A 70,018-nucleotide genomic window follows, 5' to 3' on the forward strand; every position below is an offset into this window, starting at 1 on the left:
CTGATTTCTCCAAGGATTCTCTCTCGCTCGGAACGTCGTACGAAAAAGACTTACAATATTTTCACCGATACGACCGCCACTCTGAACGGTCATGACTCATGAGTCATGGGACACTCCCCGAGGAGGGCTGCATTCGGATGGACATCGTTGCTCCCGGAGCTCTCGGAAGAGATTCCGGCATAATTTCCGAATACTCCGAAGTCCAACTCCTACAGCTCTTGCTTCGGCTCCGGACTGGATTCCGGAGATTCGGACTCCAATTCGGGATTCCGCACTCTTCGCGCGCGTCGAACTCCACGCATACAATAGTTAGCTGGGGACGCAAACGTTGGCATACTGCGAAGAGGCGCATCCAAGGCCTTATTCAACAACGGCCTTAAACGCGGCGAGAGCAAGAGCGGCCCACTTGTCAGGGTGGAGCTTTCGATCTCTTGTCAATACGCCCGTCAGGCTGGCAGCTTATTTTCTGACTTCGACCTGGATGATATCGACTGAAACGAAATGGATACATATTTTACAGCGCTCAGGAGCGTAAGTCGTCGCGGTTTCTGAGAGGGGAAATGGAGTGATGGAATCCATGGAAGCGCGTTCTCCAGAGAGAGCTCCAAATGCTAATCTCACTCAATGCAAGGCATCCCTGCATATGGAGTTCAAGTCGCCCTGATCAGTCGACCGGCCATCGTTTCGGTCGCGGAACCGAATGCCGCAGAAGATCCCAAGAGAGGAAGGATGAGATCGAGGGGGTTAAATATCGAGCAGGACCTGAGTCTGAGAACAGTCTTGAAGCTCAGTGTCCCCACTGACTTCCCGTGATCAGCGGGAGAATCGCCCTCTGTCTACCCAACGGACCAGATACCCTCTCAACTCACGATGGCCTCCTTGAATCTAATTCATCGTGTATCCTTGTCGACACAGGCGTAGACGCATCAGAGCGGTATCGAGATATGACCCTGGCGTTTCAGACGCTCGTTCGGAGGAGTTTTTCCCGAAATTCCATACACAGGAACAGAAAAATCGAGACGATCCTGAGGGATGACAGCGCAAGTCTGCAGGCTTAGTAGTGAGTCCGACTCCGGAACGAATGGATCCTCGGCGGAGCATTGAGGAGCCTTGAGATTTCTCCACGGATCTCGACTGCGACGTCGTACCGGCATGAAAGTCGGTCCTGTTTTCCTCAGACAGCTGACGCGATGTCCGGACCCGGGATGGAGACAGCCTGATTCCTGGTGAATGGCGCGGATACCCCGAAAACCATATCCGGAATGGCTGTCGGAATGTCTGTTTCCCGGTTGGAAACAGGAATTCGAACTCGAGTGTGCAGTAGATAATTCCTGTTGGGGAACATCTCTTCAGCCAACCGCATACGACCGAGGCATTCCCTTTCTGGCGCAATTCCAGCTCTCCGAGGTCTTGGAAGTCGTCGGCACAAAGCACAATGAACGTCGGATATATGAATTCTGGATGCATGAGCAGGGAGCGCGCTTCCGGAACTCCGTGCATTTCATTCTCGCGACTGCCGATGGAAGCTTCCCGAGAGAACCTTCGCATCCATCAACGGTGCGATCGTTTCATTCATATCCACTATTACTGAGCTTTCCTTGAGTTCTGGAAGTGAATTCGCCGGCTGCCGTATACAGATCGGCAGTATCAACGTTTCGCCGGCTCCGAGAAATTTAAGTATTCAGATGAATGACATGTTTCCTGGCGTGGTGATGATATATTATGCTATCTCGGAGCGTCTCGTGTGGAGCAGGAATAGTCGAGCGGAAGGTTACGTCGCCCCAGTTGAAGCAATTGAGCGGCAGTCGGTTCGAGTGTCGTCATTGCAGATCATCTGCTTATTTCTGATAGCGTTCCCTCGGCTCCATGCCGGTGAGGTCCTGCCGCTTTAGTCAATGGGGAATGCGTCAACGAAAGCTTGAATGAACGTGTCGACGTAATCAGATTCACAGACGGCACTGATGCCGGAAGAGGGGTTACTCGAGATATTTACGAGCGAATCGATTCAGCCTACTCAAACAGCGAAACCTCGCCAATGGTGGACGATTGAATGAAAAAAATTTACAACCTCGCGTATCAAGCCGAGACTTATCGCAAAACTTCTCTGTAGCTGTTGTCGCCTAATTCGCGGATGTTTCTGGTTAGCGGGAACGAGGGATTAGTTTACGACCCGAGTTCAACAGTATCCAATCCCGTTGACGGCCCTGCGGGTTTCCCTCAAAACAACGATCGAAAAGCAACAACGCGCAATCTAAGGGGAGTTCCTGTGGGAGGAGAGTCTTGGAATGGAGATGAAATCCCGAGCCTCTATGCTTTCATTCAGTCCTATACTCTGGCAAACAGTAATCAGCCACCATTCGAATTCTAGTATCGAGGTCGAAAATCATCCAAGCGAGCTTCCGTGTTGAGGATCAGCTTCGACCCGTTTTCCGGAAAGGCGACAGGCTCGAGCGTAATAATTCACGTTCATTGGCTCTGATTGACCGACTGAAGCGGCATCCGAGATAGTGTACGCTTGCCTCGAATCTCAAGCTCTCGGGCGTCACCGGTAGGCTCGGGCTGCTTTTCCAGCCTCGCCCATACATGGGAAAAAACCGTTACTTGGTTCTCTCTCGTCAATCTTGCCTCGAATCCCCCGGCCATGAATCGCCAGATGTACTCGATCACGCCATGAGCGATAGAACTGATTTCACTCTAACATGCATTCCGCGTTACAAGATATGACTTGTTTCCCTCATTGGAGATCCACGTCAAAAATCGATTCCGTTGAACAATCAGTCCGAGACTTTGAGACTTGCAGCGGAAAATCGAATTGGGTGAAAGATTGAGACAGGATCACGAGCGGATGACAGGAAGAGGATTAGAAATTTTCTTGCGACCGAGATCATCGCGCCACGTCATAGACCACAAGCTCTGTCGACACAAGGCTACAGCTCATACTGCTGGCGGCTGGTAGGAACCCAACGTGCTGGAATGGCATCTGCATTGATCGCGCAGGAAAGAGCGCTCCCTCTTACCTCTGTAATTGTCGGTAGTGGCGGGCAGGCGGGCGGGCGGCGGTACCACTTTTAAAGGCGCTAAACGACTTCGACATTCGCTATTTAGGAGCAGAAATACGCTCGCTTCGTTCGCAAGCGCATCGGTCTCTACCCCTTCTGCTGCTGCGTGAGTGGCTCAGTGAGAGATCTTTCCAGCGGGCAGCCTGGAGAGTTCTCCTTCCGGAAAAAGCGGCACGCGATATCTCTTGCCTGCGCTTGGTTGTTGTGTCGATTCGCACGAGACGCTGCCGACTCGAGTCGGTCCGAACGTGAACTCATTTTTAGAACGAGATCAACGCCAACCCGGCTTCCATCATGTCGATGTGGTTTGTTGTGAGCATTCCGAAGACGGAGGGCAAAGGTGAGGATCATCCCGAAGCCTTTAGGTTAACTCTCACAATTAGTACAGAGGAATCATACAGAAGTTCGGGAGCTCTCTGAGTACATACTCCGTCGCTTTCGAAATTGGTGAAAAGCCAACGGGTCATTCACGTGGCTCGAATGATTCCGACTGAATTGAATGGCTCCTTTCTCGGCGACAACTCCATTCTTCCTGCCTTTGATCAGACCGGATCAAGGCACTCCATTATTTGAGGCTTTCTGTCGTTAACGGGGACCGTTCAACCGAAGAGAGCGCCACGCTTCTACCGACGAGCATAAGAGTCTGTCCGAACGTAGAGGACACGCGCACCTCTCTGTTGGGAAAAAACCGTCTCAACATGGCTGGTGGTCGTTGTTCCATAAGGCAAGGATAGATTTCAAGCCCAATGACGTGACCTCCATGGGGAGCAGGCGAGGTGTCCGGGGCCGACCCCAATTCTTGATTCCCGTTAAAAAATTGTCCATGTTCCAAATTATTTCAAAGTTTCCGAAGGGCGGATTGGATGAATCGAGTTCAGCTGCTTATACCAATCCCGTTGTGGCATCTCGATCACCGAAACGCGTTCGGATATTTCGTTTCCGAGATCAGGGCCGAGGAATCAGCATGGTCCCCCATCTCGCGCGGGTTGTCCCTTCTCTTATCATGGGGAAAAATTATTTCGGAGCCGGACGCTCGAATACGGCCAATATGCTGGTCGATATTATCTCGAAGGGAGTGGTCATTTGCGAAAATAAGTCTGGGTTCTCGTGTTCCATAATTCTCGGATTATCATTATCCATCCTTGTGAGACGATAGTCTTGGGGGAAGTGCCACGCACAATTTACTCGATCGCGGTAAGCCCTTCATTGTCTCAGGCTAGATTAGGACGAGTCTCTCGAAATTCCTGATTAAGGTGGATGCTATCGTCGAGTAACAATTGAGTTCCTCGCTGCGATCGGGGTGCGAACGATTCATAGATAGTCCTTTGGAATGATCTCGCTGTCTCCAGCGGATCATGGGATTATTCCCCGGACGTTCCACAGCCGTCGCTGCGATAGCAGAGATCGAACGTCGCTAAGAGAGCAGCCTAGTACATCCGCAGCTCTGTACCTAGCAGCCATGTCCCATGTCTCGCCCGCTTTCGGTGTGCTCGATCCGATTTTCAAGAGCTCATGGTTGACTAATGAGAATCAAGTGGCTTTGCAATTCTCCTTCTCAGAGGCAGTCAAAGAAGGGTGTGATTTCCGTGAATTCTTCCATCCGATTTCTGCGTAACTCGGAGACCTCCATCAGTAGCCCGAGATACACAATTACCGTCAATGCGATTCCCCTCAAAGAGCCAGATGAGACGGTTTCGGGGGCACTTGATTCCCTTTCGTCAATTCCGCTGCCCCTCCCCCCCGCCGATCGTGGGTTCTTCTTCTTCTTCGTGGGTTCTCTTCGGAATGCACCACAATCTCTCTTACCCATATTCGGTATTCAAGAATGGAGCGCCGAGCGACGGAGCTCACTCGGAGTTCTTCTGTTGATGAGCTGTTTCGGATTGGACGAATAGATCGCCGAATCGAAATCAGAGTTGTCGCTCATCGGAGCCTCCGGTTGAGAAGCATTCGGTGATTCTTTATCGAAGTCTCTCCACCCTTGGAGCCTCGAACCTGACCTCTCACAGAACTGGCTATTCTTGAGGAACTATCGGCGGGGCACAGCGCTCGGTCGGTCGGATAGGGTCGCTTCATCTTCCGGATATCGAATTCGGAGACCTATCCGCCGAGAATCAGCGATGATCATCCAGGAGAGTTTGACGTCTATCACCTGACGAGTTTCCAGCGTGCGCCCGATCGAGCCTGGGGCATCTTAGGGAGCAGAGTTTGTCGCCGATCCGGGCCGCGGCCTCACCAATTATCGACAATCCATTTCTTCGGCGCGAAAACTTGGGAATATGGATCTGCGGAAGCCTCGAAATCCTACTTCCTTGGAGAAGCGTCCGTAAATGTGTTCGAAAGTTGTTCCGTGGACCGTAATGATTGCGGAGGCGTGACAGCATCGACCTTGCGGCGGATGCATTCTTCGGTCGAAGTATATGTGATATCATGTATGAAAATGTTGTAACGTGACATGCACGGCTTTTAATGGAGCGGCCAACCTATCCCAGCTATCGCATCCAGCGTGGTTACCTTGTTGCATCCGTGGACAGGGTGTAGATATCTGATGCTATCAATGTTCATTCAGGGCATTTCCGCCCCTTCCTGAATTCTATTCATTTGTGGGGCGATGCACTTGACATCAGAACCGATCGCTGATCGTCACTGTCATCGAGTCCCACCGATCAGTCCGAGCCAGGGATTTATTTTCGGGAATCCGGGAGCACTCATTCGGAGATGCAAGGGAATTTCGGATGGGTTGAGCGAGACTCCAATCTCGAATAATTGCTGATGATTGAAGCGCTGCCGAAAAACATGTTCGGAAGATTCGACGAGCGGAACGAATCCGACTTCGTCTGCAATGGAGGAGTGCTACACCCATCATGCCGGTTGTGTAATGTGAGGCTGGGGACGGACTTACCGAAGATCCCAGTATTTTACGCGCGTGAAGCGACGCTCCATAAGCGTCACGTTCTCCGAAACAGAAAATCATCAATGCAAAAATGCTTAGCGTAAATATTCATCCACGGTTACTTCCGAATCTGACGTTATTTTTGAGAACCTAGTCCGCAGACAGAAGGCCTACAGCGGAAAATCTTTGATGTGCTGAGAGATCTGCGAGCGAAATCGGATTTCTCCCCTGAATATTTGCATGCATCGCGGAATTATTCGGGCTACCGGCACACCAGGATTGTGGCGTCGGGATGGGGCGATCTGCGTGCCGCCGCGATCACTCCTAGCTCCGCGAACTCCGAAGTTGAACTGTTCCCTTCCATTTTATCGGAAAACGACCCCCGTCTCAAGATGATATGAGCCTTCCTCCTTGCAGCACATCAGAAGATCGACAACAAATTCCGCCAGACTACCATACACTTCAATGAAACCAATCGGAACAATAACAACTTGAACAATAATAATAACAACAATAACGTTGTCGCCATAAGCCAGCATAAACAGGTGAGTGAATCACTGGTCGGGGCTCAGGGCTCTCGGGAGGAAGATTTCTGATCCATTATGGGATTACAAGCGACCCGAGCAGCTCCCTCGACTAAAAGCTCGTTGCCGCCTTCTGGATATCCTGATCGAGGATCCAATCGATCGCATCTTGCTTTGACATTTCCAGGCTCTCCGAGAAACTCTAGCTCATCTGGAAATCAAAGATGCCGTGTGGTGCACATCGCCCGCAGATGATTTCTATCAAGTTTATTTCGGAGTGGAAACTTCGGATGAGACTGACATGGTACTGCGACTCTTGACTGCCCGAGGGATCGGAACGGACGAGAGAAGCACCGTGGCGTGAGTACGAAAAGCCTGCTTTCAATGACGGAGCACCCTACATATCAAATCTGGATCGAGAAGGGAAGCTCTTTTCGATTCCCATCCGGCAGCTCCTCGCTGCACGCAACGACCATAAAACCTCTATTTATGATGTTCTATAAATCAGCTTACGTAGATAGCAAATTAGTCGGTGGTCGGGAAACAGAGCTCTGACTGAGAGAGGCTTCTTCCCTACCTCGAATTCGATTGCTTTCGAGCTTGTTCGTCAGGGCAGAAGCCACCACGCCACCACCCCTCAATGAGTTCTCAAATAGAATTGAGCGTGCCAGGAAGACTGCGCATCTCGGGCGCTCCGGAGAAAATTAATTCGCGCGCCAACAAGGACGCCGACTCTCAAATTGAGAGAGTAGTCGGATATTACACAAGGGAAGGCTTCATCACTCCTTTCTTCTCAGGTGTATGCCTTGTGCAATATTTTACCGCGGAGAGGGCGACAACTCGAAATTCATCGAAAACAACGATGACGTGTGAGTATATACACAGACAGCATGACCCCATCCGGTCAGGATTTCCGAGGTCGGCGTTGGAAGAGCTCAGTCTTCGGTTTCTAATCGAGCTCGAAACGGATGCGACTGGACTTGGATTTGTATCGGATTAGCGCTGTCTCCTCCTTCATATTTTCCGATCCCGATATAGACCGCGCGAGCGACAAAAGCGCTCCGTCCAGCCAGTAAAGATTGGCTGTATTGGAATCCAGTATCTATAGCAAATAGCCATAGTGTTAGCAAATGACAGCAAGCATGACTGGCGGCTTATCAATCGGTGGTTATGCGTTGCCACAAACGAAAGGAACGCCGATTTTAGTCACAGAACAAGAGACAATGTTGAATTATTCAGCATGTCGGCTGTCGACATAATTATTCGATGCCAAGCGTGTCCTTCCTCGGCCGGACGAGCGATGTAAACGTTACAGATATGAAGCGGAGATCTCCCCCGGCTGAAGCGGGATCATCGGCCAATCGTTGGTTCTGACTGATCGTGATGACGACCTTTTATCACTGCTTCGCTCCGTGTAGTCACTCAATTCCTAGACTATGGACACGAATCACAATCATTGAGCTGGACAGATATATCTCTTCCGGAAAGCTGTCAAATTCTCATGGGAAATTCGTAAGAGTCTACCTCACTATCTACCGCGAGAGCCTAGTACTGATACCGCAACTTCCTGCAATGATCCCTATTCACCAGCTCGCCTCTTCTGCTCCGGACGGCTGCATAGAATATCAGTTGTCCGATCAATGACTCTCAGTGGAATCTCTCATTCCCATTCTGGTCCCCGCGGACGCATGTTACAATCATGAATGAGCGCAAGATGCGAGGCTCCGTCGCAAATGATCGAAAAGAGAGCCGGGAACTCCACACTCGGAGTTAGGCGAGTACAATACGAAGCTCACGTATGGATTCGTCCTACAAAAATTCGGAACATACCGATAAAACCAAGATAGAATCTCCCGTGCCTACGCGGTCGGTTCGCAAGTCCGGAATGAGGACCTTCGTAATTTAAACTGAAAGTTATCGTAGTATAAATCATAGCCCACTGTCATTCTCACCAGGTTCGAGGAAAAGAAGAAAACTGGTTTCAAGAATGCTCAGGAGAAGTTTCTCAAGTCCGTGACCGCTCGCCTCACAGTCGCTCAGGTGAGTTCCAACTCGTCGTTTCCGGGAATTCGATGCGTGGACGCTCGGACGACGTGACTCGACTCTCGCAGGTGTACGAGCACACGCTTCGGAAAAGCGGAGATTGGGTTGCCTCGATATCAGTGATTACCGGTGGTGGATATTCAATGTTTTTCAGGTGGTCGAAGGTGTCCGAGCCGCTGGAGAGTTGAATTTCGATTTCGTCGCCCTGATCCTCCTCGCCGGGATGATCGCAGCTCTGGGATTGATGGATAACTCTGTGGTTTCCATCATTGCTGCCATGCTGGTGTCCCCGCTCATGGTGAGCTTTCGAGAAACATTTCCTCTCATGTACCTCATATCGGTCTATGCCCCTCCGCTTCCCGTTAGATCGTCATCAAGGTTCCTCTAAAATTCTTCACAGGGTCCGATTATGGCGATAACTTTCGGGATCATCATTCATGATTACAAGCTCGTCAGGACAGGGCTGAAAACCGAGCTCGTCGGGCTATTGCTCTGCCTGAGTTTCGGCTTTTGCTTCGGCATAACAATGGCTTACTTTGGGGACGAGCGAGGCGCCCTCGCCTGGGGTCCGAACACTTGGCCCAATTCCGAACAGAGCGCTAGGTGAAGGAACCGTATGCGAGGCTTGCGACTGGCTGTCCCTCATGTTGAATACGATACAAACACAAAAAATGACAGCAATAACCTCCAAAACTCTACGGGAGCCCATCCGCTGAAAATTGGGCATCCTTCTTCCAGAGGTCAATGGAGATCCCTGTGGGTGGGTGCATTAGTCGCGCTGCCATCCGGAGGAGGTGTTGCGATGGCGATCTTGGGCGGAAACTCGGCTTGTCTTGTAGGAGTAGCTATTTCCGCTTCGCTCCTACCACCGTCAATTAATTGCGTAGGTCATCCGGAAGCTCTTGTCAGCTCAGCATAGCGACTCTGAATTCTCCCCTCAGGAGAAACCCCGTTTCCAGTACCTGTATAATGTAACAACACATGTACATGAGATTCTGAGGCGCGAATCTCCTTTTCATTTTTCAGGGGACGTTGTGGTCCTTGGCGCTGATGAAAGTGATAAAAGCGTCGGCGCAAGAACCGATCACGGTGAGTGAGAGAATATCGTTGATCCAGGTTCTGGACGGTTCCTCGAGCGTTGAGATGCGTAGCCATCGGGCTAACCTGAACCTCGCTATCTCGGTTTCCCTCGCTCGGGGACGGAGGCATTCTCGCGGACCTTGCCGGATCTATCGAAGTAGATTCTTGGGCGAGCGCCCCCGTCACAACACATTCGCAGGCGAAATCTCCGCCGAAGTCCTCGAATGAGCCGTTCCCGATCGTCATCGAAACCGTCATGCGAGTCTGGGCGTCGAATTGCGGATTATTGATCGATTCCTTCCCGTTTTTCTAATTCAAGATGCTGGTGACGCTCCCGCGAACGAATATTACGGTCGAACGGGTAACTTACCCGGCGTTCAAAGCTCATCCAGGATTCGAGGCGTATTATTTCGACAATGCCAACATGCACAAGGAGTGTGCCGTCATGGCCATAATTTCCTTCTGTTTGACTCTAGTCAACATCATGTGCATCATCATCGCCGGCTCATTATTTCTGAAGGTGCGTTAGTGATCCTTAGGCCCGGTTCCACCCAAGACTCGACTTCCACCGCAGTGACCGGTCGGCTGCAGGATCCAATACTTCGTGCCATATCGTGGAGTTGGGGTCCGACTGTTTTCGATTATATCCATAACGGAGGGGCAAGGGCCGGAGTACTGTGATCCCCGAGCCTAGAAATCCCGGAGGGCTGCGGACGAGCATCCTTGGTGAATTCTTGAAGTTGGGCTTTCTGGACGAGGAAGAATCAATTTTCCAGATCAAAGAAGTCGCTCCAGAGAAGTCGCTACCAGACACCGAACGTTTCTGGAAGCATGATATCAGAGTCGCCCGGGAATACAACCGGAGGAACACCACGTTCGGATCATCCGGCGACATGGCTCAAACCGTGTTGTCGGAATGGGCGGTGGGTTTTGAGAGTGACAGCAATATGCGGTTTTTCTTGTCGTATTTCGAATACCGGACAGGACCTTCATGGGACTGGAATAATCGTTTCAGACGGTGGCTGGCATTGATCCCAAGCTCATGAGCTCCGATGATCCGAAAGCTCGCTTGTCTCAGCTACAAACGCTACAGGATATCCTCATGGTGAGTTGATAAGATTTCGGGACTCCTGATTCGTGGACCGGGGCCTACGCCGACTGAGACCCGGTGCTCATTTCTATAGGGACGAGCCCGCGATTCCGATATTGCTCCGGATGCGGAGAAAATTCGCTGGTCAACGAGCTATCGTTGTTCTGCTGCATACCTAAGAAATGGATTGCCTTCCAGGATGCGGAGGATGACGATGTCTTCCAGACTGTGACCAACAAAATGGGCAACATGGGTGGCGGAGATCCAGTGAGAAGATTGTCGAGAGCAGTGCTACCTCAACTCCCGCGATCTTCCCAGAGCGATACTGTGCACTCTACGGGCGGCTACGAGAGGCGACCCAGCATACTTGTCGGTAACATGCTGCAAGGGTATGGCAGACGAATGAGTCGCATGGATAACGCTTGCTACGTGAGTAGATATACAATTTTTGACCCCACATCAGAAGACAATAATCAGACCAATCAGATTCTCACGCACCGAGACCACCATTCCGGAAAAAAGTGACGCAATCTCGATTTACAGACGAACCCGGAGTTCGCAACAAGGACGTCAGAGCCGCCTATCCCACTTCAAGACCGACGAAGATCGTCCGTCGCCAGAACCATAAACTTGAGTCATTGGCCGACCCAATCCCAACAACAGCGGCCCCAATCCGAAGGTGACGGGCGAAGCCGTTTGGGCACACACCGGAGTGTGCCTCCGGTGCGGGAAGAAGATTCAGATGTCTACAGCCATATTTGAGTGCAGCCGGGAACGCTCCCCTCGATGTGACGACACCCGATCTCCTCCTGGTCCCAGAATGATCGAAACATGCCAGCAACACCCTCGTTCTCGAAAAAGTTCCGCGCGTATTCATCCCGGACGCCGGAGTGTGAGCTGAAGGAACGAAGTAACTCTTCCAAATCCACGAATCGCTCAACATCCCGCTCCCTACCGCTCGGATAATCAAATTTGATACGCGAGATCCGATTTGCGTTTCATCAATCACGAAGCTTCACTTGTGCCTTAACATGTGTGGTCGTGTACTCTCCTAGAATATGTACATCATGCGATTCTGAAAAAACGGCCTACTCGATCTTTGGGAGAGTGTCTCCGGCGACGTCCGGGAGCAATCAATTATTCAAACGTAAACTGCCCGAACATCCGTATACACATAGCGGAGAGTCTGAGCCTTCGCAAGCATTTCAATCGTTTCTTGATGAAAACCAACGATACCATTTTAGACCTGAGAAACTGTACATTTCTGATCATCTTATCCTAATAAATTTGCCATCCATTCGTTCTAAGCTGGGAGATTGGAGATTTGCATCAGTACCTATTTTCCCCGAAGAGCCGCTTCATTCAAGAGGGTTGCCTCATCGGAGCTCCCATGTCTTACAAATTGAGGATATTCCGCTGTCGCCGCTATCCTCCGGCAAAATCATACGACATGAATTGGTTCACCCTCCTAATCATGAACCTCCTCACTTGGCCACTCTTAGCGCCGGGCTCAGACCAGGAAGCTAGCATGTGGACCCCAGCTCTCATCCAGTGATCAGGAGTTTAATTGACTCCGGAGGACAGAACTCCCGCTATCTCATCTACAGCTCACCGATTTCCCTCTATCACCGCGAAATCGTTGAAAATAGCAGAAAGATTGTCGACAAGGGAAATACTGGCTCGACGACGATTTCCGCTGCCCGTAGGGACAATGACTCGCACCCATTGTCACTCCTCTGCTTTACCACCTGAGTAGCACCTCGGAGCAACTCTCAAAGGTCGTCCAATCAGGAGGAGCAGAACATTTTCNGGGAGGCGCTCGTGACAGGAGAATAGGCTTTCAATTCGAGGCGAAAAAAGATTATCCATGATATTGGCGGGGCTCCAGACCCCCTCCTTGCACTCCCGGGTCAGTTCGAGCTCTTCTAGAGTCGTTGCACGCTTGTGGGAATCCCCTCTGTAGAATGGGCACGAACCGCAACGAGGTTATGGTTGAAGAGGTGACGCCCGCACGTGTCTTTCGTCCGAGAGGCCGCGATGGAGTCGAAGTACCTTCCCCGACTCTCGTCGTCACGACTCGTCTCCTCTGAAATTAGGGGATATGCCAGTCGCGCAAGCGGGCAATGGAAAATTCCCTCCAAGCTGCGGAAAAATGAGTTTAATGCGCGGTGCGCGGACACACTCTCGGAGATACGGCGGAGTTGATCTCGGTGCTCTATTGATGATCGATAAAATCGATACCCGTTGCTTGAAAAGCTATGGATGTCAATAAGGAGCCGGAGTCACACGAAGGTCCGCTCCTAGGCCGCGGGCTCAGCAGCACGAGGCTGATACTGAGTCCTCGTCGGAGAGCCCGAAAAAGAAGAAGAAGTCGGCACCGGGATTCTCTCGGAGCTTTGTTTACAATCCAGACTCGCTGTTGGCCGATCAACGAGGTAGTCTTGCTCATGCACGCTCCCTTCCACCCTCCCACACCCGAACTGCGCGCGGCGATAGCACCAACCTTAGCGGCTACAATCTTCTTCCACGAAAAGAAGAATGTCTCTTTCTCTTGAGAAAGTGACGGGCGATGAGAGCGACCCCTGGCGCCATACGAGACGGGCATAGGGCTTGTGTGCTGTGATTGGTCGTGGAGCATACACCGCACGTCCGGACCCTTGACAGAAGGTACGTGTTTTTTCAGTTCGCCCTTATCTGTCATTCCACAGACGCGCGGAGTGTCCTTAAAATTCAGGCGTCTGAATTATTTTCACTGAATTCGGCACGAATATCATCCGAGGCGCGGTTTTCTGTAGGCAAAATCCATCTCGACAATTATCTCGGAAAGTGATTTAGAAATCGATCATCAGTTTCCAAGCGGTCGGGAAGCCTGTGTCAGCAGGAGCCAAAGCACCTAGTGCGTTTTCATTATCACATTCGGAGAGATGCTCGTGCTTGATTTCTGAGCTCATCGTAGGGCTCTATCCTATCTGGAGTTCATATTCTCTTAGCTGAGAGAGTTATCCTCGTGGAAGATAGGCGAGCAGTGGCCCCTCCGGCCTCTCTGCGGGAATCGCTTGAAATACTGCGGCTGGAAAGGCGACTGGAAAGACTGCCGGAGGTCTCTTGCTTCCTACCTCTCGGCTCTCTGTGAGCCGAGTTTCAGACTCGATCTTGTTCCAACACGGACCTCCACCCGGTCCCAGCCAGCTCAGATGGCGGACTCGATGCGAAACCGGTCCCGACGTCCCATTCTACAGCTTTTTACTGCAGCCTACCGTGGCTCTCCCGAAGTGTTCGATCCGATTAGGAGCAGACTGTGAGACGGAGTTTGGACGTATTTGTGCGAGGGTTCGAGTACGGAATCTCTGTTCTGAGTCCAACCCTACCGTCCAGCTGAGAGCGCGAGTGAAACATCTGAACAGTCTGATCGGAACGGTGGTTCCCGTATGCTCGGCCATCGTGTCTGATTCAAAAGTATCTGGAGCTGGGTCCATGAAAGGAACGCGCGCGCTATCACCCACGCGTTTTCTGACTGTTGTAGAACCCATATAAGGAAGCGAAGTCAGCTTGATGCTTCGACGTCTTTCGCCTGCCGTACCGTTAAAATCGAAGCTAATGACGGAGAGTAGATCGAGTCTGAGAATCCTCCGTCCCCGATGAATTTCCTCGATCGGAGAGAGCCTCTTTGGCTTTTGGAACCTCCGGACACCTAGGCTCGACTGCTCACGGATCCCCGAACTCTGGGATCATTGCCGAGCCCCGAGAAAACCGGTATCTGTCGAGATCCTCTGGCGAAAGGACCGAAAATCCACTCCCGATGCACCTGCAGAAATCGAGATCCGAAACAGGGGATGGAACGTCAACTTTGTAACTTCGAGCGCCCGCTCACATGTTCGGTAAACGGCGAGAATTCCGTGGGATAGTCGAGTTCCCCCCGCCGCTCGAGGGTATGGCTCGAGAGTCCGACCCAGGGTCATGGGAGCACTCCGGATAGCTCCACCATGATCTGAGCAAGTGCTTTTCGAAACTAGTAGCATGAACTATGTAGCCGTCTCCTTTTGGGGGATTATTTCGGTTTTTTTCTGCGGGCCGGTCATTCTTCCGTGGTCATCAGTTCAGAACAATCAGCTTATGGAGAGTTGGAGAGTAAACATGGGAACGGGGGCTCGGATACCAGAGCCGAGTACATCGCGCGGTATAATCTGTTCATAATCGCGCTCGCTTCAGGACTAGACTGTTCGCGGTGCTTCTACGTCTCGCTCAGAGATCCGTTTCGACCCCCCTCGTCGACCGCGGCATTTTGCTCAGCCTTCAACCAAGTCCGAGAGAAAGTTCTAACGGAGAGAAGTGTCTTCAACTATACAGATCGAATGATCACTGAGCCCATAAAAGGAGGAGTTAGTTCTCCTTCTATCTATCTATCGAAGCGTGGGAGAACTTCAGTTGGTCAGCTCTGAGAGGACCGGCCACGGCACAGGGACCGGATTCATCGATCGCTTCCGTTCGGTCACCGTGAGAAAAAAATCTCGGGTGGCCTTCCGCCGATCCGCTCGCGATCGAGAGCTCACACCGCTTATTGAGAGGAAAGGAACATAGTTCGTGCAGTATTGGAAGAACAGTTCCAAGACGACCGTCTATCTCTTCCATGCCAAACGTCTACGGAGTTCGCAGACACTGATTAAGCGCTCGCAATACTCATACCGATTCAGGAACAAATCAAGAGAACCTGAGGCGATAGCAGAATTCTTGCTTGATCGTGATAAGACTGAGAGAATCCAGTCTTCCTCGGGTGCAACTTTGTTGCAAAAGGAGTGAAACTCTGAATCCAAATGTCATCCGGAGGAGGTTTAAGAATATCTCAATACAGGTCCAGAGGGAGACTGGTACCCGTCTTTTCTCGCTTCCGAGCGAAGGAATACTCAGAATCCACGGACAGTCCGAATCTATGATATATGCCCAACTTCGATTCTGGCTCATCAAGGGCTCACTTCGGTGCTATGTCGGATTTTAAAGGAATTTTCTCCCCGGGAGGGAAGGATCTGCGCGGGTACCGACTCGGGGCGTCTTCTCTTGATTTCCGCCAGAGAGTTCCTTGGTGGAACGATTCGCTCGTGCCTTAGGTTGAGAGAGCGGCGCCGGCGTTTTCCGAAAGCGCCGAGAGGAGAATCTATTTATGGGATAGCCTTATGGCACCCCACACAGCTTAGGCGTCTCGAGAATGCGACCATTTTGGATATTCTCAGCGCCACGAGGGTGGAAAGAAGTCCTGTGATAAGGAGCTTGACGCGATTCTGCGGTTGAGATTATTTGCACCGGCTCACTAATGGTAATTCCTGTATATTTTCGGATCCGCGGGATCCTTCATCTCGAGCCGTACCGGTAGCAAAGTTCTAGAGCCGAAGCTTGATTCCCCCAAAATGCGAATATGTCCGACAGTCCTCGTACGCGAACGCTTTCTTAGTCATGCTTTGCTCAAAGCAGCATATGACCTTTGCTTATCTCCAGGAAGTCCAACAAGCGGTGAACGGGCTCGCTCTTTTCGCTGAGATTGGAGGGACTGGTATACTGGAAACTCTCAATGAACTCATGCGAACCTCACACATAGGAAGACCCATGTGATTACCGTTTCAGTTCTTCGTCTCATTCTTCCGTGTAAGTTATATCAGGACGTTCGCTTGGAATATGAGGTATGATGCGATCCCGGCCTTACGAGCGTGCACGCGCATGCCTCGCGGCCGAGAGCATCCCGCGGAATGAACGCGGGCTGTTAACGCCGGTCCGTATCTGCCTCGGAGGCTTGGAGGAAGGAATGTTTCTCTGATGAGCCCGTCTTTTACTTCCAGAGTTCCGTTGGACCGCGCTCCACCGTCGGATTGAACTGGAGCGGGGTTCGACAAGATCTTAACCACGACCATGGTTGTTTCGATAAGGACCCGACTGGGGTTCTTCGTAATCACAGTGAGCATCCTCGTAACAACAGTGAATCCGCAGTCCACAGAACGTGAGTACCAGGGAATAAGTTTCCTGATCGCCTAGCTGCATTAGGAAGAAGCTCGAAATACGTTGCTTCAACAGCGCCATTACTCAACACGAGCAAAACTCTTCACGGCTGTTTCAGAGAACGGTCAGAGAGACCGTTGGCAACAAGTCTCGCGGCAGTCTAGAACACAGATAAGAGGTAGGTTCTATGCTCAGTCAGTCCTGCAAGTCTGAGAGGAGCTTCTTGCAGAAGATTTTACGCCGTCTTGGAAGTAGGCACGATCCGCTTGTAAACCGCACGCATTGCTTTTCGGATTGTTCATCCGAGTAGTGTAGTTTCGGATAATGTCAGCATCGTAGTGAGAGCTAAACCACGACTAACGGTCCACCTAGAGCTAACACTTTGACGAGAGAGGGACCTGGTTCAGGTGTGAGGACTCAATAAATTCCCTCGCAGCTCCACCGCGGGGTCGTCGCTGTTTTGCCTCGAAATGTCGTGAAATTAGTTCTCGCAACACTGGGATGCTGGGGGTGCAGCTCTATTGCGCAGCCTGTTTCGGTAAAATAATTCTCGCGCTGCTCGCAGTGCAATCTCCGGAGCTTCGCTCCCCCATTCGAGGGGGTGTAGTGACCGCTAGCGGGCATTCTCGGGATATATCTCTATATTCTAACATTAAGCACAGCTTCTCTCATTTGATCTCGGGCGGAATGAAGAAATTGCAGGTAAATCATATTCAATAATTCATTGAATAGAATCTATAAACGAAATTCGGTAGCTCTCCGTGAGGGGAATGCTGGACGATTCAATTAAACATCAAGCTATTAATAACACGCGGCTCGGAAGCGAACGCAGCCAGCGACTCGACTCGAACTCATCACAATTAGTCCAATCCAGAGCCGCGGCAGTACTACACCTCCCAGAAGACGGTTTCGCCGGGAGCTTCGGGCGCAGATGTGGAATATTTCCCCGGAACCTATAGGAGGACGACTACCACGCACAACTACGGTGCTCCGAGACCGGCCATCAGCGAACATTCCTACACCCAGAGGTAGGATGCTTTAGTGTCGAGGAAACGGGCCGGCGACAATCGAGCGGAGCGGCAGACTTTAACTAAGAGCCCATCTGACTCCACAGGCAGAGCGGACCCATCAGAACGACGATTGAACACAGCTATTCAAATCGTAAAGTCTCTTCTTCTTACGGCAATGTGGATAGTCGATGGAGAGAATTCGTCGATGCTGCCCTTGAAGGCAGAAATTATGGTAGGGTAAACACTGAAGAGAAAATTCTGGTGAAGGGTCGGTGGAGGTTGAGCATATTAAACACGGTCTCAAGGTACGTCGTATGGGTACGAGGGAGGCGCAGAAGTCGACAATGATGATGTCGAACCGAGTAGAAACCGAATCCCCCTCGCTTTGCATGGTAACGCATGTCTAGTTTGCCGGGTTGAGCATGGGAGAAGTCGGAGAAGGTCTGCTCCGTGGAAAAAACTTATAATCCTTTCCTGATGTTCGCAGCGGGTACGAAAGATGCTTGCTCGGAGAATGGACCTTGTTTCCCACCTATGGGCGATTTGATGATAGGCAGAGATAAGATGTTGGTGGCGAGTTCGACATGCACGGACAACCAGAACTACTGCGATCATGATGTTTCCAATTCCACGAGAGCCGATGGACCCGGAGTTTGTCGCCAAACGTGTTCTAGCGATCCCTATGCTCCGTAAGTACGCACGGATTCCGTTCTTGTCAGCGTCTGGACTTGTATGCATATTTTCCGCATTCTCGAAGATCCCTGCACTTATGTTCGCTCGACGTTTCTGCCATCAGAAATTACTTCGGAATCGAGAATATCATCAAACAGAGCACGGCACAGCAGATGAGCAAACGGTGGCAGTCGGCGCCGGGCGTAGAAGAGGTTTCGGTCACGCTCAATTTGGAATCCGAGTTCCAATTCACCCATTTGCTCATGACGTTTCACACCTTCCGACCGAAAGTCATGATCATAGAGAAGTATGATTTCTTTTCCCCCTCTCCTGTTAGAAAAGTCTTCCGAATCTTCTGAGAGGAATGATCATCTGATTCAATAATCCAATCCAACAGATCAATCGACTTTGGGAAAACTTTCAAGGAGATCGCGTATTTCGCGCATGACTGCAATAAGGTGTTCCCGGCGGTACCCCGAGGGCCTAAACGCAGGCTGACGGACGTAGTTTGCGAGGAACGGTACTCACAGCTCATTCCGAGGCAAAATGGAAAAGTACTCTTCTCGAACCTCGTGCCCAGAGAAGAAGCTCTGAAGCATTCCAACCTACGTGAGCTGGATGAACTCCTTCGGCTCACCAACATACGCTTCAGATTCCTCCAGCTTCACAAGCTCGGGGACGACGCCATCGGAGACAGTGAAGCTCTCAAGCAGAAATATTACTATTCGATTCGTAGTTTGATTGTTCGAGGAACGTGCTCGTGTTACGGCCATGCCGGGAACTGTCTGGCGGCGAGTAACGATACCAGGGTTCCGAACATGGTCTACAGCAAATGCCAATGCGAACACAACACCGTCGGGGACCATTGCGATCAATGTCATCCGCTCTACAAAGACGTTAAATGGCAGCGAGCCTCGAAGGATTTCTCTACCTGCAAAAGTGAGTGAGCGCCGTGCCCATTTCTTCTCTTGACGGCTTCGGGCTCCGTTTAGGGGAAGCAGACTCAGTCGGAATATCAAGCTCACAGTAGAGTATCGAGGAAAGTACGATAAACGACAAAGGAAACTTTTTGTGATCCAGAATGCGACTGCAATAACTTCTCGGACGAGTGCGTTTTCGATGAGGAGATATATTTGAAGAACGGGAAGAAGTCTGGGGGGCGCTGCATAAACTGTCGCGACCATACAGCCGGAAACAACTGCGAGCTCTGCGAGGATTTCTACTATCGTAATCCTCAGGGGTACGTTGCTTTCATTCTCGATGGCCAGACCCTGGCTACTCGGGAGTCCCGCGTTTTAGGGAACTGCCGTTCCCCCAAGCCCCCAAGTCTTGACGAGACTCCGTTCTCGTTTTGATCAGGGCCCCAATGTGAAAAGTCCCTCACGAGCGAGGGTTCATGGATCGATGCAGGCACCGTATGTTGGTTCGCGGAGCGGCTAGAAATGAGTTGTCCAAAATACTTACAGGGTCTACGGTGAGGTTTGTCGCCGCTGTGAATGCAACCAGAGAGGATCTCAAAACGAGGGTCGCTGTATCCAGTACGACACCGAGACGCAGATCGCTGGTCGCTGCGTGTGCAAGGGCAATGTTCAAGGACCAAGGTGCGACTCGTGTAAACCGGGTTTCTGGAATCTCGACACGAACAACGAAGAAGGCTGCGAAGGTAAGGCCTCTTGCGCCACGTCCATGCATTGACGCAGTTTTCCCGAGCTCCTCTGGCTCGTTTCGAGACGATCTTCCCGAGCCTTACTTTCCGCTTGGAGGCTCCAACTGAATGCTCTTTTTTCCCAGTCTGCAAATGCGACAGAAGAGGAATCATCATGGGCAGTCAAGGTTGCAACCAAGAGACCGGGAAGTGTTCTTGCAAAGAGAATGTCGTGGGACAATCTTGCGACGCTTGTGAAGAGGGTCATTACGGACTCGAGGAAGGTCCCAACGGATGCAAGCCCTGCGACTGCGATCGTGGTGGCGCTTACAACCCGGATAAATGCAACGTTGTCACCGGCCAATGCGAATGTAAAGAGGGTGTCGAGGGTCGGCGATGCGACCAGGTGAAAGATGGATACTTCGTCCCGCTGCCAGATTACATCATGCACGAAGCTGAGATACCTGTGGAGCAGAGGGTAAAATTCCTTCCGATTCCGTCTCCATCCTGACATTGAACTCCATGAGCTCGTCTGCCCACCCCACAACTTTCCGAATTGTGTGAAGTCACCGACTCGCACAGAACAGTCTCAAACGGGTTTCGTTCCATATCCAGAACACGAAGGTCGTGATGCGTCCCCACAACGCGCAGAGCAACATGCGAGACTTCACTGGCGTGGGTTTCATGGATTTGGGACTGACCGGCATGATTGAGCTGAAGTTCCCGGTAATTCCATGGACGGGCTACTACAGCATAGCGATTCGTGGGGAATCCCGTTCCCATGTCCAAGAACTCGAGATAACCCTGCTGAGGGACAATCGTCTCTCGGCGGACGGTCAATGTCGAGGCGAGCCCGAGGAGCCGAGAGAGGTCATCAATCTGCAAACTCGGTAAGAGCGGAGAGCGACCAGATGAGCATTTCCGGAACGCTGTGCTTGAGAGCGGGGCTTCCGTGTCGGCCTGGAATGAACCAACATTCCTTTCCAGCAATTCCGTTCCGGTCATGAGGGTATGTCTGGAAAAGGACACGGGAGTCACCGTCCGAGTGGAGGCGATGTCCACGAGTGAAGCGCAGATCCTGGTGGATTCGGTCGTGCTTCAGCCGGATTACAAAACACTAGACGTTTATCCCCGATTCATGCCGATGGGTCACGTGGAGTATTGTGTCACCCACGTAGAGCGCTACGGAACGGCAAACTTGAACGAGGTTTGTCCGAAGCTCCTCTTCTCAGGAGGCCTGGCGATTTGGAACCGAGCATTCAAATGCGAATGCGGTATCGGAAGCTCGAGCAACGTTTGCGAGCGAATCGGGGGCCAATGCAAATGCAAAATGAACGTTGTCGGCAGACAGTGTGACGCTTGCGATACGACATCTTACGGATTGGAAACGGAGGCTGAATGCAAAGGTCGGTGCTGTATGCCATCGAACCAGATGGCGCGCGGCGCGAATCTGGCCGTCCTCGATCCTAGACTCGAGAGATTCAGAGGCTGGACGCTCACGGCCGTGTTGTCTAATTTCAGCCTGCAACTGCAACACCGAAGGCTCGAAGAACCAGTTCTGTAACTCTCGCGGAAAATGCGACTGCATTGACGAAGTCTACGGGGAGAAGTGCGATATGTGCAAGCCCGGTTTCTGGGGAACTCCGAGATACTGCAAGCCGTGCCAGTGCCACGGCAGGGCGGATACTTGCTTCTCTCAGAACGCAACGTGCATCGACTGTCGCGACAACACGGCAGGCGACACCTGCGAGAAGTGTCTCGAGGGCTTTTACGGAGACCCACTTCGAGGGATTCCTTGCAAGTCGTGCCTGTGTCCTGGAACCGCGGCCTCGGGTCGCAACCACGCCACGTCCTGCACCTTGTCCAGGTAATTGGGCCCTTTAGAAAACCCATCTCGGGATTCCGTCCTCGGACGCGCTTGGTCAAAGTCGTCGTCCGCATTAGACTTGATTCTGAAATCCCGGAGACCGACAGAAAACGTGCAACGTCAACGCCTCATATTTATTCATATAATGTATAATTTATTGGCAATATAATATATAATTATTATAAGTATAGTACACATAACTTATGTAAATGGCTGATACAAGATATAATTATCATAAGTATAATTCATATGATTCATGTAAATGCTATATATAATGTAAATTAAATTATGACTGTAATATATAACTAATTTAATATAATTTTTTCTTCATATTTACTCCATGATATTAATATATGATTTCATTCCAGCTCCAACGAGATGTTCTGTCATTGCAAACCTGGGTACAAAACCCCAAAATGCGAGGAATGTGACAACAACTATTTCCAAGACAAAGATGGCTGTATTCCCTGCGACTGTAATGGGAAGATCGACTTGAGTCTCGAAGGCAACTGCGACGCGCTGACCGGGAAATGTCTTCGCTGTCTGCACAATTCCGAGGGAGATCAATGTGAATTGTGCAAGCAAGGGCATTGGAAGAACAGTAACAACGAGTGAGTTCACGAAAAGTGTTTTTCCGAGCGTGATTCAAAGGTCTACCGAGTTGACGGAGGGCTTGCTGCGGCCGACCGGGCTTATCACGGTGCCATCGCTTCCAGCTGCCAAGAATGTGATTGCGACTCCACCGGTTCCGTCGATTCCTATTGCAATCAAGATAACGGAAAATGTACCTGTCATCCGAATGTCGTCGGAGATCGATGCAGCGCGTGCGCTGAAGGATTCTACGATTTCCATTCCGGAAAGGGTTGCAAGCCTTGCAATTGTGATGTTCACGGAACGGTGGAGGGAAGCGTCACTTGCGGTCACGATGGGCAATGTTACTGTAAACCAGGCCGGGGAGGCCTCCAGTGCAACGAGTGTTCTCCCGGATTCTACGGTGACCCAGCGTCCGGATGCTACCGTGAGTATACACCATGAGCGTTTCATGAGGAAACAGAGCGAGATCAGGCCGATCGAGACGACTGAAGACGACGACTACGAGGCCCGGATCCACAGACAGATCATCCAACACGAACATATATTCTAGGCTGTGACTGTGACGGTTACCAAGGAGCGATAAAAGGAGTTTGCGACGCTCGGACTGGACATTGCAAGTGCCGCGAAGGCATGGCGGGACCACGATGCGACCAATGCGCCCGAGGTTTCAAGGGCAAAGCGCCCTCGTGCGAACCGTGCGATCCGTGTTTCGCTGATTGGGACAGAGTAATCCAAGAACTGGATGAACGCACAAAGAATCTCACTGAAACGGCAAGGTAGGGAAGAAAGACGTTCGGGAAGGCTCGCGTGAAATCTTTCGAGGTGCCCCTGACTGAGCAGGAGAATCCGTCCGTTGCAGACTTATCAAACAAACTGGCACCTCTGGAATCCATCGAGAGTTCAAGGAGATCGAGGGCTACTTGTCCCAAATCAAAGAGATACTGGCTAAAGCGAACATCCCAGGATTGGATCTCTCCCAGAGACAGAGTCTTCTAGATCAGCTCAAACGCATGCTCGAAACCATCGAAGGGAAGCTGGCTGCTGCCGAGGTTCGTAAATCCGCCACCCGCTCTGGATTCTGACTGGCGCATCCGACTGATTTGAAATCTGTGTAGCATGCTGATCCTCGCTGTTTCCAGACAAAACATTCGGCATTGGCCGCCGAAACCCTGGGCCTCGTTGCCGGCGCCGCGAAACTCGACGATGATATCGATGATCTGAAAGAAAAGGTCAAGAAACTCGAGGAAGACATGACCTCGCTCCGGGAGCAGGACGTCATGGGTGCTTTCAATCTGATCAAAGAGAATCTCGACCGGGCGAAACAGTCGAAAGAAAAGGTGAGCCGATTCGGGATCTGCCGCTCAAGTCCGACTCGGCAATCGATCTGAAGATCTTTGTACCCGTTCGATTGAAATCGACGGAGTCGTTCACGGTTCGAGACGAGATTCAGTGAATCCCGTATTCAAGTGCGGCTTTTTATTTATTTTAGAGCAAAGTTGTTCGTATAATCATGGACAACAGCACCGCGCTGAGGAGCGAGGCTTCTCACCTTTTGGATCGGAAGCAATCGGCCTTCAAGGACGTTTACAACCTCAACGAAGATCTGATGAAAGAACTCGATAACGACATCTTGAATCTCGAACGCGCTGTGCCGGAGATCAACCGTCACGTGAGTCCCTTGCTCGACCGCTGAGTCGAGGAATCGAGCTTCGAAACTGGGGGATCCCCGGAAAAATCGGATTAGTCTCGAGTGATGAGAGTTCTCCGTCTCGATTCCAGCTTTGCGACAGCGAGACATCCGTGGACGGCTGTAAGGATAAGTGCGGCGGCATCGGCTGCGACGAATGCGGGGAGAACATCAGTTGTGGTAAGGCGGCCGTCCGCCAAGCGAAGAACGCTTTGGACATGGCCAAAGAATTGGAGGGAATTCTCCAGGCGAAACAGTCGAAGGCCGGGACAATGCGAGACAACGTCGAAGAAGCGCGTACTTCAGCCAATCGCGCTCATAGCGTGAGTTTCTCTTTGCGTTCAACGTGAGCTTCTGTGAGTTTTTCCGTGGGCTCGAACAGTCCGGTTCACGTCGGTGCACACCGTTTCCAGAAAGCTCTAGAGGCCCACAAGGCTGTCATCGACGCCCATAACGACGCATCGAAATCGCTGGACGACCTGAGGAAGCTTCTCGAAGAGATTGAAACCTTGCTCAAGAAGGCGGTTGGGACTCCGCAAGACATCCGGAAGATCGCTACGGACTGCATGGAGCTGAGAGTTCAACTGACGCCTCAACAAATCGAGGAATTGTCCGCGCAGATCGTGTCCGCCATCCAAAGTTTGTCCAACATAGGGAACATCTTGTCGGAAACTCAAGAAGATAAAGAGCGAACCATCGACTTGAGGAATAAAGCTGATCGCATCAAGTGAGTTTTCGCGGCACCTCTGAGCCTACGCGGAATCAATCAACCGTGTCGAACGGGAATTGGATCCTGCCCCTCTCATCCGATCTGCCTTTTTCCAGGGACGAAGCCCAGAAAATACTGGACCGAGCTGAGGCTGTCCGAGGGTATTTGAATGAGGCCGCCGAGGACCAGACCGCCACCCGCGCGATCAACGAGCAGATCAAGCGCGAACTGGAGAACTCAAAGGCTGATATCGCAGATGTGAGTCATACGTTTTCGGTCGTTAGCGTTCGGACCCTGGACTGGCGACAGCGTTACGGGTCGATCGTCGCAAGCGTGTTCATGCAGGGCGAAATGTGAATGGTCGACGGCTCCGTACAGGAAAGACAAAGTCGAGCCTCCATCTGATCGTCCGCACGTTTCAGCTCAATGATCGCGGAACGTTGGTGAAACAACGCTCCACCGATCTGCTCGCGCAGACTCTGAATTTGACGGCGACCCTGAGGCAATTGACAAGGAACAAAACTGACGCCAACATGAAGGCAAACAATCTCCAGAGAGAGTTCACTGAAGCTCATCGTGAAGCGGAAGACGCTCACGCGATGTCTGAGAGCCTCAATCTGAAATATCAGTAAGCCCAACTCCCAGGAACCTCCCTTATGGGCTCTTGCCTCAATCCCGACCTTTCCTCGACGGTCGGACCTCCGTTCATGCTTTCGATCTTCCAGGGAAGCTGTCAACGAGATAAGCCGCAAACAGCTATCGGATAACGCCAAGAAGGAACAGGTCGACGATTTGAGGCAGCGAACCAATGAGCTGTTCAAGGAATACAAACGAATCGCTGTGGATCTCGAGTCCATCGAGGATTTCTACGCCAGCTACGAGAAGACGGTAAGGCCCGAGACGCTGGGGAAAAAATCCCTCCTCAGGAACGGAACTCTCGATTTCATGAGAAACAGCGGAATCAAGAGCGAGAAGATTTCTCAGAATTATCAATTTCCAGATGCAGAATCACAATGAGCAAATATTGAAAATGATGGAAGAGATGGACAGATACCAAACGCAGATCGACACCAGCGCCACCAATTATCAAGTGTGCGTTCCGTAATGAAGACTTTCCAAATAAAACTATTTTTCCACGATGACTTGTATGACAGCAAAGTTTTCAATTTGATCGACGCTGTCCCCCGTTGATAACCCCGTCGATCAACTAAGATCGCGCTACTGTCCCTTCAAACGAGTGCGAGACGGTCGCGGGCTCTCCTTCGTGAGTTCGCCGCAGGAAGTCGATTTTCCGCCGATTTCCGTTGAGAATCTCCGCCATATGCTGGATTTCGAGGTCATCCCTTCTGAATGACCGCGATGGAAGATGGCCGGGCACGCAACGGAGAACGCCCCGTGAAAGAAAAAAAACGCGTGAAAAACTTCAATCCTAGGGAATATTACTTCATTCTATTCCTTCACCATCGAATATCAGTAAAACGTCGATACGCGGCGGTCAAAGATCATGATGCCCACTGACATGAGAAGGAGCGGCAAACGATGACATGTAGGTCATCCTGGTCGCTCACGAAGTTTTTCGCGATGAGTCCAACTAAACTTAGTGAGCCACGGTCCTCCGACGAGCCCCAGAAGCAGGGGAAAGTTCTCAATGTCCTCGATGCTGCTTACGACAGGACGGCTCAAGGTCACTGGTTGTTGAGAGAGAAAGGCTTCGTGCCTCGAATACGGCTGGACGAAAGGGGCTCCTATCCAACCGAGGGACTGAGAAACCCTGAGGAACGTCCGAAAAGCACAGATTCCGAAAGCTTTTCTACAGCGACACTCTCGATGTTATTCCCCTGACCTGCGGAAACACGTGATTACTCAGAAGCATCGCCGAAATGTCTGAGCTTATTCGGTGACCGCTAGAAGACTCGATTCGTTCATGTGTTTGTGTTGGACCTGAGACGCTGTCGCGATACATATCTGCTCTCGATCCTCTTCAAGGCGGATGTGTTTAGGCGCTCCCGACGTACTGGCTTTAAAATGAATTTCGCACGCAGAGTCTCTCTATCGATTCCCGAGTCTATCGCGGCGAGAAATCGACGACACTTATGCCGATCATGACGCGATTCCGAAAAGATGGAGATGAGCCAGAACTACGACGATCGAGCTATGCTTTTTTGTTCAGAAACGAAGGTCCTCATGGTATTCGAGTGTCGCCTCATCCATAACTGGGCACTCGATCGTCGATTCTGCCCGCCCGCGCTAGAAAGCTATGAAATGACGTGCGGGGTGATCCGGTCGGGATCGTGGTTCCTGGGATGTCCCGCGCATGTGAGAATCAAAACCGTGATGGCGCCGGATGGAAACTAGGTGTATGATTTATTATATTCATTTTATCTTCGCATCCCTACGACACAGAGTCTCCGGGGCAAGAAATGACTTGATGGCTGAATCAGGCAGGGTTCGGGGTATTTATTACACGTATATATAAGAACTGTACACTGGTCGTGGTATTAACAGAAACCCTGACTGATTGTTGATATACTATATGTATGAACAGAATCAACAGTTGGTAAATTAGCTTTGTCGTAAGCTCCAGAATGATGATATCAATATCGGCTCTGCCGTACAGTTCTATCCGCGATGCGCCGCGGATTCCTCGCTTTTGAACTAGGACTCCAGCTAAAGCAACGGCAATCGGGCCCGGAAGCGTCACAGACGAAGTTCTTCCGTCGAGTACGTTCACCCGCACTCGATCATCCTCCTTCGTACGTGTGCGACGAGTCATACAATTATTATCGTTCCAGACCACTATGAATAATCTCTCAGACATTCAGGCGCAGGACCATTGGACAATAGAAGCATTTCTAATTTAGGTACAGCATTTCTTTACATCTTAGCAACGACGACAGCTTTGGCTCCTTTCTCGGCGTCTTCGACGTAGTCGAGTTCCGCAGCGTTTATGACCATCGATTTTCGAGGGGTCATTGTGCTCGTGATCACCCACATCACTGAAAAAAAAAACACTCTGAATACGCGATGCCCTAAGATGGCGTTCTGACGTCTGACCTAAGCGAAGGACCGCTCGGGGATACTCACTGCCCATGATTATGGTGAGAAGAACGCAGAGGCCAGTACAGGCGTACATCAAAATCATGGGATTTTCGTCGATGTCCCGCCCGACAATGAAGGGAGGCGCCATTCCCCCTGAGCCGGAGAATATTGTCGAGATGGACATCATTTTGTTCGTCAGTGGCATGAATTCGACCTGCACGAGAGGAAAACTTGCTTATCCCCTGGAGCTCCGCGAACTATCCGACGTGATTCGTCATTCAGGAGAAGGGGATTCCCCAGCGACTTCTCTCATCGTCACGTTTCCTCATCGTTTCACTCACCGTCCATGTGATGACTGTGGCGTACATTCCGGCGGCTCCGATTCCGACCATGGCAGCGCAGGCCCAAACCATGGTTTTGTTGGTTTCGCCGAACCATAGGAACATTCCGAAAGCAAACAGCGACATCGTGTGCTCGGTGAACATCATGCATTTCGGCGTTGATTTCAACGCCCAAAACGCTGAGAACACTCTGGACATCGTGAATGTTGTCCAGAACAAAGAGCTCAGATAGGAAGCTTGCGATTTGGTAAATTGCAACTTGCTCTTCACGGCAAATGCGGACAACATCTGCCCCAGGCAGCTTTCAAGAGCAACGTAGATCATCAGATAGAAGGACAGGCACATCAACAAGGTGTATCTTTTGCATTTGCCCGCAGTGACGCCCTCGTTCTGAACGGCCGGGGGTGGTTTCGTGTCGGAAGAGTCGATCCAGTAGAACACAAACATAGAAATGAAGAGGAGGAAGTGGACCGAGGCGATTATTCCGTAAGGAATGTCGATGCGGGAAGGCCTGAGGATGGTTGCAATAGGTCGGGTACCGTTGTAGAACGGTATAGATGTCTCATCGAAGACATCGATCGAGCGCACGGAATGAGAGTGGCTGATGGCGTCTCCGGTGCTCTTGTGGTGAAGGCTGAGGAAAGGCTCTGCGACGATCGGCGACAGCAGACCACCGATTCCGAAGGCGAAATGGTATATCTGCAGCATCGGCCCGTTTTTCTTGCCCCATAAATTAATAATCCAAATATTGGCACCTGCATCACGGAGAAAATTTCCATCAATTTTCAGAACCCTTGACACTTGGGCTCGATTCCGGCTCCACGACATCCAAAAATTCAAAAGGGGACTATTTGTTATTGCTCACCGGTGTCGAAGATTCCGACTGTGAGACCGTAAACGAAAGTCGCGGCGTAGGCCATGGGCAATGTGGGACAGATGGGAATCAGACTCGAGGCTATCGAGGCTATGAGCAGAGCTGACGTGATCAGAATCTGGGTATTGAACCTGCGAAATTCAGGAAAGAGCTCGGTTATCGATGTGATCTTACTGGCAAGGCCACGGCGGGATTCGAATATACGCGAGAGTGCTCGAACGCTAAAGAGATTGTCGCTGACAGAGAACCGTACAGCCTTGGAAGGGGCGGCTCTTGGGCTTGTCGACACCCTCAATGACGTCGTATCAGATTCTAGCCGGAGTGGACCGCTTGTTTTGAATCTGTTCGCTGGTCCCGCTCAGGAGTGGAGTGCCACTTGCCGGCGGTCGGCACAGCGCAGATCGAGACTCAAGTGGGCACCGGTCATCGAAGCCACACTGTTATCGCATCGATATTTTTCACTTCACGAGCTCGTATGTCTCGGCAACGCTTTCGGAACTCGCCACGGCTCGACACATAGCGGTGAAGATGCGCTCCCTTCAAGTTCCCGCCGGGAAACGAAGGAGGAAAGCTGGCGATTTTTCCTGTCGCCATTCCAGGACTTACCTATCCAGGAGCATCCCACCGAATAGGGATCCCATCAGAGCTCCACAGCCTCTGAATGTGATGATGTGCGAGGCATCTCTGGTGGTGGTGCCGTAGATTTCTGCCAAATCTAGAAGAGTGACTCCGATTACGGAAGTCATGAGACCCTGCAAAAACATGAATTTCGATAAGCTATTGTAGGTCGACGATTCGCGGGTTGGTACGGCACTGTCCATGGAGGGAATCTCCACCGAGCATTTCTCCCTGCGGCTGGGGATATTGTCGGGTGATCCGTCGTCCTGCGCCGCCACGGCGACGAATTTTCGACAGCTTGATTGCCCCTCAATTCAATGTCCCCTTCGAGAATGCTCATTCAGAAATTCTCGATTGAAAGGACAGTTACACATGAAACAGATGGAACGGTCATTGGGAACCAGCTGTTTCAAGCGTCGAGGATCTCCGATGCAAAGCCAGTAGTCATCGTTCTGGAGCGCCTCGACTAAAGGCCAAACTGAACTTCTCACGGAACGCGTGGTGTTGGAAGATTCCGTGTTCCTGAAGCCTGGCTAAACACACTCGGATAACGCTCCACCGGAGTGAGCGGCGCAACGGGACTATTATTCAGATTGCCATAGAAAACATCTACCCACTCTTCGTTTTGGCCGAAAACGTTCCAAGTTCGCGGACTCCCGGAGGTTTCCAGCGGAGATCGTATACTTCTCTGATCGCTCAATCCATCAGGCTTCGGAGTGAGCGAGATCGAGCGGGATCGGCTCTCATCCGATTGTTCATCTTCTCCTCGGTGAAAACCGCCGAGTTCGTTGACAGAAGACGCATATCGATTTTCAGAGTGCGAAAAAGACTGTGTCGTCAATGCTCGGCCAAGTGATTCTCCAGGCAGAAAATAAGGTCTGCTCAATCGCGCGATTTGCCCTCGTTCGTTCTCTCGCCGAGCACCCAACGTACGCGGCCATAGCCACGCCATCTTTATGGATCCGAGGTCATTGGACGACCGCAAACGTGGGTTTAGAGTTCCGGTCGGAGCACTGGAAGCCAACTTGAACTGGATCCAGCCGGTCCGAACTCGGCCACACGTGGTCGATGAACGCATCCGACAGCTCTCCCTCGGAGCCGACTCAGTCAGTCAGAAGCGAACTAGCCCGACGGCCGCGGACGAGTCGACCGGCCACCGTCGGGATCTCGTGGTGGTCCTCCCCCACTCATCGGTTACGCTCCACGCAACACCCGTCAAGGAAAGGGGGAAACGGCTCGAGACTCCTGCGGAGCATAATTCGAACGGGATCAGAGGTTGGACCGAAGGATCACAGCAGCATCGAGAGCGGACGTTGAGGGTCGTCGAGTTGGGTGAACGGAACTCCTCGCAAAACATCCCGCCAGACTGTGCCAAAAAGTTCAGATTCGGATTCGGATTCTCGTGCCTCCTGAGGGGAATTCCCCGAGAAGCCAGTTGTCGATTGGAAGACGATAGGTATGACGCAAAAAAAAAACGATCGCCGTACTTTCCGCGCGGGACGAATGAGAATTTACGATTGGTGTCTCTGATCGGCTCGCTATGGCCCATGATCGAAAGTTCTTTCCGAAATTGACACGGATATATTCGAGAAACAAGATTCCGGAATTTATAATAGCCACATCCGTCACACGGTTCTCCCGTTATCTCTATCGAGGGCGCGTTATCAGTGAAACCCCGTTTTCGCGGTGCATCGATCGCCAGAACTGGCACAAAATAAGAGACGAGAGAAAACCTGATTATACATACATTCAGGGGGGACGAAATATCTTTGGGTGTTCGGACGGATGAACGCCGCCAGCGATGAGCATGTTGGGACGTGATGACTCGCGAGGCTTACGATCCGATAAGGAATCAGACGAAAAAGTTTCTTGATGTTATCGGTTATATATTGGCATCATGGAATGCTCGATGGAATGCGTTCAGACAGGATAACGACGGGACAGGCCCGGGCATTCTTCCCCATGATCACGGGATGACAATAATAGTCGATCCTTCCACCTAATTACATCGTAGTCGAGCTGATTGAACTCCGGGACCCGAAATGAATCTGTGTATAGCGGAGTCACCGGGTTTAAACCCCTTACGCCGCCCTCGACCTGAGCTTTGGAGACTACCCGGAAGTCGGGCAGTCCTCAGGGAGGCCGACCTTTCGCTTATTGCGATTTTATGCTTCCAAAAAAGAATAATCGCAGCAAATGCATTTCCACCGACAGTGGAGCATTCGCGCTGAATGCGAATTCCGACACGGGACAAGCAACTCACTCAAATCGTCAATTGACTTCGAGCGGAACTCGCTAGACCTTGAACTTGACAATGGAAAGTCTCGTTGAACTAGCTTTGGATAAACTCACCATGCCCAGACATCCCAGATTCAAGTTGATGGTCTGTCCGAATTTGACGAGCTTCGATTTCTCCTGCTTTTCCGGCAGGACTTTCGTTTCTACGGCATTCACCATGGTGAGCACTTCACTTAGGACACAGCAACGAAAGAAATAGAGAGGCAATCGGAAGAAAAGAGCCGCGACTCAGTACAGTCAGTCGAACCCAAGGATCGACCCCGAACCGAAGAATTGATGATGCTCCGAAACGCTGGTTCTCTCTCACTGAAAATCGAAAGCTCGATTTCTAGCGGAAAGTCAGGAGGACATGATGTCCGTGCTGTACTGAGGGATCGCTTGCTCTGTGAGAGTTTCGTGGGGTCCCGAGTTGATATCCCTCCTTCACTCCGTACCTTCTCTCCGCGTAGGGAAGGGACCACGGCCATCGTGAGAAGGTATAACGCTATTGGACTTCTATCGCCGCGCAGAATCCACAGTCGATTTTCGGAATCTCTTGAGTAGACTTTCGAGTAGCTCTCGCCCGCGAATGCTGTCTCGCAAGCTCCTCGGGGATGTCTCCCAGAGGGAGAGCTCGGCGACGCGGAGTTGGAGTCTGCGCTGGTCTGAAAATATGGGATTGTCATTCCTCTTTCGATTCCACAGAGTTAGTTCGCAGGCTTCAACGGATCATTTGAATATTGAGGCAACACGATCGATCTCTTGATTTCTTCCGGCGGAGAAGCGCTGGACACCCGAGGGAAGTCTCCGGAGAGTTGATGCGAGCCATTTACCCCCTCCCCTCCCGGTTCAATTTCTACCGGTCGCGGCGCGACTCTAATAATCGGTCGATGTCTCGGCGCACATATGCAAATGAATCAGCGACCCACCCGAGAGAAACCGATCTGTGCGTGTTATGGATCGCAGTTCTCGAATGCTGAGAACGAGTGCGAATTAATTGTTGGTCTGAGCATGTCGGAAATGATTTTGGGGTGGTCAACCGCTTTCTAGCTCGTTGTTCGGTTAGCGGCGGTCCTTAATCTTGATTACGCGACGCTGGAGAGAAGTAACACTTACTTAAAGCAATGGGCAGAGATAGAGCATATTATCTGGCTGCCACGGCATTCTAAGCGGTTGCACTGACGCGTGCGGTGGATTTCAGCCGCCTTCAAATGATTTAGATTGAGAAAGATGTCCAGAATACGAGAGCGGTAACAGACCGGAAACATATTCTAGTCAGTCTTCAAATGCAAGCACTTGAACCTCGTTTCTTAACGACCCGAGTCTCGTCGGGGTTAATGGTCAGGCCGGATCACTCTGGACATGCTCCGGGACAAGGGAACGCTTCTCATCATCGATCGTTCGGATAGCGCTCGAGTTCATTCGATCGGCCATCGTCGCATCCTAGGATGATGCTGACAACTGGAGTCAACTGGGATTTTCATTCGATCTCTTACTCGCACGGGTCGCATCGAAAGTGGTAACCTGAGAGTACGTGCTCCCGAAAACGAGCCTGTCAGGCGGAGATCTGAGTCCGGAGAAGACTCTGAGAGATACATGGGGCTTCGCGGAGAATCGTAGAACGCCTGCGGACTGCAGGGAATCGATTCGATTGTTCCAGTCTTGGCCGTCCACGGAATGGGAATTTAGCTTCAACTCGAGATCGGAGCTAGCGGATAATTTTTTCGCTCCGATCGGCCGCGGAACGAGTGCTCCTTCCCATTCTAGCTACCCGACGGTATCCGAGTCCTGATCTCAGACATGAAACCAGCAGGTCCGCCAATCTGCCCTCAAGTGCGTCGACTCCATCTTCCGGGAAGAGGGTTAAGGGTAATCTTTCGGACACCGGGATCATCCTCTTCTCGGTGCTTAATCGAATTAGCGGAAACGATGGTTTCAATAGGATAGCTCATCGAGCTTGCAATCAGCTGTGAAGAAAGCGGGAGTCCTCCAGGCGAGTTACGAAACTCACCCGTCTCGACGACAAGAGGATAGAACTAGTTAAATCACTTGAGCGCACGATGTTCACAGTGTCGGTGCTTCATGTCCTGCGTTCCGATGCTCCCCGAATTATTATTGGAGCTCGGTAATTAAAAAGAGGAGCTTCTCCGATCGAAGCCCGGGGAACAGCTGAGCGAGTAGGTGCACACATGTCTCGCGACCGACGTCGCCATACCGTATCGAATCGATTCCAGGAGAATCACCGAGCGCGCGAACTTCCGCGATGCCTTTAACCATTCTCGTACGTGACCATTCACGATCAGAGCGTGTATTCCTCGTCTTAAATGGGATTAATAAGAGCCAATCCCCGGAAACAGATATCATTCTGATATCGGATCACATCAAGCTCGCTTCGGAAGCTGAAAAACGCACGCAGTACAGAGCTGCCTAGCTCCAATCTCGTATTATGACGTTATGGAGGCCTGAACTGGTATTGCGCATCCCTCATCCTCGAGTTTCTGGATTGGCTCGATCAATGGATTCGCCACCTGAACGCTGATGTCTGGAGATCGGACAGAGCGAATCCTCGATGGAGCTTGTTGTTCCGATGTCGTAATTTTCAAACCCCTGGGGGCTGTAGTTGGGTATCTCCCGTATCGTCGCGATACCTTATCCGAATCAAGATTCTTAATACTTGATATCCGAAGCTTCCAAATGCTGAAATGAGACGACGCCAGAGACCTCTACCAGAGCGATGTCACCGTTCGAAACGAACCTCAGCCGCATCGATGCACGAGACGTCAGTTCATGACGTCCTTCTTCGCTCCGAGCTTGAGTTCGATCGATTCGGAATCGGGCATGAGTTCATAGGGGTCGGCAACATGCATTATGGGGCTGACCGCAGTAATGAGAAGTTTCTCTTCTACGGAATATCCACCGGCCACGGCTCGATAAGAGTCTCTCTCAAACTCCCTTCGGACCTCCAGAGATCCAGTACAAGCGCTCTGGTCGCGCATCGCGGTTGACAGTGAACCACAAATTTTGCGCCGGGAGATCGGCGTTTGTCTCCGATGTTTACGAGAGTTTTTTTTTTCGGTTCTCAAGACTTCGGTCCTGTTTGATTTGTGTTCGTACGTAGGTCTTTACTTCCGAGGGGCTCTTCGGAGCAACAGAGACCGTAGAACGAATCTTGAGCTGTTGGGGATCTGCGGCTCGAAGCTTCGTCTCGCGGTCCGAAAGCGAATGGCTAGTCGATCCTCGAATCCGCTACTTTACTCGCCTAGGCTCTTCATTCGGAAGGTTCCTGCGAGCGGATGTTGTCGACGATAAGTTCTGCGTAGCTCGTACTTGTACTCTGTGATCTCTCTTAACCTTTGTATGGGATATGACAACTTGTTCCAAGACTTAGTAACACCTCGCGGGGACCTTCCGGAAAAAACAGGCTGACTCCTAGACACGTGAGGAGATATTTCCGACTCAGGAAACGCGTAGAGATAAGTCTGTTTTTTCTTCTCTCCAAATCGCGCAACCCGAGACAGCCTGTCGCTCGGTTCCACTCCTTTTATCACGAACGTTCGACGTCATCGGGCACCGTCATCGCTCTGACTCGCTCGCGCTCTCTCGGAACGAGATGAGTTCCTCCGCAGCGAGAAATCTAGCGCTGAGGAATACTGAGCCTAATATATGCGGTCCCGGGTTCCTTGAGAGAGCTGAAGTCGGCACGATCGACAGCCAGATGATCTTCTCGATCGAGCACTTCCCGATTGGATTCGATCTCTGAAACTCCGCCGAGATCCTCGCATGAGTATCGACTTAGCTGGTACTATCGGTTTCTGAGAATAGGGATCCGTGCACTCATAGGATGTCCGATATTGAATTTGAATTGTCTCGAGAAGTTCCTGAATTTCGGACATTCCACATTTATGCTATTCGCGAGATTGAACACCGACAACCCGATCTACAAGAAAATCGTCTCTGATGATTTTCTCCCGTCGTCGTAGGGCGTGAGGAATGCTCAACTCAGAAGACCGCACTCAGATATTTTCCTGTGACACGGCCGGGAAACCAAGATGTCCCGAATCTAGGGAGCCTAATAATCACCGTTGATCCCTCATCCGATGGCTGAATCATATCCAAACAGAACTCCGGTGTTCCTCGATGTTTTCGCTATCACCGCGCGAACCGGTTGTAGCCGCTTTCTATCGGTCAGACGCTGCGGCTGAACTGCCGCTCGAGGCGCGTCCTGCTTACCTGTATCCCCGTACGAGAAATGAATCCCGATCAGTCGCAACTCGGCTGACTACAGATTTCTAGCTTTCGCTAAAATTATTATAGATGTCCGTTTCTGAGGGAGTTGAGAGTCGGATTGAATGAATTTTATTATATTCCTCGGCGAAAAAGGCTGCGAGAGCAGGAATCCGTGAGTTCTTGTCACAACTAGCGAGATACCTAGTTCCGTTGGAGACAACGAAGGTTCGAGAGGAAATCGCGTCTTCTGAGAAACAATTTATGTCGAAATTGAATACCTATGCCATTCTGCCAGATGTTGCGTACGGACTCCGACAAGCTATCGCGTGCTTGCGCTTCCAGACGAAGCGTTTCGGCGAGACGTTGGCCCTCTTGACCAAGCTCGGTACTGAAGCGGAGAACTTGTGCGGATTACTTGGAGGGTCGGGCCACGAACTAATGTGCGTGATCCGGCCGACGCGAGTTATTGGAGCGGGCAGCAAGGTCCTCATAGAGCTTCGCTTCCGACAAGGACCAAAGGAAGCGAAATTCGTCGGTCGCTCGGACGACTCCGACGACGAGTTCCGAGGCGGACTTTCCGAGAACGCTCCAATGTTCTCTCTAGACAGCGCTTTCTCTCTCACAGTGAGGTACGCGGCTCCCTCGGAACCCTTTCGCTTTTTCGCTCAGAAAACGCTTCTGGTCTCCCCTGAAGAAATACTCAACGAGCGGATCCAACAACAGGGTGTCTCGGTACGACTGGAAGTACAACTTTGCGTCGCTCTGCTATCCGACGACATGCCGAGTGCCCATGGAGCTCCGAACGGAAGCCTTTCAGCTGATTGCCGTGGGGAAACTCGGTTACGCTGGCTTATTCCGAGAATCTCATCTTGGTTCCACGGGCGCCTTGATCGTTTGGAGAAAATCATCGCGGATCTCCCTGAGAGAATCTCGGAAGTCAACGAGTCGAGCTCCTTCCCGCTCCGTTCGTGGATGGCACGAGCTCTCGCCGAGAGGCCGCAACTGCGTGTAACCTTGAGGGTCGAGAGCATACGTAGCGCGACTACTCTGTCACCAGGTAAATACTTTTTCAAGATTCATCACGACGGAATCTCAAGAAGCTTTTCCGGCGTTGTGATCGACCACGGTAGGCAAAACTGGGCCCTGATTCAAGAAGAACCTTTCGAAGTGAATCTATGCGCCACTTTAGAAGTGGAGTTTCACTTCTCGAACGAGGACGCTCATCGAGGAGCCGGTAAACCCCGCCGGCATGACTTTGATGCGCAGGTACTCCTAGACGATACAGTGATTTTTCCGCACGAGAGCTTCTATGTTTGCCTCAAACCGTCGTGGAGCGTGCTGGTTCCTCTCAAGATTAGCGAGGAAGCATCGAATGCATGACGATAATGGAGGAGTTCGAGTCCAAGATTCTTGTTTTCGGAGCAGCGACGGAGACAGCAGGAAAGTGCGATGCATTACAATGACGTCATTTCCGTCGTGTTTCGAAGTGTTTATTCGGCGAAATCTCTCACTTCCGTTTCGAGGAGCGAGGATAATCAGAATACGCGTTTTTTTCCCGAGAGACGGAACGACCCATTCATGTTGCCTATCACGGGCCGATTCTATTCGCCTCCGCACGACCGATTGGTTTCGCTGCGAGCATGGATCCCCAGACGATCTCGTGCCGAATTCAAGGTCGCAACTCTTTACCATTCACGCGGGGGTAGATCGCGATATCTCGCATGACATACAGTCTCGGAGATCATTTTCGAACCCCGATAGGGAGGACCCGAAGAGAGCATCAGATGAGGTTTCCCTGACTGGCCTCTGTTTCGTCGAGTTGGGGGTCCACTCGTGGAGACCGACCCGAAGCGGACTTTTCCGAAATGTCGCGCTTCACATCCGGGATACTCGTGGCTTCTTATCGTTCGGGCCCGTGACTCCGCGCAGGATAGCCGCGTGAATAATCCTATCCATGGAACATAGCTGAGACAGCCCACGCCGACTCGCGCTTATCTTCGGTTCCTCGGATCACCCGGTCTACCATCGAGCACTCAGAGATCAATGAGCGAGGATTTACGGCTCCCATCTGTCCTTATCTTGAGCCTCCTCTGGGCTCCGAGCATTGTATCGCATTCTCCGGATAGACAGAGAAGCGGTCTCGCAGAGCCGTTCTCGGAAAGCTCCCTCTTCAGCAAAGGGCATCGTCATCGGCGACGGCGGCGCAGCGCCGTGACGTCGACAGTTTCCGTTCTATTCGACCCTGAGCCACAGGAGGGCAAGTCTCGGTCAAAACATGCCGAAGCGAACAATAATAGTGAGATTGCTTCCCATACAGAGAAGCAACGTTTCCATTGCGAGTGGCTCTTGAAGTCACTCAACTCACATCAGATCCATCCTCCATGGCACTCAGCCTGGCCGTGTTTTGCGGCATATGTGAGGACTCCCTTCCTACGACGATTCCGACATCATTCAGGCGGCAGGGCGCGCGTTGCTGTCCCCTTTTCATGGCTGGAGCTTCATCGTTGTGAAAGGAGGGTCGATTTCTCGATCGAGCTCCAGGAGCACTCTCCGTCCACCGAAACGATCCGTCGCGCGTCGGAGCGATTGTCAGTCGGGGATTGCCCTGGAAGCACCATCACGCGAGCGGTGGAATCGAATTCGGGCGTTTGCGATCACTCTGTTATCGTTACGGCAACTTTAGTTTCGAATCTTTCGCCCAATTATTAGATGATGAACGGTTTGGTTTTTGAAATATGCGCAGGTGACGCCAGCTCATTGTCTCTTTGCCACAATATCCACAATGCATGATTTTCATGCATTTGATATTATTGTCATGCTGTCATGCTCGGACTCGTCCGATAACTAGCGAATTTACCTCCGGAAACGTCTCCTGGCTCTCTCGGGCCTCATGGACTCCCGAAGCCTAGGACGTGCCAAATCGGATTTCGACGTGCATATCGGATCCAATAAGTCACCTCCTCTCATTCGAGACTCTTAGGGCTCCGGGGCTCTCTCCCGATAATTTGCGTCTGCGAGATCAGCGATGACCGCAGGTCAAGGCATCAACGGAGCCCTAGGTGCTCTCGGAGCATTGTACTTACTCATTCAGGCGGATGGTCTACTATGTCCGATAAGTTTCTCGTCATAATCTAGATTCGCCCCGCCATCAAAATCCACTCTCTGAATGAAGGGTCCATGGTACGCCGTTAGGTCAGTGAAGCCGTCGTCGGCGGCGGTGCTCCAGACTCCCAATCGATATCTTCTGGTTCGATGGAAGCGTCAACGAGGAGACTTCCTCGAGGCGATTCTCATGTAGACCGATTATGGAACGGGGAACGCCCCGTCCATGCGAAGCTCTTCAGATATCGCTACTGTCGGAATCGCTTCACGGAAGACTTCTGTCAAAATTCGGAAAATGCGCGAAGGGACGAATTCTGAACTCCTCAGCCGCCTCCCGTGAATTAGCGTATGAGTATTCCTGGAAGGAACTTTGGGAAACAGAGAGAGAGCGCATTCGATTGTTTGACAGCCCGGACGAATTTCCTAACTGGACCGTCATTTCTAACGGGTCGGCTGAAAACGTGCCTTTGGAGGAAGCCCTTCGGATTCCCTCGATTTTTCGTCTCGTAGCGCACATCTTCAAGTTGTTATGGCACCGGTCAAGGCTATTTCTGAAGAGCCGACCCGCTTCTGTGCGCATCGAGAGCAACCCTTCTGCGAAAAGAATTTCCTCTATCGATCAGCTCGCTTCCACTCGATGCAAGCTGGTGGATGACCCTTCTTCACCCGCTCCCGTTCGACCAGACGGAGCCCCTTCCCGTGATCGAGGGGCTTCCCGAAACCTTTTCTGATGTCGCTGAAACACCGTCAGCTTCGAATCAAAACGACAAGCTGTCTGCAATATCCATGCGGGACGGTCGACTCGACCAGTCAAGCAGATACGTGTGACGATTCGGACTCGCGTCCGCTGAGCGTATCTTTGAGTGGGAAAAGCTCTCCAGTCGGTTATATCTCTAAGTACGCTGATATTGAAGCGGCCACTAGGACTGGCCGCATCAGTCTTACGGAAACTCGGGCTGACAGCAATCAACAAGCGAGCGAGCGAACGAGTCAGCAGCCGCGCAGTCTAGCAGGACAGCAGGATGCCGCGCAGGTTGACCCGTGGATAAGGAGCCGGTGCCGAGCATTGAGAAGAAGATGACACCGTTTATCCGCGATCCCACCACGCAGTCTGTGGATCTCCTGGCCGAATGCACTCGCACAACATTACCCCGCCGGTCCAGTTTGATGTGAGACGCGTATCGTCTGTGCGGAACAGACAATCCAGCCCAGTGAGATTTCAGAGGGAGGATCGAGCAAGATTTATTCGGAGATTGATTGCATCATGTAACAGGTCCAATGTGTACTTTGCAATGACGATTATCGTAACTGATGCTGTTGCTGCTGCTGGTGATGATGCCCGCGTTTCTCCTGCTTTTAGATTGAGTGCTCCGGATGAATACAGGATCTCGCCGACAATCACCGGATTAGACCGGTTTTTCTAGCTCATTCCATCTGACAGATTCTCAAGATCCCGGATAGACCTAGAAGCGTTTAAGCACGCCTATCTCGACTGCTCGCTCACTCGCTAGATGGGGTCCTCGACTCGAAAGCATCCAACGGCGTCGGAAGTTCTTCTCCAAGCCAGAATGAAGTCAAGCGAAAAATCGGCCCTTCGCCCCCCTCTTCGGAGGGGAGAAAAATAATTCCCGTGGTGATCGAACAAACCCGACTCATTTTCAGGATGGATGATTCGTCACGAGAATTTTAGCGTTATTTACGTTCACATAGATCTGGAGACCAGGAAATATTTCGCTTCCGCGATCGGGAGGTGACCTCATTCCGATTCGCTCGCTCCCAAGAGGCTCTGGGAACCCTGCGGGAAAGATCGGAGGGGCTTTTGTTTCGAGCTTTCCGTACATCTCATGCCGGTTCGCATTGCATAAGTTGACGTTGCCTCGACGAGCTCAGCAGCGACCGCAGATCGAAAGTCCGAGTCCGACGCCTGGGTTCTTCCTCCTTTTTACGGAAACCGATGGTGGCTTTCTCCGTCTTCGGGTCTACGGACCTTCTCTTGCGTGAGCGTCCTAACCAGAGAATAGCAGAAGATAAGGACTCATCCGCGAAAATCTCTCACAGACAAGATATGAATATTCGCAGGGATCGTCCATTCCTGCCGATGAGACGCAGTAGGCTTCATCGTGTGATTCAAATAAATATCGTGCTGGATCCATGTATCGACGGACGGTCAAGTGGCTCGTTGAGGGTCTTCCGGGCAGAAAAAATGCGCAATCTCCACGTGCGACGGCAAAATGAAAAAGCCGATAGTGGATGGGAACATTCCAAAGTTATCCGCGATCTCACGCTGAAGTATGTTCACTCTCGATGAGCTCAACCCTTTCGAATGATCTTGAGCACTAAAACGCCGACGCCGGTGTTGTCGCCGTAGTGCCCCAATGGTGGCGGCGTCCGTGGCGATAGGGATAGTTGTCGACCTGTCGAGAGAATGGTTGAATATCATCGAACATGATGAAAGAGATGAGCTCGTACGCGAATTTTCAGTCTAATGCAGCGGACGGCATCGAGGAGTGGTTCTTTTCGTTGCGTGACCACCGCCGCCCGGAGCGTCGTCTTCGTGTGCTGGACGGGTTTAAGGTCAGAAGTTTCAGGCCAAGGTGAGACCTGCATAAAATTCCAGTGTCAGGCCCCGTTGATTTCGGCGACAGTTTCGAGTTGTGAATTCATCATTTTCGGCTTGAACGCCTGGGCGGAGAGCTGCGGTAAACTTCGACTCCCGAATCGGTGTCCCGCTCGGGAGGAGATCGATGCAGGGTACGGAAACGATAGAAGTGATGATGGCTCCGCTCGAACGGTCAATCGCCTCCATCGATTCTATTCGGAGTGGCGCTCGAAATGAAACTTTGTCGTCATTCGGAGGAACTGGACTTGAGGCCCGCTTTAAAGACGATTGAGAGCTTCCGGGTCTCGAAAACGATATCGAGATCGAATTTCGTGGGCACTTCGCGACACAAGGGCTGTTCTGCGCCACGAAAAAATCCCGTTTGGAATGCTCGTCCCGTGAACTATCGTTCCGGATGATCTCTACTTGAGATTGTGTTGCGAATGTTCTAAGAAAGCGCAGCTCCGCAAGCGCACTGCGGCCTTGTCTTAGCTACTTCAAATGCCTGATACGACAGGCTTCGTATTCGAGCACATTGAGAGCTAGTCAATGAGATCGTTCAAGATCCCGTACCCGCGTATCTGGAGAATGAAACATAAATTCTACGCTCGACCGTCCTTAGCTAGTCACCGAAGGCTGAGACGCTTCTGTTCGTCTGACCTCGCGTTGATTGCCCTTAACGAGAAAGATCGCGTTTCTCGGGCGTTCTTGTGAGAGTTGGCCGCGGCATAGTTCACCTCTATGGATGATCGATTCGAGCTCGTGCTGCATTTCATCCATCCGAAGCTGGAGTCTGAGCGGATGGATGAGCCAGCCCCCGATTTTTTTCTGAATCTAAGACCAATGAGCTCAGCGCGGGGAATGGAGAAAAGAAAGAAGTATGCCTACGTGCTGGGCTTCCGCGAACAAACCACGAACTCTTCGGAATAAGCCCCCTCCCCTCGATTCGAGGATTCTCCGATCGGAGACTGTGCGCATGAGCTCTCGTAATCGTCGAACCCGGAGAACGTTTCAAAGTTCTGCGCATCCGGCTAACTGTCATTAGAGCTCATTGTCAAGAGTCTCCCCGTAGGAGTTGAATACGGCTGGCCGAGAGATGAATGTCGGCCGACCCCAGGACTCGATGTGTTTCTAGTCTTGATCTCGGGTGCATGCTAATTTTGCGGATTCACCTGCGCGTGACGACGGTGTCAATCCAGGCTAATCTCGAAACGTTCTATCAAAGCGGTCGTATTACACGACGGAAGATGCGAAGATTACTCTGCTCGCTCCCGGTGTATCTTCGAAGAGGAGACCCAGCGTCGTGACATCATGGTGACGGAGGATGACCGCGCTATCACAATAAAATTTAACCGTCACAAAACATAAAAAATCATTCCGCTCGAATGAATTAGGACTCCCTCGGAAATCCTGTCGCTAAGCACAAAGCTTTCCTCAAGGGCTTCTCGAACAGTTACTTACAGACGATTCACAAAGGAAGAACCGCCGGAAACGATAGTATCAGTAGGAGGCTACCATTCAGACACCGCGATAGATACTATTCCGACTGAAGAAAATTCTCGGGGATCGTACGAATCATTAGACAGCGGGTCTACTGTTTTTGATACCAGACGGGACACCACCTCAATGTTATCAATCGGTGTCTACAAGCAGGCATCGCGAGAAACCGAAGCCTCGCGAGAGACCCTCGAGAATATTTGGCTCTGTGCCGCCGCGATGGTTCTTACTTGTCACAGCCTTTTCCTTCCGTTTGTTTTGAAGAAGTCAGAAACCATCTCGAGATAATCAAGGAGTATTTTGATCTAAGGGTGGAGACCGCCTTCCTGCGAAAAAACACTCCAACAGGGCGGACACTCGATGGAGCATTCACGAATTCGGTCGAGGTACGCTAAAGCTTGCAACTTCAACTTCGATTTCCCGAGGACGAAGAGCTTGCAACTTCGACTTCGATTTCCCGAGGACGAAGAGCTTGCCGGGGAGGGCCGGAGAACTCTACGGAGAGTTCCAATCAAAAGAAACATCCGATACCGCTCGGCGTGTCTATCTAGCAGGGTTTGAGACAGTTACGCTTCTCTCCGGACTTCCCCCGCGAATCGATAGGCGTACCGTAATTCTTCTGTCGCTCCCGGTAGCTGTTCGAGATAATTGTGGTTGGACGGAGAAGAGAAAACGTCCCTTACGCGGGATTTCTATTGCTTCCCTCGGAAAGCGAAATGCCCTCTCCAGGTGGATGGTTCTCGACGATCTACGTCTACCTTCTTCGTCGGACGGGATCGATTCCGGTCGTTTCCGCAGGTTGTGCGCTTCCCTTATATGCATGTCAGTACGGCATATCCCGCTTACAGATTTGATAGGAGAGGATCCGTTCGGATATTTAGTCGAATCTTCGCACCGAAGCGCCAAATAATTAAAATTGAGATCAAAGCCGCAGCTTCTTTCGGCATCACGTTTCGGATTCCGGAAAATATCTCTAGCTTCCGTATATAGCCATTGCGATTCCCTGTCCTCTGACGGGGGAATATCCATGGACAAAGGCCAGAGAATAGAACGAATGAATGAGCGGGAGTTCCGCCACTTCGCGAGGAACATTGCATGCTCAACCCCGTCATGAATCATGTTCGGAACTGTGTCAGGCTCTGTCTCTACTTCTGTCGACTCGTTCGACGGGAAATCATTACTCGGAGAGAATTGTTAAATAAATTTCACATTTATTTTCTGGTTCTCCTTTGAATACATAGTCAATAGTGATAATAATGGTAATGAAATGGTCTTATCAGTCGGTCGGTCAATCAATCAATCATTCGATCAATCATCATCGGACGACGGTTGGCGCACTCGAGCCCGCTTGTCGTCTCATTCGTCTAGATATTTACACTCATGGTTCGTTTTCCTGGAGGCGTGGTCTCGGCGGCCGTCGTCGCTTCGAGTCTATGGGGCTTGGGAAGAGAATACTCAAACTAGGCGTAAGGCAGTTCGATTAGCGTTTTGGGGTGGATCAATGGATGCCTTCGCATCGCACTAAGAAATGGATTCAGTGGGCAGTGGACTCATTTCCGATTAATCTCCGGATGACTGATATAGGATTTTTGCGCAGATTCGTGAAGAGATTCGGAGGAAATAGGTTAGGGTGGGTAGATGGGGGCGTGGAATGTCGGAAGGATAAGTGATAGGGCGGGAGGGATCAGTGTGGTGGATGCGAAGCACACCTCTACCGTGCCGTCAGACCTTCGCAACCGTCTCGAAGAGCCCGTCCTGACGTCCCCAGAATGGCATTGGCGGCGATAACATTGCGATCAGTTTGATACGCGCCAATACCCCGGTCTCTCGCTCGAGTCATGCGATCTCCGTGCATTATTATCTGCATATTTGGCTGGTAACTTGCTTTGCTCCGTGAGGCTCCCTGCGAAAGAACGAAAAATTATGATTCAAGGTCTGAACCCTTGCTCGGGATGCAGCTCTAGGGAAACCAAATTAATTGCGAGTATCTCATTCAGAATCCTGAACTCACCTTGGCCGACGGTAGAAGGGGCAACAGCGACCAAGGCCGGAACCACGTCGCCAAGTAGGACAAACCACGGTATGTCTCCGTGAGCAACTCGACTCAAGCACTCGAAAGCACGGTGCCTTCTAGATGATTTTGGTGCCGGCTTCGCCGCATTGGTCACGGAGACAGGTTTCTAGAGTGAGTGAAGCAAGCTTCCGTGCTAGGCATTCAGACCGGGATCTTGAGTGTAAATTTTCCACTGTGGGGCTTCCGCGTTCTTCACTCTGCTCAATCCTTCTAGGTAGAACCGATAGCTAGCAAACACACCTCTAGTACATACGAAAGGAACACAAAAATGAATTTCGCTCGATCAGATTATCGAGCGCCACTAGCAAAATTAAGCAAACGTCCGCGAATCGCTCGTGAACCACTCGGTACCTTGGGTATGCAGACAAGTTAATATGTCAGCAGTGTGGATGAGGGAAATTATTTTCGCGTCGCGTTCAAATAATCAGAGAGCTGCGCGGTGGCACACACCGCTCATCGCTCTCAGTTTTCTCTCTCAAGGACAGAAATGGTCGATTCCCGTACTCGGTTTGAGACAAAAAATATGGAGCTTCGCTCCTGGAATGTTTGGACAAGACAGAAGGAAATCGAAGTAACTCTCCAATAAATATATAAGAATAAATTAAATTGATAAACCCTTCAAGAGTGGCAATGAAGCGTCGGAATGGGTTTGCTCAACCTCGAGAAGTTTCACTCACCACAATTTTTAGCGTAATCGAGAGATTTCGACTCAATCAGTCCTTGCAGGACTTGCAAAAAAACTACAGCCGACATCGAGAGAGTTCAGCGTACGAACCCGAGCCGCGGGACGGATTCATCCGATCGAATGGGAGACGATCTCCAAATTAGTGAACATTGAATCAGGAAGTTCAGGTACGCCCGACGGATTTTCCGCGATTTGTTTCCAACCGTAGAGCCCACCGCGAGCTCGACGCTGTTCTCTCTGTCAACCGGGCTTGGTACCAAGGCGATTCTCGGCGGCTGGAAAGTCATTCCGCCTCTGAATCGGCTTTGTCATTAAACAGGGCATCGTTTAATATACAAATTTAATACAGGGGCTCATGGCCATATAGAATAATTCTCTCTCTCTCTGTCTATGTTAAGGTCGATCGACAGTTTCCCGCCCTCCGTCATCTGGCTCATCTTCTCCGCGGAGTAACAAGACTGTGGCCCTATCGAAGAATTCCGTCGCTCTTACGTGTTCTAAGTCTGTCGTCTTCTCTTACAGTTGTGGCAGTTCGCAATGGAGTGCGCCGCGACCCTACGGCTCTCTGTGGCAGATGAAGCTCACCGATGAGTGGTGGTCACTTCCACCGACCAATAACTCTAACATGCTCCCTCCGTACGCTCTGTTGGGAAGTTTTCCATCTCGCACGTCGATCGGCACGAGGATGCCCATGATGCTGATGATGATGATGAGGATGAGAACGATGTCGTCCGGCGGCTCCCGCCTCAATTTAGACGAAGGTGGCGAGAGCAGACGGCGCGTTGGGGTCGTGGCTCGGCATCTGAGCCCTCGTGGATTTCCGGCCCTTCTTGACGCCGTACTGGCCAATGAAGGATCCGTCTTCGCCAAACTCTCCTGCTTCTCCGTCTCCGTATTCTGCTAGCGAATCGCTCTCGGAACCTCCACGGCTTGACTGCAGCGACGTTCGGGAACCAGCTCTACGGGGACCCGCCCTGAGAAGGAAAACACTCGTAAATTAGAAGCCAATTGAGTTCGTTTGGGAGAATCAGTCCAACATTCCGACGTCGAATATCGGAACAACCACACCGGAGTGACGCACGGTCGTAACGACTCAGAAATCGAGCTAAAGAAAGACATTGTCGTCGATCGTAGAGCCCTTTTTCGGATTTCTAGCGGATTTAGAAGCTTTAGATTTCCAGCTTTGGCGGAGTTCGCTTACGGTTTGGTGTACTCGTTGAAGCCGCCCTCTTCAGGGTAGCCATCGATTTCCCTGCCTTGCGCCAACTCCTTTTCGTGCACCGAATACTTTCCACCTCGATTTCTTTTGATCAAACAGACGATCATCAGAAGCAGGAGGAGCAGCGCAATCGCGCACATCATCCCGATGAACCAGGCAGCGTTTGCCACATCGTCCTGCGAGTCGCGGTGGATTGCTGCAATGGAGAAGAGATTTAATTTGTAATCGGAGAATCGCAAAGAATTTCACCGGACCCGCGAACCGGGTCGATCCTCTCGAAGAACAACAACGCTCGCTGCATGGAATCCGCTCACATCCCGAATCACCCAGTCGAAAATCCCGAAAATATGATTCCCCAGTTTACCCCCATTCGTAGGACGTCGAGCACCTGCTGACGGCCCAAAACCAAGAACCCCTAGTCCGGAGTTCGCCGTCGCCATCGGGCTGCTATCGGACTGACCGAATGCGTCTCTGTTCGCCTGAACGGTCCACAGACTGCTTGGATGATGTGTCCACAGAAAGGGAGCTCGGACTTTGAAAAGAACTTTGCTCAGCGAATTTTCCTCATCGAGCTTGGAGGCACCAAGCAGAAAACCAGAGAGACAGAGACAGGGAAGAATGAAGGCGGGCAGACAGAAAACTGCTTGACGTATTCCCTGTTGAGGCACGATAGTCCATAGGTCGCATAAATCGTCAACACAACGTACTCCAGCTCATTTCAAAGCAAATATTCGCAAAGTACAACGCACACTTCATTCTTCCACCGCCACCACCACCACGGCCGCCGCACATATCCTTGTTCGCGCTCTGAACTCGCAGGTGGGCGAATTTATAAATAGCGACGACGATCCTAATCCTCGCCACAAAGTTAAACTCGAATCCCTTCCTGGGAACTCCAGTTGCTGGTTTGCTCAACGGTGCGGCGGGTGGATTCAGCTCTCAGTGTAACTAGTTTGTTGGCGGACACTCGTTCTCTTTTCCCTTGTTGGTCCAGCCACGAAAGCACGACACGAAACATCCGCGATTCGAACTTCGGATCGGAACTAGGAGACACAACGGTGCATAAATGACATATTCCGGACTACAAGGAACGATGCGAACAGAGTGGAGAGGGTATATCGGAGCAGTCGGAGATTGTCGGCCGGCAAGATGCACTTCGCCAATAGTTGCCGTTGTCGGTCGAGTCGACACAGTTTTCAGACACTGCCACCACTTACATTCATTCAGCGCGCGGTCTATTCGGCCGCCCGGAGTGTCAGCGAGTCCGCCGACCGTAGACATTTAGGCGAAAACAAAGCTGCCACTCGAATTCTCGATGAATGGCATAAATGGGCTGAACTAAAACAATGGTCTCGGCCTGATGGATCTCGACAACTTACCGACATCACTGGTGACAACTTCTTCGATTTTGGAGAACGTTTTATAGTCTCCGTCTAGGGAGATGACGCGCATTTCGTACACCTTCCCTGGGTAGAGACCTTTGACGATTTGCGTTTCGTCTTCATAGTTTTTCTGAGTCTTCTCCCATGGATCGCTACTTCCCTGAAACGAGGAATGAACGAATCAAATAGAGATCTCGCGAGAAGATGATCAGCGGTACGGGAATCGGATCCAGCCGCGGGTCGCAGAATCGTCGTTTCGGATCGCGGACTGACATTGATCTGGCCGTGTGTCTTTTTAAAACAACCAAGACCACAATAGCGTCAACCGTCAGGGAATTGTCCCATGTCTCCAAACGTCCGCTGGTTCCGTCGCGCCGTCTATCCATCGTCAACGACCAAGTACGACGGCTCCGGTCGCCTTGACACCGGCGGAAAAAAATCAGACCACTCAAGGTGATCGAGGCTGTCCCGGATGATTCATCCTGAGCTGAATTTGTTCGAACTGATTTCATATGATCGCAGTCTGATTGTGGGAAGCCACGTACTTTTAGACGATATTCGACTTGGAAAGCTGAGCCGGGTCGATTAGTGTTAGGGAGCCACGTCACTCGCACAGAAGCAAGCCCGTCCTGTTCGGGCTGCAGAGACCAGACAAAATCGGGGACGTCGGGCTTGGCTGCAGGGGAAAAAGCACGTCAGTCACGTTTTCGTTCGTTGCGTGACCCCGGTCGGGCACGTCTGCGGTGTCAATGCCGCTGCTTTTCTGATTCTTGTTATGATGATGCTGATATCGAGCGCCGACCACTCCGGGCATCCGATCGAGACTCACCTGCGAAACTGTCTCCAGCGGTGCTTACTTCTATGAAGTAAGGCTCCCCTTTTCCTTTCAAAGTGGCAGCCTTGATCGTTATTCGGTATTTGGTGTTCGATCGGAGATTTGCCAACTTAGCTCGCGTCTCCAGGGGATCGTTGATCGGAGATCTCTCGACCGCGGCACCGAGAGTCGTTCCCCGGACTTCTTCATAGCTAATATGATAACCCGTGAGTCTGCCGTTCGGTTCGAGAGGTTTCCTCCAAATGAGGTATATTCCACTAGAGCCCATGGGGAAACCGTCGAACGAGGCTACGGGGCCTGGAGTCCCCTCCGGGGTTTCGAAACTTCTCGTCTCGCTCTCATCGCTCTCGTGCTGCTCGTTGAAAACTCGAACTTGGACGTAGTTCATGGTGTTCGGTTTGAAAATTTTTGCGACCGCGTGTGTCTGATTTGAGGGAACGACCAGTTCTCGCATTTTATCTTTTCCTTCCTCGTTGGTCCACGTCTGTATTTTGTAGCCTTTGAAATGGCCGTTCACAGATTCTGGCGATACGGGTCGCCAGCGAAGTTCGGCGGTTTTTCCGTCCGGAACTCCGACAACCCTGAACTCCTGGGGGACTTCACTGGGCTCTGAAATGACGGGGTGGCTTTCTGTTAGAGCTTTGCATTGACTGACTGAGTGAGACAAGCGCGTTTCATCATCTGACATCGAAATCGGAGAACATCCGGTCGATTGATCCGGAACCCATGAATTGTCTCGGAATATCGAAACGACCTCGGAAACTCACTGTCTTCGCCCGAATACCCGATGACTTCCACCGCGTGGGTGTGGGCGGCACCCCGCCGGTTGTGGGCTTCGACCTTTATCCGGTAGGGTTTGAAGACCGGCATCCCGTACTTGGCGATGCTGCCCTGCCGCCAGTCCTGGATGTCTTCGGTGATCCAGGACGATTCGTCGGCGGTGTTTTCAGTGTCTTTCCGCTTGTATTTGACTCGATAGAAAAACCCAGGGGCGTTGTGCTCAATTGGAGGCATCGGAGTCCAGGAAATTACCAGGTTGTCTTTCTGTGTACCCCTCCCGGCGACTTTGTCGGGATTTTTGTGAGGTATCGATTCGGCCGTCGTGCATCGCATCGACGTTTCGGATGGCGGGGACGGTCCGATCTTGTTTCGGGCGATCACCCGGAACGTGTAGTTGGCCCACGGCGACATCGATACCTTGAAGCGGGTGTCGGGGGCCGGGATATTGGCGAACGCGTCCTCCCAAGTGTCGGGCGCGAAACTGGTGTTGTACTGGATCGTGTACGACAGGATGGGCGCTCGACGGTCACCGTTAGGCTTCCATTCTACGAGGGCCGTGTACTGATCGCAGGTGACTTTTACGATCGAGGGTGAGTTCGGTACGTCCTGAACGGTGAGGGTTGCTGACGCAGTGTCCTTATCGAGCTCCGTCTTGGCGACACATGTGTACCGACCCGAATCCAATTCGAGCGTTCGCGTGATTGTCAGAGAATTGTCACTCGCTTTGATCATACGAGGATCGCGTTCGAAGTCGATGAGCTCGTCGTTGAAGAGCCAATTGATCGTCAGGTCGAGAGTGGGGTCCGCCTGAGCGTTGCATCGGAACACGGCGCTCTTCTCCGCGGCCACCTCATAGTTCTCCGGCGGCTGAGTGATCAGAGTTCGGCCTGAAAGTTCGGAGGAGAAATGTTATATTCGAACTGGGTCCGTGATTCACTGGGACATCGACGGAAATTTCAGCATTCAGGAATGTTCAGGTCGTCCCGATGAGGACTCGGTACCTTTCACGTCCAAAGTTCCCGAGGCGCTCGTGTCTCCGAACTTGTTACTGGCTTGACAGGTGTATTCACCGTTGTCCGTGACCAGAACTTCGTTTATTTGAAGATCTCCCGAGTCCAAAACCTTGTATCGACCTCCGGTGAGTTCTCTACCCCCGGTGATCGAGTGGGCGTTGGTCTTGATCCATTTCACGGTTGGCTTTGGTGCACCGAAAACTCGGCACTTGAGAATCGCCGTCGAACCCACAACAGCTTGCGTTACTTGCTCGGGTGCCTCAATGATCGAGGGAGGGAGGGCGAGAACGTTGAGATAGAAATCTTTGAACGCGTAGCCGAGCGGGTTCGAAGCGTTGCATTGGAACACCGCGGTGTCTTTCTTTTCGAGACGTTCGATGGTGAGGAAATTTCCTTGGAGTTTCCGCCGAGGGCTGGCAGGAGCCTTCTCGATCGGCATCCCGTTGACAAACCACTGCAGTTTGGGCTCCGGGACCCCGGTGGCGTTACACTCGAAGGTCACGGTTTCCTCTTCGGCAGCGTCTTTTTTCTCTGGGGCTTTCACCCAGTACGGCGCCGCCTTGATTTTCACGTTCATCGAATGAGACTTCGGTGGGCCAACCCCGTTGCTCGCTGTGCACTCGTAGACACCTTCGTCTTCGAAGTCTGGGCTCTTGATTACCAGAGTTTTTCCGTAATTTACAGTCTCGACCCGGTTGCTGTTTTCAAGGCTCGAGGTTCCCTTTTTCGTCCAGCGAATTTGGGGGAGCGGTCTGCAATGGGGCGGAACAGTATCGAGAGATTAGAGTCGGTGGACCGGGGACGGGATGATGGAAAAAATCGAATTCGCCATTAAGAAGATCCGGCTCAACGAGGAAGTCACTTACGTTCCGCCGAAAATGCAGTGCAGCTCATGTCTCTTGCCTCGCAGAGGATCTTGCTGAGGCCCCGAGGTGTACTGATGCACTGGAGGTACTTCGGTTTTCCCCGTGGAACTCTTGGGTTCAACCTTAAGCACAACCTTATTACCAATTTTGTATTCTCTGCGAAAATGCGATGTGGCAGAACACGTGTAAACAGCGTCCGCCAGTGAGTCAGCGCGAAGCACCTGGCTAAAGTGAAGTTTCCCCTCTGGATCTGCAGTAATCCTGGAACTGCAAATTCGGAAAAAAAATCTCATTAGGAACCTCTCGTGGTTCTAATCGATAATAATCATATGAGCTTCCAGAGGGGAGGGAGTTGCCTCATTCCATCGCATGGCCTAAGGCAACATGGGAGTCTCCGCGTGTTGCTCTCTCAATTCATCCTCTTTCCTCGTTGACGAGTTCTGGGGAGGCTTGAACAAACACATGTTCTAATTCCTCCTACCCGAGGGACACAACGGCGGAAGCAGCAGTCGGTAAGATTTGAATCGGAGGCTATAGGTGCCAGAATATCTCAGGTTCAGGAAGAAATCCTTGAGACTCGAGATCGACGCAACTCTCAGTCGAAGCTACGCCGTATCGAATTTTCGCTCCGCTTGAGCTTCAGAAGTCTATTCGCAAACTTCGATCTCGTTCTAGGAATCCCTTTATCGGTATCGAATCGTGAACGTGGTATTTGCGTCGACTTCGATTTTCGTACCTGTTGAACGATCTCAACGCTCCATTGCCAGACTGTATCAACCAGAAGACTGATGGGGCTGGATAGCCCTGCGGTGGCTTGCAGTCTAATGATAGCGGCTCTCCTTCCATGACGAATATCTGGAAGATGAAAATCCAGACTCGAAAAGGGAATCTCCGATGATGGCAACAGGCGTATCGATTCCGACGTTGCATTACACCTTATTTCTCATTATTATTTTCTTATTTATTATTTCTTATTTGATGAGCGAGACCTAATCACAAGTGAAGACCGCACTGTCGGCCGACCTTGCACGGCTTCAGTCAACAACTAACGAGCAGCAGAGAACATTGACCCTGTGGTCCTGAGGAGATTACTTTCATATCCTAGCAGATTCGGTAGACGATGATCTCACCTCTTGTGTTTTGTCGTCGGCAAAGTTGCTGAGTTCGGATTTCCTAAGGAAAACCGCGTTTGATACTGAGGTTCCATATTGATTGGTAGCCTTGCATTGATACAAGCCTTCATCGACGTCGTCGGGCTTGGTGAATATCAAAGTGCCTCGTTTGGGTTGTTTGCTGATTCTTTTATCGTACGAAACGTAATCGAAGACTCGACCGTTCTTGATCCATTCATACCTGCGGAGGAGAAGAAGTGGAGGCTGCTTAGAAATGCTGTCTTGGAACAGACGCACGGGGGATCGATTTCGAATGATCGTGTGACGGATCGACCAGGGCGATGATGAGACTCTGAACAGAAATGTGCACGTCACGCTGCAACGCCCCATGAATTTTCTGGGACGTCTATGAATCTTCCCCCGATGAGGTGGAGCGTCTGGATGCCTCAAGTCCCTCGGATACCTTGATTGCCCTTATCGTCAGCCGGAAGCCAACCCGATATTGCGGGTCGTAGCCCCACGCCTCCATATCCACAAGCAAGCTTAATTACGAGGTTCGAGAGATCGTGGAGTTTATTTCGGCAGTCTGTGTCTTTGAAACAATATTTCCTCGTACGTGTGTGCGGGAGCTTGGGCGCGTTCTATTTCGAGAGGGAGCGCGCCAGCGACAACGTCCCGTCGCATCTGTCACAGATGGAACGCACCGAGAAATGTCGTCCATTTCTTCGGCAGAACTATGCGCGTGAGTCCTGAAAGCCCTCGAGTATCCATCGCTGCTCGCGAACTCCCGAGCTGTCAGGACTTCCGAGGAAGACTCGCAGCTCGCGGTCTCCTCTCGGTGAGGAAACTCGAAACTCATAGTCCGTGGACCATCAAAATGAGCCTCAAAACGTTTCCCTCTGAATGAAAGCGTTCTTGTCCCAGCTCAAAAAACGGCACGGAATGTCCAGCAGACAGACCGGCAGACCCCCCGAGCCGCCCCGCAGATTTGCATGCCGGTCACTTCGTAGCGAATCGGTGCCCAGCGCTGTCGACAAATGCAATATTTCGAGGGTGGATATTCAGAACAATCTTCTCGCGGGTCGAAAGCACGTCGGAGATTTCCATTGAGATGTCTTATTCGGCTCGATTTGCCGCTTGAGCGATTCCTACCAGCGCTGAACGAGGAAATGGGTCACCCGACGGGCACGAAAAACGGCAAGAGTGTGGCTGCACTCGCCTCTCAGGGATTCAGTGATTTCAGCGAATCATTTCCTTTAATTAAACTCACAGCGAACAATGCGCAAGGAAAGAAGAGAATGAGAGTTCTTTCCAATGGTGCAGCGCACACTTTGACGTCTGATGCGATCTCTTGCTTTCTCCGGGGACCTTTAATCGGGACAATGGTTCCGAGAAGAGAGCGCTCCCGTCGGGCAACCCGACCCCTTTGTCCACGTCTGGGACGAGACCGCGCGCTTTGGAGCTTCCCGTAATCGATGGTCGAGCTTCAGAATCAGAACCGTTACGCGGAAGACAAAAATCTGGCTCGAGGGCGGACGGAGCAAGCGAATTTCGTTGATCCAAGCTCCTCGTCCTCCCTGATTGGCGGACGAGTAGCTTGCACTTCCGTTTCGGCGGCTTGTCTACGATCAGGTGCTATTCTACGGGAGGAGATGCTCATGCTGAGAAAGGCGATGTTTATATCTTATAGTCGATCAGCGGCGACACCCGTTCCTCTGTTTACGCGGGTCGGCGACGATTTACATGAATCACACCGGCAGCCCCACTTCCATCGTCAGGCAAAAACACCACCAAGCCCGGAAGCATAGAAATGCTTTTTACGATCGGGGAGCTTCCGAGGACGTTTCTTCTGTTCGGTCGTCTCCGAAGCCATGCCGATTATTATTCTCGGCCGATCGAGCCTAGGAAAAGCGTGCAGCAGTCGGATTGATCTCTCTGAGACCCCGCGTCCGAAGTTCTGGGACTCATTGTGGGGCCGGGGCTGCCTTCCAAGACGTCCATCACTCGAGAAGTGAGAGCAACTCATCACCTATTCATTTCCTCACTGTATGCAAGTCGATCCGGGAGACTTCTCCAAGAGTCCTAGGATATACTCACTCTGGCTCAGGCGTTCCTTCCGCCTCGCATTCCAGTACGAAAGGCTTATCGGTTTCGTCCTGGCTTTGGGCAACCTGAAACAGCTGTTCGTGTTCCGGCTGTTTGATCATCATCGGTGGATGAGGCACTTGAGCCTGCGCAACGAATGCCATCGCCCCCAGGATGAGAGCGCACCAGCCAAACCGACGCTGCATGCTGATCGCTGGATGCCTCATCGTTTCGTTTAGCTGTAGATCGAGCTCGGCCTCGTTGCGTCACCCTGGAAAGATAAAAAAAAAATTTTCAGCTTCGATTCCCTTTCTCATCGAGAATTTAGCCGTATCCATCTCAGCATGGAGATCAGGGCGGGGCGGCGTGATTCTGCTCAGAAGCCTGATTCACAATATCCTCTCAAATTAATATTTAAACAGTCGCGTGGAGCTATTAGCTCGAATTGGCTTTTGCTGAGCCCAGAGCTGGAGCTCTTTCCCTTAGTTTCCCGTTTCATGCATATGTAAACATACAATATCTCGAAGCGCCCGTGTCCGCGACTCCACTTAGGAGCATATTGGATTATATTATGGAAAGGGGCATTTTGCACGCTCCATCGCCAAATGGGTCTTGATCAAAATTCCTGAGAAGCTTACTCTTGCCCACATTAGCATGCGGCGCAAGAGAGCATTTTCTTCGAGGGAGCCTGCGGGGAGCCGCAAAAGAGCCACTATCCCGCTGGTCTCGGTTCCCGCAAGTGCGGGAGGAGGGGGAGTTGCGATTTTCCCGAAACATTCTTGTCTGGCTGATTTCTCGGGCTGCCAGGTCTCGATATAAAACAAATGAAAGCATTATGACAGAAAATGCCCTGTCGGAATCCGCGAGCCGTCCCTAGAAGGGCATTGGTCTATTTGTCCCCAATAATCGCAGAAATCAACCAAAGCTCGTCTGCACGAGGAGCTTTAACGGTGTCCGCCAACGACTCGCTCGGAGACTCGCGATCTCGTCGAGTTTCATCACAGTGTAGTCGGAAACGATATGAGCACAGTGAGAAACGGTCATATTATCGAGTCGGATAAGAAAGAAAAATGCTGAGTCTCTCGTCAATAGGCGGGAGGATCACCAATAAGGAGAGGCACCTCGGGGTCGGTGAACTTTTGACAGAAAGGATGACAGCGACCGCCGACGTCGTCCGATCAGAGCCTCCGAGAAGATTGTCCAACAATCTTCGTTGATGTCGAATCATTGGCCCGCAGCGCCTTCGACAAGGGAGGACGCGGTTCTCACGGTGAGTTGCGCTCTCGGCTCGAACGACGGACCGTCGCCCGCACGCCAGGTCACGCGTAGACTGATGCTCCGAGCTGTCGGGAACTAGCGAGGAGGACGAAGATGCGAGGCTTGATCCTCGGGATTTACTGGCCCCAGTCAGCCAACCAACCAACCACGCTCCCCTTCTCCCGATGCGCACGGATTTGTATATAAATATATATTGTAATCTAAGCCCTGATTTGCTACTCAATGCTTGTTTGTGAATCTTTGCCCCGGTAGACCGGAGCAATGAATCAGCTGATGAGGTACAGCTCCTCACCCGGCCCAACCCTTGACCGACTCTCTGAGCCGCGCATTGAGCTCACCGTGACGCTCCCGAGGCCCCTGCGACCTTTGCGGACTCCAAGCTCGACCAAGTCTCTCCTGTGTTCGGCGCGGAGAAGAAAAAACTTCTCGGGAGCTTCGGTGATTCATCCTTCTTGTTTACGAGAAAAGCGACTGATTGGTATCGCACGTCTTCCGAGGGCATGAGGCTACGTATGATCAAAGCATTCGGCTTGGAGGTTCGTCGGTCTCGTTTCCGCAATCAAGGAGCTTCATTGATTGAAGTTCACTCGGCTCTAGCCAGTCAGTCGTTCCGCGAAAGGAGCCCTGATTATTTCGCAGCGAGTCATCATCGTATGTACTCAACGATATTTTCAGAGCTCTCGATGTGGAAGAGAAACTTTTCAGAGCACCTGTTCCCCTCGACCGACTCAAGGAACGCCAAGACATCAGGATTCTTCTGCTCGCGCTGCGAAGGATCCGCTCGCAAGAATGTGGATAAGAGACATTAGTATTAATTACCAGTGAGACCTCGCGCTCATTGCCAGCGAATAACTCAGGGAAGACTGAGACGAGCGTCAACGGCGGTGGGAGACGGGCCCTCTCGTGAGGGGAGAATGTCTCCGGGAGAGCTCCGCGAGACTCCTAAATACAGAGCTCACTCGATTCGAGCACACGTACTACAAAAGCGCATCTTCTATCGTTTGAGTAAGCTGCTCTTCTTTCGTTCCTCTTCCGATCGTCTCACCGAAGTCGGCCCTTATTCGGGTTCCTGTGCGCTGTCGATTTCGTGCTTCCGTGTACCTACACCAATATTCCAGCGATTCTCTCAAGCCGCAGACTCGGCTGAAACCAAGAATTGCTTGGTCGCGCATTCACGAGCTGAACGATTTCGCACGCATGGAAGCTTTCGTTTGTTTCAGTTCGGGCTCATAATAACGACTCTGGTATTTCGACGGTTCCATCCCTTGTATCTTCCCAAAACACACAGAGATTCTTGTGTTTATCCTGGAGATATTCACGCCTGTCCCGAGTACACCGGGTGCCGTTCCCGAGTCGACCGTTTGATGTTTGCATTTGTTCAAACGTGTTCCCTCCATGTTCCGCCCACCGGCACACTTGTCTCACCGTAGGTTGGACCGTATTTGAAGCTTTCTTGAAGGACTGAGAATCCCGTCCAAGCGATCGATTGGATCCGAACCATCCCACGGGGCACACTCGTGTCCGTTCTCAGGACGGCACTCAGATTGTCGCGCAGATTCAAGGCGGCACATCCGTGGTCGTCAAATCACTTTCCCGCTGTATCATCGGGCGATTGCGGTAGTTCCGATGCAATACTGAGACCTGGGTAGCCCGAGGCGGCGACGAGGGGCCCTACGGCCGAGAGAAATGAGTTCCCCCGTCGAACTTCTGCTTCCTCCGGGTCGCGAAGAGACAACTTAGTCAGCCGTGAAGTCACAATAATGAGCGCATATTTGCTCCCGGGCTATGACATCTGAGGAATTCGGAAGTTGTTGCCTCTGTATGCAAGCTCAACTTTTGGCATTTCCCACTCTCACAGACCGAGAGCGAGCTCAGACTGTATCATGAATCATGACGCGCTGGCCGCCAGCGCCGAATTTCGAGTCATTGCGTTCATCGATCAAACTGTTTGAAGTTGTGCTCGGCGGATACAAATCGCTCGACTCATCGATTCCGAGGAACCTGGTCATTGACGAACGAGATTCCTTGCTATACCCACATGTCCGAGATATCGCGCCAAGGGGCTGCCTGAAACACGGGAGCTCGGCTCAAGGGGAATGAGCTCGGCCAGAAGCTTTCAAGCGATCCGATTTCGCTCAACGAACAACGTCTCGTTTCGGGAGGGGAAATATTGTTTCTCTCCAACGTCTCGGCACCGTGAACCGTGGACGTGCTCCTCCGAACCTCTGGATCGTGTGTACGAGACCGGCTTGAAAACACTCGGGTACGAGCCAGCACACAGACGGTCGGGTGGACGAGTGGACTGCTTACCGTATAAAAATCTGCCGACATTTTTCTCTGATGCAGGTCATAAACTCACGGCACGCCGACGTATGTTAGCCAGAGTGGGGCCGAGAGGAGCCACCCGGTCTTTTGTTTGTCCCGTCGACGTCAAAACGCAAGGATAACAACAGAGATCGGCGAACACCTGTCGTTCACCTGACCGTGTATGAGAAAAAGCACGAGGCACAAGAGACGAGTCGGGGGAAATTCTCGGGTCGATCGAGGACTCTGATGCTCATGCCTCGCACTGAGCCGCAGCCTGTCTTCGGCGTCATTTAATGGAAAAGTTCAAATATCGATCCCGGCATAGTATCGACTACCGGCCGCGCATTTGCATTGATTGTGCTCATTCACTCACGCGATTCGGAACGCAGAAGTTTGACGAACGCAAAATGCTCGATAGTCAGGTGCCAGACTGAGAGACACCGCGAGCGGCGCCGTAATTCAATCCGCCTCAAAATGTAGGATCAAACCATTCTATCCGAGTATTTCATTTCTTTCTTGTCGCTGGAAACGGGACGCGGGTCTCGAAGCTCAGTCGGACAACACGTTTTCTCGTTACGTTTGGATTCTCTAAAAACCCGTCGACTGAGAACAGAGACGTTCCCGCGCGGCTGTTGCTTCCGAACAGAGGAATCGAGACGGAAATCTTACACTGGACGAAACCGGATCCTCGGTTCAGTCCAATCTGTATCTATTCGGGAAGGATTGGAGAAGCAGAAGATCGGATCACTCCGATGCGATCATTTCTTTTAGAGCAGCAGCCGAACTCCGGAACCTCTTATTATTAGAACAGAGAATCTGCTCGACGTTTGAAACTATTTGATCCGCACTCCAGGCTTTTTACTATGTTCCGATCTACTCCGCCCGCTGGGAAATCCGATCTGAGCTCAATTAGGCTCCCCGCGCGTACTGGAAAGCACCGTGGTATTTCGTGGAAGCCAGGCGCACGATCACGCTGACGAAATCATCCCGAGTATCTGGGCATAACCCCTCATTCTACTTGATTTACCTTTTTTCAAGCCTCGAATCCGATCGCACGGCAGGATTCAACCCCAGGATGTCTGGCGCCGAGTGCGGAGGGTGTTCCAACAGAATCTCAACCCTCCTCGACTTCTCTACACTATCTAGATCGGTGGAATGATATTCTGTTTTCCGCTGAGAGAGACTCCGCTGCGACGGCGATCGGCCCGATATATCACTGTCTACCTGACCCGTGGCTAGGGATCGCAAGAGTCCGGGGGTTCTTCCGGAGCTTCACCTTCTCATTAGCGAGCCAGAGCGGATCGCCCCAAGGAGGAGACACTGCAGCGGGGAATCAAGAGAACTCGAAACTCCATTCGAATCCACTGACTTCAGATCTCGAGAGCAACTGCGATTCACTCGTGAGTCTGACTCAGCACAGATATAAGCCCCGATCCTAGAGAGGGACCTTGATGTCGCGAAATCCGAAGATGCTCTCGCTCTTTTCCACCTGCATTCATGCGTCTGGGAGAGCAGGGAGGATCGCCAGGCTCTCATGAGGAACTTCCTCTCACTTTGATCGCATCAGCAGAGAAAGAAAAACTCTTCCACGATCATCTGCCATCTGTTTCCATTCAAGAAGCTCTTGAACAGGTTGGCCAAGGCGAGGCCAATGATAGATGGCTCAGAAACCAACGCGCCACCGTTTAATGCTCGCGACGAGCCTTACTGAATGATTTGAATGAATGGGCTTCCCTCCATACAGAAATTCGTCGATTCCAAGGAATCGATCCCCTGCCTGCATCGGATAATATGTTCGAGAGCAAATATCCATGCAGCGATGAGCGAGAAGTTTCTTCCCCTGTCGGAGCGGGGGGAGCCGTCGGGAATTTCAATCGGGGGTCCACTCTATCCACGACGTTTTCCCGATCTTCGACGAATAGAGATCGCAGAGGACACGGCTATGGTACTAAAAAAAAATAATGTCGGCAACAGGGAGCTGCGAAGGCGAGCGTAGAATGTCTTCATGTGCGCTGGGTATCATCCCGTCGCCTTCGCGTGGACAAACCTCTATTGTCGTCGACGTTCCTCTCGCGAGGGCTTTTCTCGGGCGACAGAACGGCGCCAAATATTTAATTTACTCGCCGCGCTCGCCGTTGCCCCGGAGAAGGCCGTCGAGGGAGGGAAAATTGCGTAATAAAATTGAACAAACTCAAAAAGAGAGGAACGTTCCAATTACCGAGCACGCCAGACGACGGCAAACAGTAGTAGGGAGTTCGTCGGCAGGATACCGCGTGGAGTGTCCCAGGCAAATTTCAGGGGACCGGACTCGGCACACGATCCTCTCTGAAACGTTGTTTCAACTGCTGTGAGAGCATTACTATACGACGAATCGATACTCGGTCTCGTGAGCGTCGAATGACGTGTGGATCTCGAATGACAACTACTCGCAGTGGGCCGCGAACAGGAAGCGATGGTCCACCGCCGAGACGTCCTCATAGCGACGCTCGTCACGACACGATCCCAAGAATGATATCCTATTCCGGATTTCTTGCCAATGTTGGAATACCGTTCTCGAGATCAGCATTCTCGTCCGGAACGCTCGCCTCCAAATCGGACACTCCGGCATTGTGACAGCTATGCGAGCAACTCGAACAACTCACGCTCTGCTGAATGATCGAGGGATTCTATACATTGACGGAGATCTCTGCTCCCGCAACAACGCAATAGATGATGAGTGTTTCGCAGTCGGATCTTCGGTCGAGGGGCAGAAGGCTCCGATGCGTGGGCGCCACTTCGGAGAGCCTATCGGAGTTCAGGTTGAAGCGGACGCCTCGCTCCATCCTCCAATGAAATATTAATACACTCCAAACTGTGATGTTTCTCGAGGGTGAATCCTTCGGGACCGCCTGCGTTTTCAGACGGATGAATTTCCCACAGAAAACATCTCGGTCACGGTATCATGAGCACAATTCAGCGGCATTGAGAAGCTTCATCGAGGCTTTTCTCACGCGAGAAGAGGCAAAGGTCAGGGAGCGCAGCTGAGAAAAGCGAAAGCTTGTTCAGAGAAGAGATCAGGAAGAGATAATCATCTGTCGACACGGTTGGGGAGGCGCATCAACTCTACCGCGTCGGAACGATATGTTTTATGAGGCTTCTTGACATTTGCAAACAACAACATACAGAGATATCGTAAGAGACGTCTAGGAATTTTACATTCTACACGGGGAGTCGACTGTTGGTTAGTTCATGTCTCTGTACTCCGACCATCCACCTATCCATCTGCCGATAGACACGGCCTGCGTGCGCTATGGTGATACATCGCGTTGTTTACGATGGCGACCTGGACATCACGGAGATCAACATCGATCTGCATCAACGTCGACGAGAGAGTAGAGGTAAATTCAGCGCTGCGTTGCTCCGGGTCGAGGATATCCATGGAATGCTCTATCTTCTATTCTCGACCGGAAATTTCGCAGAACGAATCGGAGAAAGTCCCCATTTTCAGTCCCAGTCCTGCGGTGATATAAATATAATGAGGACTGAACGGTTCCTTTTGGAACATGACGCCCGCTCCCCGCCATCGAATAACCGATGAGGGAGCAGTCCGACTCAGACGATGCTGAAAATTTGCAACTTCGAGAGTCGGGGAGCCCCATGAAGTTCGGGACACCGTAGGAATTTCTCCCTTCAGCGGGCAGTTTCCCAGTTTTCACTCGAACGAAATCATGGCTTCCGAATAGCCTTGATATACATAATTATTCAGTGAAGCCCAGATGTCTCCTTCCCGAGAAAACAGCATCGTTGAGAAGCAGGGAGTAAAGAGGGAAAAATAACGCCAATATGGAAGCGGGTCGCAACAAGACGGACCTCAATTCGCATCGGAGCCAATAAACTCGATCAGCATGACTCAGAGCAACGCGCATGATCACCCAAGCGAGCCCCAGAGGATCTTAAACTTTTCAGAGTGAGAGTGGAACTCGCAGCAGCGGCGGCAACCACGAGAGCAACGCGGAGGGCAACTCGCCCCGCAGTGGGAAGACGACGCATCGACACACGCAGGATTCAAAAGATGTGCCCCTGTTCGGCAGCTCGGAGAAGACACGGTTTTTTTTCACTGCCGCCTTGGACATTCCCCTACGGAAGTCGATATTACGAGACTTCAGATAAGGGAAAGATTAGGAATCAGCTCGATCCTCCAAATCACCGTAAACCGAAAGCTACGCGGCTCTCGTGGACAAAGGTCTTAAAACTGGCTGATCGATGAATCGGCAGGAGGGTCCGAGTGGAGCTCGGGCTCGAGTCCGAGCGCGTGTCCGCGGAGAGAGCAGTAATTTACGCTCTCCCACGTTCCCAACCCACAATTGTGTCCGTCAAAGCGCTGTCGTATTCTCGAAACAAAGCACACATACTACGCGGCAGGTCCCGCCCTCGGCGGTGGCCGCGGCACATTCAGAAAATGTCGAAAAAAACCCCGAGCAGTCTCTGACAGCTCAAGATCCCCACCGTAGAGCTCACGAAGATGACCTTCCTCCTTCAATAGCGCCGCATACGAAATATAGAAGGACGGCGTAGTCAGTCAGCTGGAGTCACGCGACCTTTGCGCGCGGACCTCTTCCTCACCCGAGGCACAGAGAACACGTTATCCGGAGGCTCCAGCCCCTCCACGACCGACAAGGGATCCCGCTGGGTCCGACCTATACATACATAATATGTATATACACTCTCAGGGCCTATATGATAACTGCTGACGATATGAAGCGAGTGGAGGGCGTTCCTCCGTGGATTCAGCGCATCTATTGCTGGGTCTGCTCATTCATCTGTGACTGTTGTCGAGTATTCTCGATGTCTTCATCAAGCCCTCCGACGTCCTTGGAGGACTGCGCGGCGACGCTGGAGCTCTCCGCACGCTCGACTAGGCTCATTCCTCGGATCTGATCCTCAGAGCAACGTGTGATCGAGTTCGTCGAGTCGTTTCCGCGTCGTCGAAGAGGGTAAGATATTCACTCGCCGCTGTTGTGGCTGTGATCGATCGCCGATCTCGCCGTCGTCGGCCGCCGTATGAGGAATCAACGCAGAGTTGTCATTAGAGCTTTTCGAATTCGACACAGCTCTTGCGCAATTCGAACATAGCCAAGGTGGGGTAGAGAGGGAGAGAGAGAATATTCGTAAAATCGAACGGAGGCTGTCAAGGAACGCTGCACAAGAAGATTCGTTTCGATTCGATGGTCAGAGATATCGAGCCTAGATATGTAGCTTTGACCATACATCATACCGAGTCGGAGCGGCCGGTTCCATCCGGTTGGCATACTCGCCCGTTCCTCACGCCAAGGCCGTCAACCAGAACCGAGCATCCTGACCAAATAGAAATGACAAACACTACCGAAGACCTCAGGCTACGTTCGATGGGAGCTCCACTTAACGATATCGCGCCGGAGAATATAGGAAACCAGCTGAGAACAGCTGAATTCGCCGGTCGGTCGGTTGGTCGCTTCGGGGGACCACGTAGACAGACTCGGGCGATATCAAATATTTGTTTCTCGTATGCGCGACGCACTGAACCTTCCCGGCTGTCTGAGCCGTTAAATAGCGAAAGCTTCAATATTCCGTCAATTTATATCCTTTGCTGACCGATCAACACATCAACCTGTGTACCTAGAGGGGAGAGGTCGGTCATCGATGTGAGTCACACCGTTCGAACAGCAACCCGTGACCATCGAGTCACCTCTACCGCATCTTAAACTGTCCCGAGTCAATAGCTCCGCTCCCCGCGATCAAGGAGGGAAGAACGACCCTGGTTCGTCCCAACTCCGTTTGCTCGGATACCAACTCCACAGAGTCGCAGCAGCACCGGAGCGCTCGATTGCTGTAGTGACAAGAGATGTTCCATTCAATTCACTTCTATCAGCTCGGGCACACCAGCCGGGAGATACAGACAGCACGCACATACACGCTGACTCCCTCGCTCCCCCGAAGAGGCGGACATATGAAGGCGGCAAGAGAGAACGCCAACGATTCCCGACGCCTGTGAGCGATCAGAACATGAATTGTTTCCGAAGTGAACATCTGCCTCGGCCATTATCATATTAAACGTGGCTGCCTTTCTTATCTCATAACGAGCAATGGTCGGTCGTCCGGTCGTACCGCAGCCCTCTCCGAATGGTACGTTTTGCGTTTGTATGCAGCACGATCGCTCTCACTTTTGGTCCCGGAGACGCTCCCGATACGCTCTAGTCGAAATCGCTCAGAAGGATTACGAGGCTGGACCGATGAGAAAACGCGGGAGAACACCGCGGAGATTTCAAATAAATGAGGGCCGATGTCTCTGCTCCAATTGGGAAAAACGCGGGCTTCCCGCCAGGATTTGCATCCGTCCCTGATTCCCGTCAAAACTCAAAACCCGTCAATCACGACGATTTGAATGCGGGATTACTGTAGTTCTCCGCCCTGGACGCTCCCTTGTCGAGCAATCGGACGCGCGGGGCATGTCGTTTCCAGCGCCCGGGGACCGATTCCCCGACGAGAAATGAGCGACCGTCAGTTTTCAATGGGAGCGTTCTGATCCACCGCCGGATTTCCCTCCACAAGAGAGTGACATCATCGTCTCGCGCCACTTGTCTTCAATGTCGCTCCGTATCTTCAAAAATGTTGCTGGGCTCTCCGATCTCCGCAGAACTCAGCTTCCACTAGAATCAGACGAAGATCTTGACTAGAGAAGCGAAACCGAGAAGACCCGAGAGTGCGCATGCTTCAACTGTTCTCATCGGAATGATCCTAGAGAGATATATCCCCCGGTCTTCATAGACACCGACGATTCTGCTTTCAACTATAGCATGGGCCAGCAGAGCAACGAAATTCGTTCGGGGCGAAACGACATGGAGTCACCCAAAATGTCCGACACTGGGCTGCAACGTGAACAGCCTCCATTCGCAGCGAATACACAATGCGACTGCCGACGATTTCCCACCCAACTGCAATCTCAATCTGTTCCCTCAGTCGCTGGTAATCATCCCAGGACTCATTTTGAAACGAGCTGAAGTCTACATGGGCTCCGCTACGCCGCCGTGATAAGAAGAACAGCTAAATGGGGCTCCAACACAAATCGAGACTCCTACAGGAAATCAAAGCGATCCATTTTTTTCGTGGTGAGCCACGCTGGCATCGGGATAAGGCCGAGAATAGATATCCAGCGTCTCAGGCTGATGAAGCGAGCACTGACACCATTTTTTCTTTCATCTCTAGCACGTTCTCCTTCCCTCCCCGGTACTTCTCTATACTCTAGCTTGTTTGTTTCGTCTCTGAGCGATGAGCAATCATGGTTAACCAACCAAGCGGCCGAGCATTGAGCTCTTCGATCGAGCTCGCCTCAATGCTTGCGCCCAACAGATGTCGGCTGCGTACGATAGCTCGGAGAATTTCGAGAGTATCGAAAGAGGAGGGGAGAAATGTTCTCACACGAGTGGCTAAAAACTGCCATAATAACACTTGTATCCCGAAGACAAAAACGAGCTCAACAGCTTTCGAGTGGAACTAAGATACACGAGACTGCGCGAGCTCCTACAGGTTATGCATGTCGACTCGCTCATCGTGACCTCAACGCTCCGAGAGCAGAGAAGTATCCTCGCCGCGGAAACGGCACGGCTGAATTTTTTGCGGAATCGAAAAGATGGAGGCATTGCGAAACGGAGGATTCGAGCTTTCGGGTAGGGTCGAATCGGTCGATCGTCCCCTTACTAGACAGGGGAACACTTTTGAATTGTTCCTTCGGAATTCCCTGGAAGCTCTCCATCCCCCACGGACGGGTTCGTCTATATTCCGCCTCCTCCGTCTTCCACTTTATTCTCCAGTTCCATATCGGGGTCTCAATTCAAAAAGAGAACGAGACGAAAAACAGCAGCTCGAATTTCAAAGGACCGGGCAAAATGTTCCAATCTTCTCGGCAAACTTCCATCATTAGGCGGCGAACAGCATGGATTCCAACTGCGACCGACAATCCATAGAGCTCGTTAGACTAATTGAATGTTCAGCAAGAGATGTCTTCGGAGCCCCGAAATCGAGGGAAACCGACTCGACCGTGCGAGGGAATCGAAAATGCCGTCGATTCACAGATGGCATCCTGAGGAGATTTTGTTTCACGCAGATGGATTCATCATTCCATCCGAGAGAGAATCATTCTATCCAACGTACGCGTACCAACATCTGTGTCGAGCGTTCCCGCCCTGGGTCCGAGCCATCCAAGCAAGCCGGTGGTTTGCATACAAAAAGGGGGAGAACTAATCGTCCAAGAAACTTTAGTCGGAACAAATCAGAAGTGCAATCATTCATCGGAAGAGATTGGCCTCCATCCCTGAGGGCACAGTAATCGGCAACCTGTCCTCTCTTTTCCCCGGACCAGTCTCTCCCAGAGTCCAAGAGCCGCTTCTCTTCCGAGTCCAGACTGACCGCTCATCGGTCGAGTCATCAGTCAAACAACGATTTATTTATCCTCTTTCCATTAATCCTCCGGCGGTCCGTCAATCCATCCACCAGCATCATCATCACCACCACCGTCACTACCCCTCCCTTAATAGACTCTTGGTGTCTGCTGGTTGATTTCTCTCTCCACATTGTTAATCTATTGTCTCGGCTTGACTTTGGGTAGCTTCGGATAGGTCGCCTCTCTCTGTCGTTTGCTAGCACACTCAGTCTGTCCGTCTCATGTGTTCGCGAGTCGGTCCATGCGATTGGCCGGAGCTTTGTCAAGCGGAGATCGGTAGGTAGCCAGTGTAGTCTGTGAGTCGCTTCGCATGGCGCGCAGCAGCCTGGCTCATTCACCGGTTATTCGACGGTCTGCTCCTCACAGTCGACAGACGAAATAAGCCTCGAATATTCGCGGTAGACTCTTCCTTTCCGTGAGCGAATGCTCGCACCATTATTTATATTCCTTCCACTCTCGTTTAGCGCCTTACATGTCCTAGGCATCTGTCGGAGCTCAACACGGAGCGGTCTCAATCGTCGGACTGCACGTTCGTTCCCTTTTGTCCCTCTACCGGAACGGAATAGAACCGAAAGCAAAACCTTCCGCGCCGAGATCGCCTTTGAGGACAGAGAACAGCCAAGGAGCGACTTTACTTCTCAACCCGGAATTGGTCCCGGAGTTCGAACTGAACTTCTCCGCCTGGAATCGGACGGATTTCTGATAGGAAAACAGAGAATGGATGTCCCAGCGCTTATGGGTGAATCGCAGGGAGAAGGTCGGCTCTCGTTCGGAGACCGTCGCATTGTTTCGAGATGAATGCTTACTAACGAGTTCCTTGAATCGATGATGGAGCTCGATCGCGGTGTTTGGCGCGTGACCGTCGAATGCTCTGGCGAGCAATCGTTATGACAACGATTTCTCATATTCCCTGGAACGAGCTTTCTGGAGAGAGCCCGCTTCGGATCGAGACTAGGTACGCCGGAAGGGAACAACAGATGGCTCGATGTTCTGGTGGAAAGCATGGTTTCCTATTCAGCCAGGAACGGTCCAAGGCAAAACTCTCATTTGGAACAGAAGGCCCGTTTCCATTCTTGAGGTGCGTTTAGAGAGGGAACAGAGCTGGAAGGAAGAACAAGAGCGGAACAGAAGGATTATGCGTATGTTCGAATATCCAGACATGGAACACGCGGGCATTCTGATCGTTGTCTGTCGAAGGGTGCCCGTGCACGGGGAATAAACGAAAGCATTTTTTTCCCTGCGTGGGTTCCGCCGGGAGTTCTTCCCATTCAGAGACCACACGCGTTAGCGTATCGGATCGATTTCTCGCACTAGAACCTTCTCGTATGGAGGAACCTCGTTCTGATAGCGAATTCCTGATTTAGGCCTCATGCGAGCCCTCGCGCGCGAATAGATCTGCGACCTTCAAAACGTTTCGCTGACTCCCGGGAAGAATCAGGACCTAGCCCGCCCCCTCCGCATCTAGAATGCTTTCGGACTCGCGTTTGAGGCGAGGGAGAATAATCGAAAAATAGTTCGAAAGTTGAACCACCCGGGAGACTTGCTCGCGCAGCGTAGTTGAAGGCTTGAGGAAGGCATTGAAAAACACCCAGATATTCCAATCCGGGTCAAATCCCAGTCGGTCGGAGCCTGCAACCACGAGGACGACTACAGAACTTTTTCCCTACGGGGTCCTAAGATTCGTCAGGATAGCAGAACGCGTCTCGGAAAGACAGCGAGCGCATCACCTGCATCGAGGGAAGGCATGCCTCGGAGTGGGTCCTCAGGTCTTATCGTTAGAGATGCAGGTGTCTGGTGCCCGCACGGTTGATCTGATCGCAGGCTACATCCCGGACGACGACGAGCATTGTCCCACGTTCAACATGCTTGAATTGTACTCGGTCCTGTATCGCGTAACGGGATGTTATCACAGACGCGTCACTTATTCACGAAGCGCATGTTCTCAAACAAAGCCACCCAAGCGTAGGTGAGAGGAGACGATCGACGCAAATAAACGATAAGACACGTCGAAAGCAAGCCGTTAGGCTGCGTCGGAGTCGGGCGAGAGGACTCCGGGCGGAAACGTAGTTTCCTTCGACGACGGAGGTATCTCTCACCTGCTCAGTTGATTGCTCGTTGCCTGTCGAGCTAGTCCTTTCGACCTCTGACATCATTCGCTAGCCAAACAGCGGACAATGATCAATGATCTTCACTCGCTCTGTGTTTCATTCAGCTGGAACAAGCAAGGCGGGAGGGTCTAGAAACGTAGATGGATGCGTGGGGATGGAAACAATGCCGTTGACACGGGTGCTCTCTTCGCTCGAGATTGAATGGCTAAATCTCTGTTTGCCCCGAACGTGCCCTGGAACATCTGACGAGCTGGGCTGTGAAGCTACACCCAGTCAGCCAGCCAGCCAGTCCGTCCGTCCGTCATCCAGTCAGTCTGACGGCTCATCGTCGAGACTAACCCGAATACTCGAGATTGAGACATCCTTCCTCCGACGCTCACTCGACATTCG

At 51.6% G+C, this 70,018-nt stretch overlaps 4 protein-coding genes and 1 long non-coding RNA gene across 5 annotated transcripts; 2 read left to right on the forward strand and 3 right to left on the reverse strand.

The window, feature by feature from the left end:
* The first annotated feature begins 3,096 nt into the window (after window positions 1-3,096).
* LOC108864879 (uncharacterized) lies at window positions 3,097-11,770 on the forward strand. Its single transcript, XM_018641292.1, has 14 exons — window positions 3,097-3,399; window positions 6,370-6,497; window positions 6,664-6,836; window positions 7,274-7,345; window positions 8,432-8,516; window positions 8,674-8,817; window positions 8,920-9,122; window positions 9,258-9,402; window positions 9,546-9,608; window positions 9,919-10,119; window positions 10,376-10,522; window positions 10,615-10,704; window positions 10,888-11,118; window positions 11,233-11,770. Exons 1-14 carry the CDS (start codon window positions 3,354-3,356, stop codon window positions 11,449-11,451), a joined length of 1,947 nt encoding a protein of 648 aa, XP_018496808.1. The 5' UTR covers window positions 3,097-3,353; the 3' UTR covers window positions 11,452-11,770.
* A 6,076-nt stretch (window positions 11,771-17,846) lies between these two features.
* LanB1 (laminin subunit beta-1) lies at window positions 17,847-26,000 on the forward strand. Its single transcript, XM_029112796.1, is given in 22 exon segments — window positions 17,847-17,913; window positions 18,169-18,370; window positions 18,478-18,660; window positions 18,751-19,292; window positions 19,434-19,593; window positions 19,820-20,016; window positions 20,145-20,476; window positions 20,614-20,894; window positions 20,986-21,404; window positions 21,520-21,865; window positions 22,234-22,476; window positions 22,582-22,883; window positions 23,010-23,235; window positions 23,319-23,508; window positions 23,599-23,796; window positions 23,949-24,128; window positions 24,239-24,469; window positions 24,560-24,873; window positions 24,972-25,113; window positions 25,278-25,483; window positions 25,581-25,743; window positions 25,856-26,000. Coding segments are annotated over 21 exon segments (5,115 nt in total). The 5' UTR covers window positions 17,847-17,913; window positions 18,169-18,215; the 3' UTR covers window positions 25,961-26,000.
* Window positions 26,001-27,291: 1,291 nt separating this feature from the next.
* LOC100900999 (sodium-dependent glucose transporter 1A) lies at window positions 27,292-32,415 on the reverse strand. The gene is made up of 6 exons (XM_003748036.2): window positions 32,080-32,415; window positions 29,716-29,861; window positions 29,101-29,240; window positions 28,236-28,990; window positions 27,940-28,108; window positions 27,292-27,851 (listed from the first exon to the last, which is right to left on the reverse strand). The coding sequence occupies exons 1-6, from the start codon at window positions 32,182-32,184 to the stop codon at window positions 27,730-27,732; spliced, it is 1,437 nt and encodes a 478-aa protein (XP_003748084.1). The 5' UTR covers window positions 32,185-32,415; the 3' UTR covers window positions 27,292-27,729.
* Window positions 32,416-44,620: 12,205 nt separating this feature from the next.
* LOC100901798 (uncharacterized) lies at window positions 44,621-45,944 on the reverse strand. The gene is made up of 2 exons (XR_001951234.1): window positions 45,441-45,944; window positions 44,621-45,332 (listed from the first exon to the last, which is right to left on the reverse strand). It is a non-coding gene; the product is annotated as an uncharacterized LOC100901798 (long non-coding RNA).
* Window positions 45,945-46,939: 995 nt separating this feature from the next.
* On the reverse strand, window positions 46,940-55,686 carry Nrg (Neuroglian). Its single transcript, XM_029112789.1, has 11 exons — window positions 55,493-55,686; window positions 53,414-53,636; window positions 53,020-53,138; window positions 52,284-52,550; window positions 51,406-52,169; window positions 50,392-51,291; window positions 49,619-50,233; window positions 49,335-49,465; window positions 48,787-48,949; window positions 47,390-47,603; window positions 46,940-47,162 (listed from the first exon to the last, which is right to left on the reverse strand). The coding sequence occupies exons 1-11, from the start codon at window positions 55,684-55,686 to the stop codon at window positions 46,940-46,942; spliced, it is 3,813 nt and encodes a 1,270-aa protein (XP_028968622.1).
* Between the last annotated feature and the right edge of the window lie 14,332 nt (window positions 55,687-70,018).

The sequence above is a fragment of the Galendromus occidentalis genome, unplaced genomic scaffold (genome assembly GCF_000255335.2).
Source record: "Galendromus occidentalis unplaced genomic scaffold, Mocc_1.1 scf7180000077527, whole genome shotgun sequence".
Lineage (NCBI taxonomy): Eukaryota > Metazoa > Arthropoda > Arachnida > Mesostigmata > Phytoseiidae > Galendromus > Galendromus occidentalis.

What these genes read in the sequence shown, in the direction of transcription:
- LOC100900999 (XM_003748036.2), bottom strand. Translation starts at nt 32,184, where the DNA reads ATGGTGAATGCCGTAGAAACGAAAGTCCTGCCGGAAAAGCAGGAGAAA. An exon ending in CCACAGTCATCACATGGACG is followed by an intron (nt 28,109 to 28,235) that starts GTGAGTGAAACG and finishes CCTCTCGTGCAG; the next exon opens with GTCGAATTCATGCCACTGAC. An exon ending in TCTCACCATAATCATGGGCA is followed by an intron (nt 27,852 to 27,939) that starts GTGAGTATCCCC and finishes TTTTTTTTTCAG; the next exon opens with TGATGTGGGTGATCACGAGC.
- LOC108864879 (XM_018641292.1), top strand. Translation starts at nt 3,354, where the DNA reads ATGTCGATGTGGTTTGTTGTGAGCATTCCGAAGACGGAGGGCAAAG. An exon ending in ATCGAAAACAACGATGACGT is followed by an intron (nt 7,346 to 8,431) that starts GTGAGTATATAC and finishes CATTCTCACCAG; the next exon opens with GTTCGAGGAAAAGAAGAAAA. An exon ending in GCATGGATAACGCTTGCTAC is followed by an intron (nt 11,119 to 11,232) that starts GTGAGTAGATAT and finishes CTCGATTTACAG; the next exon opens with ACGAACCCGGAGTTCGCAAC.
- Nrg (XM_029112789.1), bottom strand. Translation starts at nt 55,686, where the DNA reads ATGCAGCGTCGGTTTGGCTGGTGCGCTCTCATCCTGGGGGCGATGGCA. An exon ending in GAAGGAACGCCTGAGCCAGA is followed by an intron (nt 53,637 to 55,492) that starts GTGAGTATATCC and finishes TCTCCTCCGCAG; the next exon opens with GTATGAATGGATCAAGAACG. An exon ending in TTCAACGAGTACACCAAACC is followed by an intron (nt 47,163 to 47,389) that starts GTAAGCGAACTC and finishes TTTCCTTCTCAG; the next exon opens with GGCGGGTCCCCGTAGAGCTG.